This window comes from Staurois parvus, unplaced genomic scaffold (genome assembly GCF_062004578.1).
Source record: "Staurois parvus isolate SC_StPar_1 unplaced genomic scaffold, SC_StPar_1.0 ptg001505l, whole genome shotgun sequence".
Lineage (NCBI taxonomy): Eukaryota > Metazoa > Chordata > Amphibia > Anura > Ranidae > Staurois > Staurois parvus.
In genome coordinates, this window is record NW_028319301.1 from 203681 (window position 1) to 275769 (window position 72089).

General features: G+C 43.4%; 1 protein-coding gene across 1 annotated transcript; it reads left to right on the forward strand.

Annotated features, from left to right (window-relative positions):
- The first annotated feature begins 27531 nt into the window (after positions 1 to 27531).
- Positions 27532 to 47731, forward strand: LOC149435477 (CD276 antigen-like). Its single transcript, XM_089662623.1, has 2 exons — positions 27532 to 27644; positions 47271 to 47731. Exons 1-2 carry the CDS (start codon positions 27587 to 27589, stop codon positions 47639 to 47641), a joined length of 429 nt encoding a protein of 142 aa, XP_089518749.1. The 5' UTR covers positions 27532 to 27586; the 3' UTR covers positions 47642 to 47731.
- Positions 47732 to 72089: the final 24358 nt, after the last annotated feature.

The following is a 72089-nucleotide window of genomic DNA, read 5'->3' on the forward strand; positions in this document are numbered from 1 at the left end:
GAAGGGGGGGAAAGTGTCCAGACTGGAAGGGGGGGAAAGTGTCCGGACTGGAAGGGGGGGAAAGTGTCCGGACTGGAAGGGGGGAAAGTGTCCGGAACTGGAAGGGGGTGAAAGTGTCCGGACTGGAAGGGGGGAAAGTGTCCGGACTGGAAGGGGGGGGGAAGTGTCCGGACTGGAAGGGGGGAAAGTGTCCGGACTGGAAGGGGGGGAAGTGTCCGGACTGGAAGGGGGGAAAGTGTCCGGAGTGGAAGGGGGAGTAGGTGTCCGGACTGGAAGGGGGGGAAAGTGTCCGGACGGACTGGAAGGGGGGAAAGTGTCCGGAGTGGAAGGGGGAGTAGGTTGTCCGGACTGGAAGGGGGGAAAGTGTCCGGACGGACTGGAAGAGGGGGGAAAGTGTCCGGACTGGAAGGGGGTGAAAGTGTCCGGACTGGAAGGGGGTGAAAGTGTCCGGACTGGAAGGGGGGGAAAGTGTCCGGACTGGAAGGGGGGAAAGTGTCCGGACTGGAAGTGGTTAACCATCCACAGAGCCGGTGTCACTCATATGTGTTCGGTGGTAAAGGGATGAGATGCAGTCCTAGCCGGTGCACAGAGCACATTATTGTGGTAAGCAATGCACTTCAGAAAATTCCTTATGATACACAATTTTTAAAAAAGTAAAATAAATCAGTGATAGCGCTGCCTGCCGTAATATGATGCCATTTGTGCCGGCTCAGTTGGCACATTTACACTGAATAAGAGCCGACCTTGCTGACCAGCTGCAACCAACACACAGCCATGCACAGTAAGGTGCTCAGATCCAGTCTTGGATTTCATTCATACCTCCTAAATGACCGGTGCTGCAAGTGTGCTGCAAATACCCCGAGGCGTCCCTAGGGTTGGTGTCACCGGTGCGCTAACACTTGGTGACACCCTCTCCAACGATCCCCGCAGAATGGATCGGATCTGCGGATTGAGCAGAATGGATTGGAGTCCGATCCATTATCCTCCCCAATCCACAGATCCGATCCATCCTGCAGGGATCATCGGCATGCAACCTATACGGGGTGACTCCGGACCCGGTCCCCGAAAAGGTAAGTTGGAAAGAAAGCCGACGATCCCCGCAGGATGGATGGGATCTGCAGATTGGGGAGGATAATGGATCGGAGTCTGATCCATTATGCTCAATCCGCAGATCCCATCCATCTGCGGGGATCGTCGGCTTTCTTTCCAACTTACCTTTTCGTGGAGCGGGTCCGGTGTCACCCCGTGCGGTTGGTGTCACCCGATGCGGCACGAACCCCCCCGCACCTGCCTCGGGACGCCACTGCAAATACCTCCATCTGGGTTCCTAGGTGCTCCATTCATCGGCAGCTGCTCAGCCTGTACACCTAGGTGATGGACTGAACAGAGCCAAGTCTGTGTGTTGCTGTAAACACGTATCCGCCTGTATCTGCACATCCATTGGTTACCTGCAGGTAGGGATGCATGTCTGCCATTGGACAAAATCTCTCTGCATCCAGGGCAGACATTCGTCCCTAACAGCAGGTAACCAAGGGATGTGCAGACACAGGCGCATGCGCAGCTACAGGCGGATGTGCAGATATAGGCGGATGCGCAGATAAAGATGGATGTGCAGACACAGGCGGATGCGCAGATACAGGCGGATGCGCAGATACAGGCGGGTGCGCAGCTACAGGCAGATGTGCAGATACAGGCGGATGTGCAGATAACCGATGGATGTGCAGATACAGGCGGGTGCGCAGATACAGGCAGATGCGCAGATACAGTCGGATGTGCAGATACAGGCGGGTGTGCAGATACAGGCGGATGTGCAGATACAGTCGGATGCGCAGATACAGGCGGATGTGCAGATACAGGCGGATGTGCAGATAACCGATGGATGTGCAGATACAGGCGGATGCGCAGATACAGTCGGATGCGCAGATACAGGCGGATGTGCAGATACAGGCGGATGTGCAGATAACCGATGGATGTGCAGATACAGGCGGATGCGCAGAACGGATCCAAGTCAGACATGAGTTCAGGAAGGCCATAGCTGGTGTATATCTGACCGCCTCCCACCTGCCATATAAGGCAATGACGGGCGCAAGGCGGTTCTCTCGTTCTGGGAGGATGTCACATGACGTCCTCCCCGCTCTAACAGTGCGCAGTGTGCCGATCGGCGGTGAACTCCCTGGGACACGGGATCACTGATTAGCAGAAAGAGCCGATGACTTCAGCTCAGTCATGTGATCAGCTGTGTCCAATCACAGCCAATTGTATGTAAATAAGGAAATGTCGGTTATCTGCATTTCTCTCCTCAGGAGCCGTCACACTGACAGAGGGGAGGAGAGGAGAGCCGGTGATCAGCATTCCTGAGAGGGGACATGTACACCGATCACCAGTGTGGCCCCATCAGTGCATATCACTGCCACATATCAGTGCCTACCAGTGCATATCAATGTCACATATCAGTGCCTACCAGTGCATATCACTGCCACATATCAGTGCCTACCAGTGCATATCACTGCCACATATCAGTGCCTACCAGTGCATATCACTGCCACATATCAGTGCCTACCAGTGCATATCAACGCCACATATCAGCGCCTACCAGTGCATATCAATGCCACATATCAGTGCCTACCAGTGCATATCAACGCCATATATCAGTGCCTACCAGTGCATATCAACGCCACATATCAGTGCCTACCAGTGCATATCAATGCCACATATCAGTGACTACCAGTGTATATTCAATGCCACATATCAGTGCCTACCAGTGCATATCAATGCCACATATCAGTGACTACCAGTGCATATCACTGCCACATATCAGTGCCTACCAGTGCATATCAACGTCACATATCAGTGCCTACCAGTGCATATCAATGCCACATATCAGTGACTACCAGTGCATATCACTGCCACATATCAGTGCCTACCAGTGCATATCAACGCCACATATCAGTGCCTACCAGTGCATATCAATGCCACATATCAGTGCCTACCAGTGCATATCAACGCCATATATCAGTGCCTACCAGTGCATATCAATGCCACATATCAGTGCCTACCAGTGCATATCAATGCCACATATCAGTGCCTACCAGTGCATATCACTGCCACCATATCAGTGCCTACCAGTGCATATCAATGCCACATATCAGTGCCTACCAGTGGTGCATATCAATGCTACATATCAGTGCCTACCAGTGCATATCAATGCTACATATCAGTGCCTACCAGTGAATATCAATGCCATATATCAGTGCCTACCAGTGCATATTACTGCCACATATCATTGCCTACCAGTGCATATCACACCCACATATCCAGTGCCTACCAGTGCATATCAACGCCATATATCAGTGCCTACCAGTGCATATCAACGTCACATATCAGTGCCTACCAGTGCATATTACTGCCACATATCAGTGCCTACCAGTGCATATCACACCCACATATCAGTGCCTACCAGTGCATATCACTGCCACATATCAGTGCCTACCAGTGCATATCAACGCCACATATCAGTGCCTACCAGTGCATATCAACGCTACATATCAGTGCCTACCAGTGCCACCTAACAGTTCCAGTCAGTGCTGCCTATCAGTGCCACTTATCAATGTGCATCAGTGCCGCCTATCAGTGCCCATCACTGCAGCCTAAGTGAAAAACTTTTTTTTTTCAAAATTTTCAGCTGATTTTGGTTTGTTTATCACCCCCCCCAGAGGTGATTAAATATTACCAAAGACAGCTCTCTGTGTCCCATACAAAGGGGGTGAAAGTTCCCGGAAGGCAAGGGGTTATAAAGCTCAGGATTTCCGCTACATAAACAGTCAGGGCCGGTTGTCACTCGTGTCGCCCTCTAAAGAGGATCTGTATTCAGGTTGCTGTTCAGAGAACAATTGGCAGGCAGCGAGGAGGGGCTGTGTTGCTTCTTCATCACCAGTTTCACCACATTAATCTCTTCATGCCGGCCGAATGCAAATGTGCGACCTCCTGGAGTCTGGGCCGAGACGCTGAGCGGCTGCACATTTGCATTCTTTTAAAAAAGAACATATGTACCGAGAGCGCGCGCCCTGCCCCCTCCCAACACACGTGTCTGGTACTCCCGGCAAGGGCCCGATCTCCTCTTTCATGCGGGACCTTTCATGTGACCGCCGTGACGGCATGTCACGTAGGTCACATGACCTTAAACCTTGCCCCGCCTCCCGGCTTCTGCAACCCTTAAAGGGCCGGGAGGCTCCAAGGGGTTGAACCCTGAACCAGGAGCGGACTGACAACTCATGGGGCCCCCGGGCAATAGGGGATCATGGGGCCCCTGTGTCCTTGCCCAAACTCAAAAAAGCCTATGAAAAAGGTACCAGGAGCATCTCATGGGGCCCCCTACTGACCCCGGGCCCTTGGGCAATGCCCGAGTTTCCAAATGGTCAGTCCGCCCCTGCCCTGAACTAGCGGGCCACAATCACTCTTGTAGGGGCCCCTATTCAGCTGAATGGATTGCGCTCAGCAGGTGGTACGGCCCGCTGAACTCTACAGGGGGATCATTGGCACCACTTTGCTGCCACACGTTTTTACCCCCCCCCCCCATCACAAGTGTAAACTATGCCTTAGAGTTTGAGAAGAGCTGAACCCCCCCAGGAAAAGAAATGATCTGCGGCCCTGGAATGTCATGAAAGGAATCCTCTATGGATTAGAGCATTGTCAGCCCAACACATTGAGGTGGATGGAACAGGCAGACATGTTCAGGAAGACACACGCACACGTATGTAGAGCTGTATCAGAGAAGACTTTACCTCACATTTTCAGCACAAGGACTGAGGAAGGTGCTGAGCCGGTATTATTACTGCACCACAGGCTGACACTACAATGGAAGGAAGGGGGAGGCTGTTTTCAGGCCCCCCGCACTCATGGGTTGTGACATCTGAGGTAGGGGCAGTTTCAAGGCCCCCCTTCCCCTGCTTTCTCCTCAGGAGGTCAGATCACACCTGGTCCAGCTGTGGAAAATCTGCCCGGCAACATCCCCTGTCAGGTGACACAGGTGTGATCCGCCCGGAGACAAGAGAAGTCAGCTGACCCCTGGGAACATTCTGGAAGGTCACATGACCTTTATCCTGGGGTCAGCTGACCTTTTGGAACCTTCCAGAAAGGTGTTAACCCGTATAAAGAGGGGCTCCGTGATTGGCTCTGAGCCGGTCTGCAGACCCCTGGCTATAATAGAGGAGCTGTCAGCAGGGATCGGGGACATGAGGAGCCGGATGTGCCGCCTGACCGAGAGAGCCGGGGATGAAGATGGAGAAGAATGGATGCAGAGGTGCCGCTCCTCTCTCCACTCCCTCCACACAAGGATGGTGAGTCTACTCCAATACAATGGCTGCTGTGATTGGTCACATGACACTGGCAGCGGGTCGGTTTAGTGATCTGTCATCCTCTGTGTCCCGTGGAAACAGCCGGTGACAAATCCCTGGACACTTTCCTGCCCCCCCGCGACCGTGTGAGCGGCACCTTCTAACAGGACGCCATATGACGCCCACTCAGAAGGAGGAGCTTCTCGCCCATCAATCTGCTCTAGACCGGCCCTGAAGGTGTTCAGTAATGAAGTAATAAGGAATATCTTTGTGTGTGGACTGGTTGCTGATTTTCGTCTCACGGGATCTTCTCATGAAGCAGTTGTATTGGGGTGACAACAGGATCTGTTGCTAGTGAGGCCGTAGTGGGTTGGATGGAGCACGGGGTTCAGGTCAGGTACGGCTGGATTACTCTGAGGGTCTCCCAAGGGGGTGAAATCTGAACAAAGCTTTAACTGGGATCCCTGGGGGCCCCATGCAAGAGAGGCTTTGTGGTTGGCTGCTCCAGCCCTGCAAGAACACTGTCCCCCCAGCTGAGGCCGAACCCTCCGCCATGTTGTGCCCTGCCATAGGCCTCCACACGACATTCCAGGCCATAGACCTTTATATCCAAAGGAAGGAATGTCCACACAAGAAATAGGTTTGCTGCACTTTATTAATGGCATTCAGGAAGCGGCATTACAGTCACATTACAGGACATACATTCCGGAATCACTTGACATTACACAGTCAGTCACATTTAGCGGACGGTCCGCAGTAGTCACAAAGGAAAGCATGTGCAGCACTTCAGCAGTTATCTACCTACAGTCTCTCCTCTGCCCAGGATCATAGTACTCATAGTCAGGGCCGTGGATAAGTGGGTACCACCAGTCCTTCTGTACGGGGCCCAGGCCAGCAGGGGGGCCCAGGCAGCTGGGTGAATCAGTTAGTGGGTAGGGAGGGTGATCTGCACGGGGGGGGGCAACAATTACTGGAACTGATCCCCTGTATGGCTCTCTCTGCAGCAGCTGAAAGCCAGCTCTTCTCTCCCTCCTGCTGGTCCCATCTCCCCTGATTGGCTCCCTCATGAACCAGAGAACTTTGATTAATGGATATTTGTCCCCCGGGTGACATTTCCATATATGAGTGATGATCGCCCCATTTTATTTTCTAATTGAGGAGGGGATTTTGTAATAATTTTGAGATCATTCTTGAAAAGAAACTTGGAATAATGTACCATCGCCTTGTACCGCTTTGTCTCATTCACTATATCCGCTCTCCCCGGACCCCGCATTCACTATATCCGCTCTCCTTGGACCCCGCATTCACTGTATCCGCCTTCCTCGGACCCCGCATTCACTATATCCGCTCTCCCCGGACCCCGCATTCACTATATCCGCCCTCCTCGGACCCCGCATTCACTATATCCGCTCTCCCCGGACCCCGCATTCACTATATCCGCCCTCCTCGGACCCCGCATTCACTACATCCGCTCTCCCTGGACCCTGCATTCACTATATCCGCTTTCCTCGGACCCCGCATTCACTATGTCCGCTCTCCCCGGACCCTGCATTCACAATGTCCGCTCTCCCCAGACCCCGCATTCACTGTATCTGCTCTCCCCAAACCCCGCATTCACTGTATCTGCTCTCCCCGGACCCCGCATTCACTGTATCCGCCCTCCCCCCAGGACCCCGCATTCACTGTATCCGCCCTCCCCCCAGGACCCCGCATTCACTGTATCCGCCCTCCCCCCAGGACCTTGCATTCACTGTATCCGCTCTCCCCCCAGGTCCCCGCATTCACTGTATCCGCTCTCCCCCCAGGACCCCGCATTCACTGTATCCGGTCTCCCCCCAGGACCCGCATTTACTGTATCCGCCCTCCCCCCAGGACCCCGCATTCACTGTATCCGCTCTCCCCCCAGGACCCCGCATTCACTGTATCCGCTCTCCCCCCAGGACCCCGCATTCACTGTATCCACTCTCCCCCCAGGACCTGCATTCACTGTATCCGCTCTCCCCCCAGGACCCCGCATTCACTGTATCCGCTCTCCCCGGACCCCGCATTCACTATGTCCGCTCTCCCCGGACCCCGCATTCACTATGTCTGCTCTCCCCGGACCCCGCATTCACTATGTCCGCTCTCCCCGGACCCCGCATTCACTATGTCCGCTCTCCCCGGACCCCGCATTCACTGTATCCGCCCTCCCCCTAGGACCCCACATTCACTGTATCCACCCTCCCCCCAGGACCCCGCATTCACTGTATCCGCTCTCCCCCCAGGACCCCGCATTCACTGTATCCGCTCTCCCCCCAGGACCCCGCATTCACTGTATCTGCTCTCCCCAGACCCCGCACTCACTATATCCAGTCCCCCACAGCACACAGAACATGGAAATGCAATTATTTTAGTAAATATAAACTGCTAAATACCTTTTCTCATCAGAAGTTTCTAGCAGCCCTTTTACACAATGCAGAGGATTAACCCCTTACACAGTGAGTATAACAAGCATGCTTTCCTGCATCTACAGACTGATTTTACTGTTGTGGGTTTAGCGACACTTTAACTGGTTGCCGACTAGCCACAGTACATATTTTGCATATCAGGTAGGGGGCGCGCGAGGCCCGCGACCACCCTATCCGTGCCGCCATCGTGGCCGCGGGTGTCAATCACCAAATCACCGGTCATTACCTGCCGGGTTCCAGATATTGCCAACAAACAGTGACACAGAGCACAGCTGTATTGTTTTCAATGCAGGTCTGCTCCCTGTCAGCTCCCAGCTCACTCTCCTGGAGGGCAGAGATTAGCTTTCCGGGACAGCATGCAACAGTGAAGTACACCCTGTCACGAACGTGAGATCGCTGCCACCAATATGTGACGACTGCGGTGTCAGACCCCAGCCCTTCTCACCAAACTCGTGACCGAAGGATTTGCCAATCTAAAATCACGATGTCACGTGCGTAACAATGCCACACCCAGCTGCACCCTGCACATTGATTTTCCAGCTAATTGGACCACAATCGATGTACCGGCAGCCTGAGCGATTGTTAATGGGTCAGGTTAATTACGCAATTAACCCTTCACACTGCCACCACCTCCTTTTTGTACAGAGAAAGAGGAAACTCGGCGCTATCCGCAATAACACTACAATGGTTGAGGTAATCGTCTGTATAAAACAGTCACCGCAGGCCGGTTATACAGAGGGTTAAACAAACACAGTAGCATCTCTTTTAGAGGCAGGAATTCGTAAATTGCAATAAAGAGCTATAGAAACAGTTCAACACTTTCAGAAGGAAAGATTTATTACTAAAAGGTCAAACGGGTGCAATGAAAATATTTACAGAAAAAGATGTAACTAAGATAGATAGATATATATATACACAGAGACCAACAGCACAGCAAAGCGATATCAGAGAGAGGTGAAAGGGTTAAGGTACTTGCCAAAGTCCTTGGCTAGCAGATCCAAGTTTCAGAGCGAAAGGGCACGGGTCTCCCCAGGTGGTACTGATGTTAAAATGGGAGACGTCTTCAACTTTTTTTCTCTTAGGTCTGACAGCCCAATTTGTAGTTCCCCAGCAGGGGGTGTCTCTGAAGTCCAGGACCAATACCCCGTTTAGGGCATGGAGGTCTGGGCGTAGCCCTAAACTAGAACCAAAATCTCTTGTAGTTCATATTTTGGTTCATAACTTTTCCTATGCACAAGTGACACTCCTCCCGTGGGTAGATTATCATGCAGACACGTTTGAGGATTAAATTAGAAATAACCTCCTGCACTCAACTATGTGATCACTTAATATAATAAGCAAGCTGCTATCACCTAGCTCCTTATACCTCAGGATAAATTAACAATACAGAAATTGGTGAAGCGCTAAGCAAATATATCAATTATAAATATCAAATTAGTGAATGACAAAACTCCAACCATAAGTGACATGTGCTAAATATAAATCTAGAATTAAGAAATAGTGACACGTGCTCAACTCAAACATTGGTTCAATTTAAAATCGTGAGACTGCCACACCTCAACATATTAATAAAGTGACAATCTGCTCAAAATCCTAGTGCAAAAACAAATATATGGTCTGCCAAAAAAAATACACGCCAAACACAGTGCAATATGAATCACAAAATTTTTAAATGTGATAAATGTTTAGATAAACAGTTTAAAACAATATAATAATAGGTGCAATAAATAATAAGTGATCAGTCCAATCCAACAGTGTTTCAATAATCCGTGTAAACTTGCTTGTGATCTCAGTGACACGCTAGTGAGACTTATCCCTCAGTGGCTAAAATGCCTCCTCACCTCCCAACATCGACCCCACAGGGTCACAGCACTTTGAGTATTCCCACACAAGATGACGTCCCATAAATTGGCTCCACCGGCTCCACAATTTCAATAGGGCTCCACTCCCAGTAAAGCTCACTCCAAGATGCCCTTACACACATATGGACTCAGGCATGTAGGGAAGGTAGAATAAAAAGGACCTCCATAGTGAAATACCGCATTTAACATCAAAAAACGCCAAACAAATGAACACTCACATCAATCCTATGACAATCCAGCAGTTCCCATATGCTATGGGTGTACAGGAAGACTTGGGTGTTCCAAGATGGCGTCCGAAACCGGAAGTGCGTCTCCGCTGCTACCGGAAATGCGTCACCGCGCATGCGTTACACCACGATCCAACACGTGGCTTCCTCAGGATATCGCATTGGGTGACAGGGACTGGCATTTATAGGCTAGTACAATTAGGGGCGTGAACTAAGCCTCCATTTTATTGTAGCTCAAATGCCTATACAGCCGTGTGGACTTATTCCTTACTCATCCTATCCCATCAATGTACAAACTTATGATTATCCATGGAAAAATGTCCACAATGAAAAACTATACACTAAATTATAAATATTCATTCAAATACGATATTAATTTATTAAAAAAGGGAGACTAAATTAAATCTTTATTAAAAAACACAATTTAAATAATTAAAATTTAATCATATAAAACTTTTTATATGAAAAAAAGGGGGGATATTACGTGTTAACATATCATATGGACACATAAATCCACACTCCTATATAAAATTAATACAATATAAATAATCTCCAACGATGGAAGCTAATGTGGACAAATTAATAATCATATACATTTCCCTAATCACACCCATAACATATGTTTACAAAATAATACTTATAAAAATATAAATATATATAATTAATTAAAATAAAAAAATAGAAAAATGATTTAGTAACAATCCATAAAATAGCCAAGTGGAACTAAAAATCACTAATAAAACAGTTGAGGTTGAATTCTATGTTTAATCCTCTAGGTGTCATTGTCTGCATTTTAAAAATCCACCTCGACTCAGCTTGACTGAGTGTTCTTATCTTGTGACTTCCTCTCCAATGTTTAATATATTTCTCTATACCCCAGAAAACTAATCCTGATGGGTCTTTGTTATGAGGGCTAGCGACATGTTTAGACGAGCTGTGTTTAGGGTAACCATTTTTTATATTTTTAATATGTTCTCGTAACCTTACCCATAAAGGCCTTTTCGTGAATCTCAGGTATTGCAGGCCACACCTACATTCCAATGCATAGGCCACACCTTCTGTTTTGCATGTAATAAAATCTTGAATATCAAAAGATTCCCCATTACTGTTCCATGTGAATGAATTCCTTTTCTTATTCTGCCCTCTAGTGGCTTTACATACACAACATCTTTTACAAGGGAAAAACCTTTAAAATTAAACAAAGTAGTTGACTTATTTTTAATTGGCGGATCTAAAACATTTTTAGCCACTGAATCCCTAAGTGTGGGGGCTTTTCTATAAATTAATTTAGGTTGATCCGGCAGTATACTACTTAATAAGGGGTCAGTCTTCAATATTGGCCAGTGTTTTTTGTAAATATTCTGAATCTTCTTATATTGCAAATTATAATCAAGAATGATGGCTAATTGATTCACTTGATCAGTATCTTTAACCGTTTCAATACCGGGCAATTTTACCCCTTCCCTCCCAGGCCATTTTTCAGGTTTCAGCGCTCTCACACTTTGAATGACAATTGCGCGGTCATACAACATTGTACCCAAACTAAAATTTTATCATTTTCTTCACACAACTAGAGCTTTCTTTTGGTGGTATTTAATCACCGCCGAGGTTTTTATTTTTTGCTAAATTAACAAAAAAAGACCAAAAATTTAGAAAAAAAACACATTTTTCTTTGTTTCTGTTATAAAAGTTTACAAATAAATAATTGTTCTTCATAAATTTAGGCCGAGATGTATTCTGCTACATGTCTTTGGTGAAAATAACCCAAATTAGGATGTATTATTTAGTTTGTAGTTCACAAACTATGGTATAGATCTGAATATTGATCAATCCTGAAGTACTGACAGCCAATCTAATTTCTTGAGGTCCAAGAATGTCAGAACAGTACAGATATCCCCCAAATGACCCCTTTTTGCAGAGTAGACAGTCCGACGTACTTCATAAGAGGCATGGCGAGTTTTTTGAAGTTGTATTTTTTTGTCATAATTTTTCGGAAAATGAAAAAATTAAAAAAATTATTTTCACTATTTTTTTTTTACATACTGTCACCAGTGCAGTACAGCGTCATCATATAACTGGCATGGCGGTGATCAGGGATACTGACTGGTGACAGTATGAAAAAAAAAAAAATATTTTTTTTTTAATTTTTTTTAATTTTTTAATTATATTTAATTTTTTATTACATTTTTTTTTATTTTTTTTAAGATTTTTTTTTCATATTTTACTATGACCAAAGTAGTATAATGTTACCATAGTAACACTGTACTACTTTGGGGAAGTGATCAGTATTTTTTTTTTAACACAATTTGCTTATAGCAAAGAATTACTTTGCTATAAGCAAGCATTTACCTGAATGAAATCGATTCATTCAGCTTTTTTTTTTTGTGCTTAGCTGTGATTTGGTCACAGCTAATCACATGACATGTGCATGTGATTAGCTGTGACCATTCACAGCTAGGCACTAGTATACAATGGGTGGCATCATGAATGAAGCCATCCATTGTATACAACTGTCATGTGACCTGCTGTGATTGGTCACAGCAGGTCACATGGTACCAGCAACGGGAGCCGGTACTCGGATCTGTCATCGGCCGTATCCGAGGTGCACGGCCGGTGACAGATCGCACTGCTGCGCCGCTCTGCATTAGCGCAAACTGCGCATGTGCGGGAGCACGCCAAATGGCGTGCACCCGGAGTGCAGAGACACATTTGAAGCCGCCAAACGGCCATTGGCCGGGCGGCTAATGGTTAATCTTGACTTTATCTTGAAGAAGTAATTTTCTTTCCATATTAGCTACTTCAATCCTGTTCTTTTCCAGATCAGATGAAGAGTAACCTTTTGCTATAAATCTACCTTCTATTAATTTAGCTTGAATATTAAACTCGTCCATAGTTGTACAGTTCCTCCTCAATCTGATGAACTGTCCTTTAGGGATATTGTTTAACCACGGTGCATAGTGACAACTATCCACCGGGATGTATCCATTTCTATCCACTTCCTTGAAGTGGGTTCTAATTCCCATTTCCTCAATATTAATTTCTAAATCCAGAAACTGAATGGATTGGCAGCTATATTTCCATGTAAATCTGATATTCTTAGTATTGTTATTCAATTGATCAAGAAAACCTTTTAATTTGGTTTCATCACCTTTCCATACGATGATCACATCGTCTATAAATCTTCTGTACTTGACCAATTCTTCTGGTTGGTTATTATAAATCGCTTCTTGCTCCCAGTGAGCCATAAACAAATTGGCCACACTGGGAGCAAAGCGGGCTCCCATAGCCACCCCGTTTATCTGCCTATAAAATGTATTATGATGCCAAAAGTAGTTATGGCTCAAACAGAGATCTAAACATTGGGTGATGAACCTCCTCTGGGTCCAAGTTAAACTACTTAATTCTCTTAAACCCCAACTCACCGAATCTATTGCATCATCATGATTGATAATTGTGTATAATGAGGAAACATCCCCACTGGCCAAAACAACATTATGACTCCCCTTAATATCATCCAATAATTGGATTAAATGCTTGGTGTCACGTAAATATCATACCGTACTTTTAACCAGCGGCTGTAAATACAAGTCAATATATTGACCCACACGGGCTAACACCGACTGGATACCATTAACCATAGGCCTACCCGGGGGATTAACTGAATCCTTATGTAATTTGGGAATTGTATATATAATCGGTAATCTACATGATTCAGGGACCAGATACTTCGCCTCTTTTTTATTCAATATTTTTTTATTTTCACCTAATTTGATAACCTGCTCCAATTCCTTTTTTATATCTCCTGGTGGGATCATTTTTCAACTTAATATATGTAGTTTCATCATCCAGCTGAGCCTGCAATTCTTTATAATATTAATCTTTAGATAGATCAACAATCCCACCTCCTTTGTCTGCCGGCCTCACCACAATATCTTTTCTACTATATAATTTTTTTATACCCACTTGTAATCCCAAATTAGGTGCTTTCTTAGGGATCCTCAATTTTTCAAAATCTGAAATGACCATTTTTTTTTAACCACTTCCAGACCGGACACTTTTACCCCCTTCCTGACCAGGGAAATTTTCAGCTTTCAGCGCTATCACACTTTGAATGACAATTGCGCAGTCATGCAACACTGTACCCAAATTAATTTTTTACCATTTTTTTGCGACAGATAAAGCTTTATTTTGGTGGTATTTATTCACTGCTGGGATTTTTATTTTTTTTGCTATGTAAATGAAAATGTCCAAAAATTTTGAACAAAAGTGTTTTTGTTAATAATATTTGAAATAATATTTCATCATAAATCTTTGCCAAAATGTATTTCATTATCTTTTTAGTAAAAAAAAATAAAATAAATTAGTTTATAACCAAAAATTATAATTTTTAAACATTTTTTTTTTACATTTTAATTTTATTTTTTTATATTATTATTATTATTTTTTTTTTTACATACTGTCACCCTAGCAGTACAGTGTCACCATGGTAACACTGTACTACTTGTGGAGGGTGATGAAGATTTTTTTCTTTTTTTTACAATGATTGCTTTTACACTCATATAGGATGTAAAAGCAATCATTTCTCTTTCTCTCTGTGTGCATTCTTGCACTCATTGAGAAATACAGAGTGAGCTGTGATTGGTCAGAGCTTGTCACATGGTACAAGGCTGTTGTGAATAGCCTTGTACCATGTGACCTCTGTGATCATTCACAGATTTCACACATAGTAAGCAATGATGTCACAAGTGACATCTTGCTTACTACTTTGCATGTGATCACTGATTGGCCAATCAGTGATCACATGATCGGGACCTCGTACAGAGGTCCCGTCCGACGATCGGTGTTTCACTGTGTCCGGAGGACACAGCGGGCACCGGATCGCGGTGCTGCGCGCTCCCAGGGAGCGCGCACAAGCAGGGTGCGGGGAGGCCATTCATAAACGGCCACCCGACCCTGCAGTGCCACCGTCCGGCCGTTTATATACAACGGCCGGTCGGGAAGTGGTTAAAACTTCCACTTGGTTATTAGTATTAATATGCGGATTAAAAAGAGACTTATTTCTCAACTTAGTCTGTGTAAAATTATTACTAATATTGGTGGAGATACTGTATGTTATTCCAGGTATTCCTAAAAAATATTTTTTTAGGTTCAATTTCCTAATATATTTCTGGGTGTCTATATATAAACTAAATTTGTCCACATTCTTAGGGGGAGCATACTTTAATCCTTTATCAAGGACCATAATTTCTTCTTTGGAGAGAGTAACCCCACTAAGGTTAATGACCCCCTCTCCTATTGGTCTCTTTTTCTTTTGCTTAATCCTCCCTGCTCTGCAACCCCTTCTCTTGTGGGGCTTTTCCTTCTTCCTGATTCCGGACTCCTCTCTCTTTTTCCCTTCTCTAAAAAAAATCTTTATGATAATGATTATGATCCAACGGTTCAAACCTATTATAGGTTGGAAGGGGGCTCTGCTCTTCATACCCAAATGGGTGCCACCCATTATTATAAGGACTCCTCTCATAATAAGGCTGATAATTATCCCTAGACCGGGCATAATTATTCCTATATTGTTGGTAATCTTGTCTAGGATAGGGATTTGATCTATAAGGTTGATATTGGGGTCTACCCCTTCCCCCACTTCCTGATGGTCCATTATGAAATGAGCCTCTCTTTACCGGCCTCCATCCATTACGAGGGGTCATTACGTAGGGATTCAGTGGCTAAAAATGTTTTAGATCCGCCAATTAAAAATAAGTCAACTATGTTTAATTTTAAAGGTTTTTCCCTTGTAAAAGATTTTTTTCATTGTGGACATTTTTCCATTTTTCCATGGATAATCATAAGTTTGTACATTGATGGGATAGGATGAGTAAGGAATAAGTCCACACCGCTGTATAGGCATTTGAGCTACAATAAAATGGAGGCTTTCATTCAGGTAAATGCTTGCTTATAGCAAAGTAATTCTTTGCTATAAGCAAATTGTGTAAAAAAATAAATAAATAAATAAAATACTGATCACTTCCCCAAAGTAGTACAATGTTACTATGGTAACATTGTACTACTTTGGTCATAGTAAAATATGAAAAAAAATCTTAAAAATAAAAAAAAAATATTTTTTTTCATACTGTCACCAGTCAGTGTCCCTGTTCACCTCCATGCCAGTTATATGATGACGCTGTACTGCACTGGTGACAGTATGTAAAAAAAAAAATAGTGAAAATAATTTTTTTCATTTTTTCATTTTCCGAAAAATTATGACAAAAAAAATACAACTTCAAAAAACTGGCCATTCCTCTTATGAAGTACGTCGGACTGTCTACTTTACAAAAAGGGGTCATTTGCGGGATATCTGTCCTGTCCTGACATTTGGGGGATATCTGTACCGTCCTGACATTTGGGGGATATCTGTACCGTCCTGACATTTGGGGGATATCTGTACCGTCCTGACATTTGGGGGATATCTGTACCGTCCTGACATTTGGGGGATATCTGTACTGTCCTGACATTTGGGGGATATCTGTACTGTTTTGACATTTGGGGGATATCTGTACCGTTCTGACATTTGGGGGATATCTGTACTGTCCTGACATTTGGGGGATATCTGTACTGTTCTGACATTTGGGGGATATCTGTACCGTTCTGACATTTGGGGGATATCTGTCCTGTCCTGACATTTGGGGGATATCTGTTCTGTCCTGACATTTGGGGGGATATCTGTACTGTTCTGACATTTGGGGAATATCTGTCCTGTCCTGATATTTGGGGGATATCTGTACTGTTCTGACATTTGGGGGATATCTGTACTGTCCTGACATTTGGGGGATATCTGTCCTGTCCTGACATTTGGGGGATATCTGTCCTGTCCTGACATTTGGGGGGATATCTGTACTGTCCTGACATTTGGGGGATATCTGTACTGTGCTGACATTTGGGGGATATCTGTACTGTGCTGACATTTGGGGGATATCTGTACCGTCCTGACATTTGGGGGATATCTGTACTGTCCTGACATTTGGGGGATATCTGTACTGTTTTGACATTTGGGGGATATCTGTACTGTTCTGACATTTGGGGGATATCTGTACTGTTCTGACATTTGGGGGATATCTGTACTGTTCTGACATTTGGGGGATATCTGTACCGTTCTGACATTTGGGGGATATCTGTCCTGTCCTGACATTTGGGGAATATCTGTACTGTCCTGACATTTGGGGGATATCTGTACCGTTCTGACATTTGGGGGATATCTGTCCTGTCCTGACATTTGGGGGGATATCTGTACTGTCCTGACATTTGGGGGATATCTGTACTGTGCTGACATTTGGGGGATATCTGTACTGTGCTGACATTTGGGGGATATCTGTACCGTCCTGACATTTGGGGGATATCTGTACTGTCCTGACATTTGGGGGATATCTGTACTGTTTTGACATTTGGGGGATATCTGTACTGTTCTGACATTTGGGGGATATCTGTACCGTTCTGACATTTGGGGGATATCTGTCCTGTCCTGACATTTGGGGGATATCTGTCCTGTCCTGACATTTGGGGGATATCTGTACTGTCCTGACATTTGGGGGATATCTGTACCGTTCTGACATTTGGGGGATATCTGTCCTGTCCTGACATTTGGGGGATATCTGTCCTGTCCTGACATTTGGGGGATATCTGTCCTGTCCTGACATTTGGGGGGATATCTGTACTGTTCTGACATTTGGGGGGATATCTGTACTGTTCTGACATTTGGGGGATATCTGTACTGTTCTGACATTTGGGGGATATCTGTACTGTCCTGACATTTGGGGGATATCTGTACTGTTCTGACATTTGGGGGATATCTGTCCTGTCCTGACATTTGGGGGATATCTGTACTGTTCTGACATTTGGGGGATATCTGTACTGTTCTGACATTCTTGGACCTCAAGAAATTAGATTGACTGTCAGTACTTCAGGATTGATCAATTCAGATCTATACCATAGTTTGTGAACTCTATAACTTTCCTACAAACTAAATAATACATCCTAATTTGGGTTATTTTCACCAAAGACATGTAGCAGAATACATCTCGGCCTAAATTTATGAAGAACAATTATTTATTTGTAAACTTTTATAACAGAAACAAAGAAAAACGTGGGGTTTTTTTCAAACTTTTTGGTCTTTTTTTGTTAATTTAGCAAAAAATAAAAACCCCGGCAGTGATTAAATACCACCAAAAGAAAGCTCTAGTTGTGTGAAGAAAATGATAAAATTTTAGTTTGGGTACAATGTTGTATGACCGCGCAATTGTCATTCAAAGTGTGAGAGCGCTGAAACCTGAAAACTGGCCTGGGCAGGAAGGTGTAAAATTGGCCGGTATGGAATTGGTTAATATGTTGAGGTGTGGCAGTCTCACGATTTTAAACTGAATCAATGTTTGAGTTGAGCACGTGTCACTATTTCTTAATTCTAGATTTATATTTAGCACATGTCTCTTATGGTTGGAGTTTTGTCATTCACTAATTTGATATTTATAATTGATATATTTGCTTAGCGCTTCACCAATTTCTATAACGTTTGAGGATTGATTAGATTTATGAATTATGAAATTATACACTGAATGGTTCCCGAGATCTACTTTTCTGCTTTCCTATGTATTCGAGATAAGGCGAGTGACCTACCAAAATGTTCGTCTTCTCGTGGCCAATCTGACGATATGTCTGGTTTTCATGTAAGTCTCTCATATTCCAAGATATGAGACATAGGGGAAAAATGGATTTTAACAAAGGTTATCTGGTCGTGTTTCCTGGGAATGTTCTTTGAACTCCCGGAAAAGCTTGCCTTATCTTATACGAGGTGTTACATTTTGCAGGTTCTTTGGACAGCAAGGCCCCGGCTCCCTTGGGGGTCTTATAGCTCATAGCCCCCCTGCTGGGCTCTGGCCTGTGACACTTTTAACACACACACACACGCTGCCATATGTCACTGTGCCTCTCGGAGCGGGAGAGGGGAAAGTATGAGGGGAGAAAATGGAGATTCTTAACAAAATGGAGGCTGTGTCCTGCCTCTGGTGCCCACCCACTAGTAAAACACGCCCCTGACACAGTTAACCCTTTGATTGCCAAAAAAAGTTAACCCCTTCCTCCACAGTGCCATTAGTACAGTGTCAGTGGTGTTTTTTGCACTGATCACTGTATTGCTGTCACTGGGGATGTCAGTGACCCCAAGTCAGTCCCCCCCCCCCCCCAGTGTCAGAATGTCCGCCGCAGTCCCGCAATCCTGCATAAGTTGCTGATTGTCGCCATTATTAGTATAAAAAAAATTAAAATCCAGTCGGTGTATTGGCTCCTGTCTAATTTGTCCCTAGTATGTGTATGTATGAATGTGAGTTAGGGACCTTAGATTGTACGCTCCTCAGGGGCGGGGACTGATGTGAATGTATAATATATATGTAAAGTGTTTTGTAAATTGACAGCGCTGTACAAGTACCAAAAATAAATAAATAATAATTTAACTACTCCCCTTGATTTTTGGAGATGTTTTTCATGGAATATCTGTATGCGTTGATTGTGGATCAGAGCAATTTATATGCACAACAATTTATTGCCGCCAACCCAAATTCAAACCTTGCCAGACCAGTCGCATGGAAACTGATTATGGTTTCCAAATTTACATTTTTATTGGGCCTAACCCTCAACATGAGCATTAGTAAAAAAAAAAATGAATTGCGGTTGTATTGGTCCACATACCCGATTCATCATATGCCGTGTTCTCTGCTGCCATGGCCAGGAATAGATATGAGAGTATAATGTGTTTTATGCATTTCAGCGACAACACACTCTGTCGTCCTTGGGGTGACCCTGAATTTGCCCGGCTCCACAAAATTCAGCCCCTCGCAAATCATCATCCTGGTATCATTTTTTTCAGCTGGCGATCGGCTTTCATGCAAAAGCAATCCTAGTGGCTAATTAGCTGCAGGATTGCTTTTACAAGCAGCGGGAAATGATGCCCCCCCTCCCCCGCTGCCTTCCACGGCCTTCTCGGGCAGTCCCGTGCCATTGGGGGAACCTGAGAATGCAGACAGTGTTTCTGCCAGCTGACCATAGAGCTGATTGGAGACCAGAGTAGTGCCAATCATCTCTATAGTCTAAGAAATCAGAAGCTACGAGCATTTCATCACTTCAGTTTTGCAGGATATAAACAGCGCCATTTGTAAATTGGGAAAGCATCTGATCACACCGATCTTGGTGAGATTAGATGATGTAAGGGCAGAGGAGATATCCAGGGTCTGATAGACCTCAGATTCCTCAAAAAAGTAAATATGACAATGCCCATTGAAGTTATAGGAGATATTTGCATTCCCTGTGATAGCATTAACCATTAGTCGCCCGGCCAATGGCCGTTTGGCGGCTTCAAAAGTGCTTCGGCATTCCGGGTGCACGCCATTTGGCGTGTTCCCGCACATGCGCAGTTTACGCTAATGCAGAGCCGCGCAGCGGCGCGATCTGTCACCGGCCGTGTACCACGGACACGGCCGATGACAGATCTGAGTACTGGCCCCCCTTGCTGGTACCATGTGACCTGCTGTGACCAATCACAGCAGGTCACATGACAGTTGTAACAATGGATGGCTTCATTCATGCCATCCATTGTATACTAGTGTCTAGCTGTGAATGGTCACAGCTAATCACATGCACATGTCATGTGATTAGCTGTGACCAAATCACAGCTAAGCACAAAAAAAAAAAAAAAAACCCTGAATGAATCGATGTCATTCAGGTAAATGCTTGCTTATAGCAAAGTAATTCTTTGCTATAAGCAAATTGTGTAAAAAAAAAAAAATACTGATCACTTCCCCAAAGTAGTAAAATGTTACTATGGTAACATTGTACTACTTTGGTCATAGTAAAATATGAAAAAAAATCTTAAAAAAAATTAAAAAAATGTAATAAAAAATTAAAAATAATAAAAAAAAATAATAATTTTTTTTCATACTGTCACCAGTCAGTGTCCCTGATCACCGCTATGCCAGTTATATGATGACGCTGTACTGCACTGGTGACAGTATGTAAAAAAAAAATAGTGAAAATAATATTTTTAATTTTTTCATTTTCCGAAAAATGATGACAAAAAAATACAACTTCAAAAAACTCGCCATTCCTCTTATGAAGTATGTCGGACTGTCTACTCTGCAAAAAGGGGTCATTTGGGGGATATCTGTCCTGTTCTGACATTTGGGGGATATCTGTCCTGTCCTGACATTTGGGGGATATCTGTACCGTTCTGACATTTGGGGGATATCTGTACTATTCTGACATTTGGGGGATATCTGTACCGTGCTGACATTTGGGGGATATCTGTACCGTCCTGACATTTGGGGGGATATCTGTACCGTCCTGACATTTGGGGGATATCTGTACTGTCCTGACATTTGGGGAGATCTGTACTGTCCTGACATTTGAGGGGATATCTGTACCGTCCTGACATTTGGGGGATATCTGTACTGTCCTGACATTTGGGGGGATATCTGTACTGTCCTGACATTTGGGGGGATATCTGTACCGTCCTGACATTTGGGGGATATCTGTACTGTCCTGACATTTGGGGGATATCTGTACCGTCCTGACATTTGGGGGATATCTGTACTGTTCTGACATTTGGGGGATATCTGTACTGTTCTGACATTCTTGGACCTCAAGAAATTAGATTGGCTGTCAGTACTTCAGGATTGATCAATATTCAGATCTATACCATAGTTTGTGAACTCTATAACTTTCCTACAGATAAATAATACATCCTAATTTGGGTTATTTTCACCAAAGACATGTAGCAGAATACATCTCGGCCTAAATTTATGAAGAACAATTATTTATTTGTAAACTTTTATAACAGAAACAAAGAAAAACGTGTTTTTTTTTTCAAAATATTTGGTCTTTTTTTGTTTAGCAAAAAATAAAAACCCCAGCGGTGATTAAATACCACCAAAAGAAAGCTCTAGTTGTGTGAAGAAAATGATAAAATTTTAGTTTGGGTACAATGTTGTATGACCGCGCAATTGTCATTCAAAGTGTGAGAGCGCTGAAACCTGGCCTGGGCAGGAAGGTGTAAAATTGCCCGGTATTGAAATGGTTAAAAAAGTGATAAAAAAAATTAAAAGGACAGTGTAAAAATAATGAAAAAAATCAAAATAACAAAAAAAAACCTCACCCCCACCCCCCGCGCACACGCCTGTGTGTGCGAGCGTTGTCCCTGTGCCGATACGTAAACAGCGGTTGCACCATGCATGTCGGGTATCGCCACGAACGTCAGATGAAGGGCAGTAATTCTAACACTAGACCTCCTCTGTAAATCTAAAATGGTAGCTTGAAAAGGCTTTTAAAATGTTACCTATTGATAGTAAAAATGTATGCAGTTTGTTGCCATTGCACAGGGCATGTGCAGTTTTAAAGCATGTCATGTTTGGTATCTATTTACTCGGCATACCATTATCTTCTTTATCTTACCAAATAATTGGTCAATATATTGTGTTTTTGTGCATTAAAAGTAAAAAAAGTGTTTTTTTTTAATTTGCTTTTAAAAAAATCGCTGCTTGAGTGCTATGCGACATATAAAATTGTAGTACCCACCATTTTATTCAATAGGGTGTCTGCTTTAAAAAATATATAATATTTGGGGGCTTAAATTAATTTCTTTGCAAAAAATACAGATTTTTTTTCACGTGAACAAAGTGTCAGAAAAGGCTTGGTCTTCAGGTGGTTAGAAGAGTGAGTGATGTGTGGCATAAACTTCTAATGCTGGGCATAAAATGCCCCCACCCCCCCCCAAAATGACCCCTTTTTGGAACGTAGACACCCCAAACTATTCGCTGAGAGGCATGTTGAATTAATAGAAGAATTTATTTTTTACCACAAGTTTTTGGAAAATGACAAAAAAAAGTTTTTTGGTTTTTTTGGGGTTTTTTTGCACAAAATTGTCACTTAAATTATTTATTGCTCACACATGCCATGTTTATATGTGGAATTACTCCCCAAAATACATTTTGCTACTTCTCCCGAGTATGGGGGTACCACATGTGAGAGACGTTTTGGCAGTCTAGCCAAGTACAGGACCCCAAAATCCAATGACCACCTTCAGGCTTTTAAAGAGCTTTATTTCCTCAATACACTTCCTGACTACCTATCACAGTTTCGGATGCCCTGAAATACCAGGATAGCACCAAACCCCCCCCCCCCCAAATAATCTACTTTGGAAAGTAGACACCCCAAGGAATTTGATAAGAAGCATGGTGAGTATTTAGCAGATCTCGTTTGTTGCCACAAGTTTTTGGAAAATGAAGAAAAAAACAAAGACATATTTTTTATTTCTATATTTCAAAACCTTGTGAGAAAAAATTAGATCTGCAAAAATACTTACCATGCCTCTGTTTAAATTCCTTGGGGTGTCTACTTTCCAAAAGTAGATCATTTGGGGGGGGGGGGGGGTTGGTGCTATCCTGGCATTTCAAGGCCTCCGAAACTGTGATGGGTAGCGAGGAAATGTAATGAGGAAGTTTCACACCTTCAGGCTTTCAAAGTGGTCATTGGATTTCAGGCTCCTGTATGTGACTAGGCTCCCAAAAAGTCTCACACACGTGGTATCCCCATACTCAGTAGAAGTAGCAGAATGTATTTTGTGGTGTAATTCTACATATACCCATGGCTTGTGCGAGAAATAAATCATTTAAATGACAACTTTGTGTACAAAAAAAAAAACAAAAATGTTTTTGTCATTTTCCAGAAGCTTGTGGAAAAAAAATAAATCTTCCATGGACTCAATATGCCTCTCAGCAGATATCTTAGGGTGTCTACTTTCTGAAAAGCGGTCATTTGAGGGTGTTTATACTGTCCTGGTATTTGGGGGTGTTTGTACTATCCTGGTATTTTAGCACCTCAAGAAATGTGATGCGCAGTCAGAAAGGAAAAGTTGTGTAAATTCCATTATCTATACCATAGTTTGTTTACGCTATAAAACTTTCACACAAAGCAATCAATATACACTTATTGGGATTTTTTTTAACCAGAAACTTGTAGCAGAATATATTTTGGCCTAAATTTATGACAAAATTTTTGTTTGTTTGGATGTTTTTTTTATGACCGATATGAGAAAATATAATTTTTTGAAATGAAAAATGTTTTTCTTCAAAAATGTTTTTTGTTTATAGCGCCAAAAATAAAAGGCGCACAGGTGATCAAATAACACCAAAAGAAAGCTCTATTTGTGTGAAACAATTACATACATTTCATTTATATACCATATTGCATGACCGCGCAATTGTCCGTTAAACTAGCGCAGCGCTGTATAGCAAAAAAATGGCGTAAATTGCAGTATCTATACCATAGTTTGTAGACGCTATAACTGTCACACAAAGCAATCAATATACACTTATTAGGATTTTTTTTACCAAAAACATGGAGCAGAATACAATTTGGCCTAAATTTATAACTAACTTTGTGTTCACTATATATTTTGTATAGCTGAAAGTAAAAAAATATAATTTTTCAGTCTTTTTTGTTTATAGCGCAAAAAATAAAAAACGCACAGGTGATAAAATACCACCGAAGGAAAACTCTATTTGTGAGAAAAAAAAAAGTACGGGTGCAGCATTGCATGACCGCGCAATTATCAGTTGAATTAGTGCAGCGCCGAGTAGCAAAAAGAGGCGTGGTTATTAAGGTGGGGGGGGGTAAATCCTCTGGAGGGCAAGTGGTTAAAAAGAACTCCAAGGCAACTTGGCTGTTTTCAGTCTCCAATACATAAAGGCCATATGCAGAACTTCTATAGAAAAAGGTGCCACGCTCTGCAGGAAGCAGGTTTTCATGATATCACCCACTGTAACTGCATATCCTATCCAAGTGAAGGGACGCTGCTCAACTGACCCCAGGAGTCTAATGTTGAGGACTGGCCTGGTCACGTCCTCTGACGTGTTCCGCTCTGCCCACCTTTGGTGTTGCTGAGCTCACCGGCGCGTTCCTTCTTTTTGCCCTGCCTGCACTTTTACTATTCTTTCTGCCTGGAAACTGAGAAACGTCTGTGGCATCCAAAAAGCGTCCCTTTAGGTCAAAGGGGCTCCTGCTGTTGTATGGGGGGCTGAATGGACACACGGAGCAGTGGCTGGGGAGTGCGCATGCTTCGGTGCCCCTCCATAACAAGTTGTTTGCTATGGGGGCACACAACAGGAGGGAGTGGCCAGGAGCGTGAGAAGAGGAGGATCTGGGCTGCTCTGTGTAAAACCACTACACAGAGCAGGTAAGTGTAGACATGGTTGTTATTTTAAAAAAGAAAAAAAATGTAAGCCTTGATAATCACTTTAATAGCCCCTGCCAGTGGTAAATGGTTTGCCTAATTCCTGTAAACTGATCCATTCTGCTGGAGGGCTCGTGCTTTGAAAAACAACAGACTGGCCCTCTGGCTTACCAGATGGAAATAGAAGAAAGAAAGCTCAAAGAAGAAAACTAAAGTGCTGGTAAGCTACAACGTAATACATGTTTGATTTTGGGTTTAATATCACCTTAAAGAGCTTTCACTGAGAAACAGAAGGAGAGGCAACATCTTAAAGCTATAAATATAAAAAAATAATCCCCCTGCGCTCCACTGGTATGAACAAACACAACCCCAAATATATGCAGCTGCTACCACCTGTTCCCAATACCACAGGATGTATGACATAAAAAAAACAATATTGGTGAAGCGTTTCACATGAAAAACTAAATAAGTAGGTGCAATGATATAAAATGCATATAAAGTGACCGCACTGTATTGAAAGGTATTGATAACTAATGCTAAATAATCCCCCCCAAAAAATATATAAGTGCCAAGTGCTGAAAGTGCAAAACAGGTCATGCGTTTGCTGACTGGATCGTACCAAAATACAATATATGCACAATATACATAATACACAATAACATTGCACACTCTAACTCTGTGGTCGGCAAGCCGCGGCTCGCGAGCCACATGCGGCTCTTTACACACATTAATGCGGCTCTTCTGTGTGCCGGGCGCCCGCTCCCCTCCCTCCTCTCGGGAGGCCGCCCCAAAAGTCAGGACTCTGCAGCTAGCCCAGCAATGGGCAAACTACGGCCCGCATACGGCCCGGCGGACCTTTTAATCCGGCCCGCGGACCGTGGCAAACATTGGCTGTCAGGATGTAGGTGGGGCAGCGTGACGAACTCCTCTCCTCTCACAGTCTGCCCTGAAGACCGGAACGCGGCGAGAGGAACGCGCGGAGCAAAGGTAAGTGAATTGACACAATATGGGGAATGAATTACTATAGGGGGATGAATTACTATAGGGGGGGATGAATTACTATGGGGGATGAATTACTATAGGGGGGATGAATTACTATAGGGGGGATGAATTACTATAGGGGGGATGAATTACTATATGGGTGATGAATTACTATAGGGGGGATGAATTACTATATGGGGGATGAATTACTATGGGGGATGAATTACTATAGGGGGGATGAATTACTATAGGGGGGATGAATTACTATATGGGGGATTAATTACTATATGGGGGATGAATTACTATGGGGGATGAATTACTATATGGGGGATGAATTACTATGGGGGATGAATTACTATAGGGGGGATGAATTACTATATGGGGGATGAATTACTGTGGGGGATGAATTACTATGGGGGATGAATTACTATATGGGGGATGAATTACTATATGGGGGATGAATTACTCTATGGGGGATGAATTACTATATGGGGGATGAATTACTATAGGGGGGATGAATTACTATAGGGGGGATGAATTACTATAGGGGGGATGAATTACTATATGGGGGATGAATTACTATGGAGGATGAATTACTATAGGGGGGATGAATTACTATATGGGGGATGAATTACTATGGGGGATGAATTACTATATGGGGGATGAATTACTATGGGGGATGAATTACTATATGGGGGATGAATTACTATATGGGGGATGTATTTTCAGTTTTAAAAATGTGGCTCTCAAAATAAATTTCAATTGTGGTTTTGGCGAGATTTGGCTCAGTTGAAAAAAAAAGGTTGCCCACCACTGATCTAACTGAAAGTGAAAAGTGCTAAGTATGGGTATGATTTTACTTTAACCAATATTCATACCCATACTGAGCACCTGTCACTTTCAGTTAGAGTGTGCAATGTTATTGTGTATTATGTATATTGTGCATATATTGTATTTTGGTACGATCCAGTCAGCAAACGCATGACCTGTTTTGCACTTTCAGCACTTGGCACTTATATATTTTTGGGGGGGATTATTTAGCATTAGTTATCAATACCTTTCAATACAGTGCGGTCACTTTATATGCATTTTATATCATTGCACCTACTTATTTAGTTTTTCATGTGAAACGCTTCACCAATATTGTTTTTCATCTTAAAGCTGCAGCTAAAGCAGTAAAACAATGACCCTGTTGCAAAAAGTACGTAGGAAATTGTTATAGTTTGTTTGTTTTTTTTTTGTTTTCTTTTTTTTTCTTTTTGTACAATTGGTATGTTCTCTTCTATACCTTTGTCTCTGTGCTCTTCCTTTTGGTACATTTACAGTGTAAGAGGTTATGCGGGCATCATGTGATCAGAGTTTGCCTTGTCTAAAAGGTAAAAAATCTGAAAGTGAAACCAGGTTCAGGCAAGGTTCGTTACTTTGTACATCTCAGACATCACAGTTCTCTTGGACTGGATCCGGCACGGATGGAGCAATGGGGACCGGGCTGAAAATTGCACATGTGATCTCCTTTCTTCTCCTCCTGGGATCAGGTCAGTGTCACTCTTCTGTGTATAATGTCATTGTACCTGAGGATACATTACAGAGCCGGACAATGGAGGTTCTCTGGCAATGCAATGCTACTATTATTGATGAACACAACACACCCGGGTTCCATTCTGGGTGCAAATTGTAGAAATCAGCAAATGGCCATTTTCTAGGTAAGTAGACAAGAGATTGTCAAACAAATAGCATGAGGAGGGATGGCATTGCCCTGGAGAACATTTACCAAAGCAGAAAAAATAAAAAAAAGTTCTAAATACCCTATGGGGGGGGATGCAGAGATTTTAATAATGCTTTGAACAAAACATTAAAATGGCAAAATTCCTTGAAATAACATGCCTGGGGGATGCCTCTAACATGCCTGTAAAGGGGCACATCAGTACCATGAATGCAACTGACATTTACAAAAAGAATTGATTGTCTTAATTGGCAGTTAATGACATCACCTGAACTTGTATCTATTATGAATTTTAAAGGGGAAATTCACCCACAAACACACAATAAAAAGCCTGAGGTTCAAACACCCCCCACCCTCCAGAAGAAGCCCACGGACACCTGGCTTGGGTTGTGGGGGAGAAACCCTTGCTGCCGGGGGGGGGGGGGGGTTGTATTGGGCAAAGTACTGTTCTCTCTCTCTTTATATCATATTTTACTTAGTCTCACCTTTACATATTCATTCACAGACACAACATGGTGTTATATATTGTTGCGCTTCATTTCTTCATTTAATGTTCCCCCATCCTATTCCCTCTGCCAAAGAAAATGTAAAAAAAAAAGAGGTTCTGCACACAGGGAGAGTAGGGGGGAGCGAGGTTCTGCACACAGGGGGAGTAGGGGGGAGCGAGGTTCTGCACACAGGGGGAGTAGGGGGGAGCGAGGTTCTGCACACAGGGGGAGTAGGGGGGAGCGAGGTTCTGCACACAGGGGGAGTAGGGGGGAGCGAGGTTCTGCACACAGGGAGAGTAGGGGGGAGCGAGGTTCTGCACACAGGGAGAGTAGGGGGGAGCGAGGTTCTGTACACAGGGACAGTAGGGGGGAGCGAGGTTCTGCACACAGGGAGAGTAGGGGGGAGCGAGGTTCTGCACACAGGGAGAGTAGGGGGGAGCGAGGTTCTGCAGGACAAAACGGTGGTTGAGGAGGACCATCTACAGGCAGGGCGGGTCTGCCTCTATTATCTCAGTGTGGCAAGCCTTGGATGGCTGATAAAGCCTTCCTCTTGATTCTCTTCCAAGGCACAAAACAACTGCTGTTACTTTGCCCTCTTCCTCTTCTTCTCCCTCGTCGGCTAATATTGCCAAACTGGCAATGAGAGGTCAGCAGAATTACTTCATAACATGATCACTAACTTGCTTCAGGAGGATGATCTTGGTCATGTGCAAGTGTTCCTTGTTTCGGATATTGAGGATGAAGAAGATAGCACAAAGATAGACCATGGATGGAGAAGACGTCAAAACTAGGCTGCAGCTTAAGCTCAACGTGCTCCAGCATTGAAGGGGGGTGGATAGTGGGGGTCGCAGACCATCTCTGGGTGTCACTGATTGGAGAGGAAAGACTTGAAGAGGTAGAACAACATGAGAATATTTTGTGTAGGGGAAGGGGCAGGTTGGAGAAGACTGGAGCAAGCAGCTGTCCTCATCCAGCTAGTGGCCCAGCCCCACAGGCACAGGCTACTGCTATCCCCAGTGGTGATTTATTACTTATGAAAAATACATTAAAACTGAACATCCACCAAGGAGGCTGATATTAAACTCCAGAAACTCCATAATGGAGAGGTTGGTGGAGTATGTGGACCTCTATCTCCTGCCATTGTTGGCATCTACCCAAACATGAAATAAAATACAAGTGTTGTGCTGCTATAATGATATCATATACCCAATGATGGAGAAATATTGTAAACCCGTTCTCTTATAATCATATAAGCAATAAAGTCTCATGAATAAAATTAGTAATTCACAAAATAGCAAATCAGGGCTCACAGATTGTAATCAGCGTCCTCTCTCTCATCCGGCTCCTCCCCACGCGTATCGTCAGTGTGCTCATATCAGTGTAATTTTCAATAAATGTGTGATGATTTTAAAGTACTTATGAATATCAAGTGTAGGCGAGCGCTGGAACTATAAAGCGGCTAGCACCGAGGTATAGGTAACAACTCCTTATGGATAAATATATAGAAAGTGCAGCGCTAAAATAAGTGAATGATATTATAGTGAAAATAAAGTGAAAAGTCAGTCTGACATACTGTATAGCAAAAGAAAATAAATGTTTCAGCGTAACAGTCAAGTGCAGCATATAAAAATAAAATATAAAAAATGTTCAATAGGAGAGAGTCCACTTGCGTTTTTTGCCCTTGACTGAGCATCCCTCGCAGAGTCTTCATGCTATTACCTGTACCCAGATAAGATGTGCTTACATGCTGTTTACCAGTAGATGTCTGGTGAGTGTACATCTGACAGAGGTGGTAGATTCCCTATTGGATCACTTCACAATATTTCACCATGATTGCCGTACTTACAGTTGCAAGAAAAAGTATGTGAACCCCTTGGGATTACGTGGAGTTTTGCATGAATTGGGCATAAAATGTGCTCTGAACGTCATCTAAGTCACAACAATAGAAGAACACAGTCTGCTGAACATAATACTACACAAACATTAGATGTTGCCATGGTTTAATTGCGCATAACATGTAAACATTCACAGTGCAGGGAGGAAAAAGTATGTGAACCTTTGGACTTAATAACTGGTTGACCCTCCTTTGGCAGCAATAACCTCAACCAAACGTTTCCTGTAGTTGCAGATCAGACCTGCACAACGATCTGGAGTCATTTTGGACCACTCCTCTTCACAAAACTGTTTCAGTGTAGCAATATTCTTGGGATGTCTGGTGTGAATCGCTCTCTTAAGGTCATGCCACAGCATTTCAATCGGGTTGAGGTCAGGACTCTGACTGGGCCACTCCAGAAGGCATATTCTGTGCTGTTGCAGCCATTGTTTTGTTGAATTACTTGTATGCTTTGGGTCATTTTCCTGTTGCATCACCCATCCTCTGCGGAGCTTCAGTTAGACAGATGGTCGTACGTTTTCCTGCAAAATGTCTTGATAAACTCTAGAATTCATTTTCCCATCAATGACAACAATCAGTCCAGGCCCTGAGGCAGCAAAGCAGCCCCAAACCATGATGCTCCCTCCGCCATGTTTTACAGTGGGGATGAGGTTTTGATGTTGGTGTGCTGGGCCTTTTTTTCTCCACACATAGTGTTGTGTGTTCTTCCCAAACAACTCAATCTTGGTTTCATCTGTCCGCAGTATATTTTGCCAGTAGTGCTGTGGAACATCCAGGTGCTCTTTTGCAAACTTCAAACGTGCTGCAATCTTCTTTTTGGACAGCAATGGCTTCCTCCGTGGTGTCCTCCCATGTACTCCATTCTTGTTTAATGTTTTCCTTATTGTAGATGTGTCAACAAAAATGTTAGCATGTGCCAGAGATTTCTGTAGGTCTTTAGCTGACACTCTGGGATTCTTCTTTCCCTCATGCAGCATTCTGCGCTGTGCTCTTGCAGTCAATTTTACAGGACGACCCCGCCTAGGGAGAGTAGCAACAGTGCTAAACTTTCTCCATTTGTAGACAGTCTGTCTTACCGTGGACACATGAACATCAAGGCTCAAGGAGATACTTTTGTAACCCTTTCCAGCTTCATGCAAGTCAACAATTCTTGATGGTAGGTCTTCTGAGAGCTCTTTTCTGCGAGGCATGGTTCACATCAGACAGTGCTTCTTGAAACCAGTAAACCCAAAACAGGTATGTGTTTTTTAAGGGCAGGACAGCTGTCAGCAACACATCCAATATCATCACACTGGAGTCAAGGTTGGCTCACTCCTGGCTCCAATTAGCTCTGGGAGAAGTCATTAAGCTAGGGCCTCACATACTTTTTCCTCCCTGCACTGTGAATGTTTACATGTTATGTGCAATTAAACCATGGCAACATCTAATGTTTGTGTAGTATTATGTTCAGCAGACTGTGTTCTTCTATTGTTGTGACTTAGATGACGTTCAGAGCACATTTTATGCCCACTTCATGCAAAACTCCACGTAATCCCAAAGGGTTCACATACTTTTTCTTGCAACTGTATATCCTTACAGACAATTTATAGCTCTTACTCCACTGATATTTCATGGACTTTATATATTCTCACTTTTATGCTGCACTTTACTGTTTCACATTTATTGAATGATTTATTGAACATTTTTTATATTTGATTTTTATGTGCTGCACTTGACTGTTCTACTGAAAATTGTATTTATTTATTTTCTTTCAATATATGTCAGATTGACTTTACACTTTATTTTCACTATAATATCATTCACTTATTTTATCGCTGCACTTTCTATAGATTTTAAAGTACCTTGCCTCTCTGTGGTTCTGAGTCTACATTTAGAGTGACTGCGGTGCTACAGCGGTACAGGATATTGAGAGCCCAGGATGATAGAGAAGGAGGGAACCTGAGATCGATGCGAGAGCTGCCCAGAGAGGAAAGGCTAACAAACGTGTACATTGACTTATTATAATTTGTAGGTCAATGTCATAAGGTGAGAGTCCACCTATTCAGCACTGGTGGTGCACACTGCATTTGTGACAGCACTGGGATTGTGGGAGTACTTCACCAATGGGAGTGCACATAGATCCCCATTAAGAAGAAAAAAAAATAAAAAACTTTGATTCTTGGAACTCTTCATGCTGTATATATGTTTTGAGAGACTTTATTGCTTATATCACAGGTATCAAACACAAGGCCCCCAGGCCAAATGCGGCCATTTCATGTGTACCCCGCAACTCCCTTGCTGCTGCTGCACCCCACTCATCTCCACCTCCACCTTGTCTAAACAATTGGCAGCAGTGAGGAGGACAGAACTCTTCCTACAGATTCTGGGGTGTTTGTGCAACCACAGCACCCCCACGTCTCCGCCTCCCCTAGTTAATATAATAAACAGGGCTTGTAATATTTGTCTGATGATCAATCACTTGCACTTTATTCTGCACTCCTGCGATTATATTAAGCCGACAGCAAGCTAATGTCTTCTATTAGCTAACATCACTCAGCCGGTCCAGACTCTGGAGGGATCCCGCATTTATTGTCAGGACTTACCCAGATGACTGACCCGCAGCTGGCCCAGCCTCGAACTAATGCTGCATCCACCTAGGTGAGTATGTGAGTTTGTTTTTTTTTAAAAGCTCGCACTTCTCTTTTAAGTTATTACTATAACAAGTAATTATCAACTTGGAATGAAACAGCGCTAGGTGTCTAATAATTATTCAGATGAATGAGTATATGGATTAAAAAGATAATTAGTTAAGCTGCTAGCATAGAAAGTAAACCTCAAGAAACTTCGGATAATAAGTCATAAAATATGCAGCGCTCATAAATTGGGTCTCAAGATCCACAGGAACCTATTAGCATACAATTGTTCTAAATATACCATTAAATATAAAGCATATAGAACTGGTGACTTCTATGGTGCATCCCCGGTTGGGGAACCGGAACAAAGTTCGTGACTCTTGTGTTGGACAAGCTGAAAGAAGTTTGCACTAACCAGATATCTCAGCACATGGAGCATGGAGTAATTAAGACCTACTCCTGGTACTCTGAAAGAAAGCCACTGGAAAGGATGATGTCATCTGATCTCTCGCCACTAGATGTCATGTTCCCAGAACAGCAGGACGATGATTCCAGAAATGCACATCAGCCAGTAAGGAGATGAATCCAGCAAGCCAGACAGCATCACACAGGAGACCAAGAGGAACCAGGCACCTTCAAAAAGCCCAGGCTCCCTCCAATAAAGAGAGCCACAGGCCAGAAGCTTTGATAGTGTAGTATTGCATTTAATAAGTAGTAATTCAAAAATGACAAGAAAAACCACACTTACAAAAAAGGTCACAGGAACAAGGGGCAGCTAAAGAATATGTCCAGACAGTGGGGGGGCACCTCCTTGACGCGTTTCGTGTCAACACACGTTTTCAAAGGGGGTGCATTGCAGGGAAATCGATCGTTTTTATATTCCGCGGTGCGCATGCGCAGTACGCACCGGTGACGTCATTGCGGTAAGGCCGCGCATGCGCAGTACGCACATACGGTGGCCATTTTCTCGAAGAACAGTGCAGATGGACAGCAGAAGGTGAAACCCATACTAAAGGATGCAGATGGAGACAGTCTAATCTGTGGAGCCATTACTATACAGTGAGGCAAAAGAGGAATGCTAACCTTGTGTGCAGAGTATATATAGTTATTAAACATGGGGAAACAACCATATAAACAGCCTCTGTGGACATGGCTCACAAAAAGACTATAAGGACATAGGTTAATATGTATATATGTTATTGCGATGGGAACTATTCGGACAGGTATTCAACCTGGTGAATGAATATATAGGCATAACGCAGGAACATAGGGTAAATAATTGACAAAGGAACCCGTCATGTATGCAGCATGACCATGCATATCAAATGTTCTCATACTGCGCCATATGTACCTAGGTCTTGCATGCAATGACAAACTGTGGAGTCATACCACTAAAATATAACAGATAAACGTCTAAAATTACAGAAACGCATGTGACCACAGTAAATACATAAAGTAAAAAGCATATGTTTAAATAACAATGAACAATAAAGGGGACATTAATAGGAGTGTGAATAAATTAAAATCCACATGGTAAAAACGTATCCGAAGGCCGTAGGCACAACAGATATAACATATGCGGATTGCAGTTGTAAAAATGTTACTATAATAAAGGTATTTAATATAATGATAAAAGCAATAAAAAGCAATAAAGGCAATAGAAGAACAATAGAAAACATTATAAAAACATTATAAAAAACATAAAAAACATTATGAAAACAGCCAAACCTCACAAGAAAAAACGAACTGACAGCGACGCATGTCATAAAAATTTAAAATAGAAATTATGATAAATGCAGATTAACTAGTGTCAATAAAACAATTGATGTCCAACTCAATGTTAAGGCCTAAAGGTGATGATGTACGTAATAAATAGATCCATTTTGTTTCTAACCTAGAGACTGCTCTACGTTTATGGACTCCTCTCCAATGCTTATGGACCATGTCAATGCCAATAAATTTGAGTGAATGAGGATCCTGATTATGTTGTTCGCGAAAGTGCATAGATAAAGAGTGTTCTTTGAAACCCTTCTTTATATTTTTGAGATGTTCACGTAGCCGATCCCTTAGTCTCCTGGTAGTTCTGCCAACGTACTGTTTACCGCAGGAACATTCAAGCAGATAAACAACATGGAGACTGTTACATGTGATAGTAGAGTCTATCGTGTATTGTTTGCCAGTAGAGCGAGAACAAAAGGTAAAAATGGGCGATTTATGAACGCCATTACAAACACATAACATGCATCGGTTGCATGGGAAGAAACCTTTTCGATTAAAAAACGTAATCTGTCTCGGTGGATTTACCACATTTGGAGCGAGTTTATTCCTCAAAGAGGAAGCTCTTCTATAAGTTATTTCTGGTAGATCAGGTAGCGAGCTACCTAGTACTGGATCACTTTTGAGGATAGACCAGTGTTTACGAATAATCTTAGCAACATCTTTGTACTGGGCAGAGAAATTAGTGATAAAAGGACAGAACCTGTTATCATTATTTATATTTTTCTTTTGTTGTCCAGTAGAAAGGAGCAGCTCTCTATTGGTGTTCTCAACATTATTGATTTCTGTCTGCAGAGTGTTATCATTGTAGCCTTTTTCCACAAACCTCTTTTTAAGGATATTAGATTGTTGGATAAAATCCTCAACATTACGACGCAATTACGACGAACCCTCAGGAATTGACCCCTAGGTATGTTGTTCAACCATCTAGGGAGGTGACAACTGTTAGTTGGAATAAAGCTGTTTCGGTCAGTCTGTTTAAAGAAGGTTTTGGTAGATAGCCCTGTACCGTTATTAAAAATGTTTAAATCCAAGAAGTTAATTTCTTGGAAATCATATTGGAAGGTCAATTGGATGTTATTAGTGGTTGACTGGATCCTTATGGATCTTGGGAAGACAATAAATTACAGGCAGCTTGGGAGCCATGGGACATAAATAGTCCTTCTCTTTTTTGCTTAAAATTCCAGTTTCATACCCTGTTTTAATCAAAGATTTTAATTCTTTTTTATAGGCACATAGCGGGTTGTTGTTAAGAAGTCTGTAGGTTTCTTTGTCTTCCAAGATATTATTTACTAGTGTAAGGTAGTTGGGTCTATTCAATCTATTTATGGCTTATTGGGAGGAAGAGATCATCTACTCCAGGGATTGGCCACATCTGTGTTTATATTGTCGATATATCGATGATATCTTCCTACTATGGGATGGGGATGAATTCTCACTGACCAATTTTTTCACAACCTTGAATTACAACACTAATAACATCCAATTGACCTTCCAATATGATTTCCAAGAAATTAACTTCTTGGATTTAAACATTTTTAATAACGGTACAGGGCTATCTACCAAAACCTTCTTTAAACAGACTGACCGAAACAGCTTTATTCCAACTAACAGTTGTCACCTCCCTAGATGGTTGAACAACATACCTAGGGGTCAATTCCTGAGGGTTCGTCGTAATTGCGTCGTAATGTTGAGGATTTTATCCAACAATCTAATATCCTTAAAAAGAGGTTTGTGGAAAAAGGCTACAATGATAACACTCTGCAGACAGAAATCAATAATGTTGAGAACACCAATAGAGAGCTGCTCCTTTCTACTGGACAACAAAAGAAAAATATAAATAATGATAACAGGTTCTGTCCTTTTATCACTAATTTCTCTGCCCAGTACAAAGATGTTGCTAAGATTATTCGTAAACACTGGTCTATCCTCAAAAGTGATCCAGTACTAGGTAGCTCGCTACCTGATCTACCAGAAATAACTTATAGAAGAGCTTCCTCTTTGAGGAATAAACTCGCTCCAAATGTGGTAAATCCACCGAGACAGATTACGTTTTTTAATCGAAAAGGTTTCTTCCCATGCAACCGATGCATGTTATGTGTTTGTAATGGCGTTCATAAATCGCCCATTTTTACCTTTTGTTCTCGCTCTACTGACAAACAATACACGATAGACTCTACTATCACATGTAACAGTCTCCATGTTGTTTATCTGCTTGAATGTTCCTGCGGTAAACAGTACGTTGGCAGAACTACCAGGAGACTAAGGGATCGGCTACGTGAACATCTCAAAAATATAAAGAAGGGTTTCAAAGAACACTCTTTATCTATGCACTTTCGCGAACAACATAATCAGGATCCTCATTCACTCAAATTTATTGGCATTGACATGGTCCATAAGCATTGGAGAGGAGTCCATAAACGTAGAGCAGTCTCTAGGTTAGAAACAAAATGGATCTATTTATTACGTACATCATCACCTTTAGGCCTTAACATTGAGTTGGACATCAATTGTTTTATTGACACTAGTTAATCTGCATTTATCAAAATTTCTATTTTAAATTTTTATGACATGCGTCGCTGTCAGTTCGTTTTTTCTTGTGAGGTTTGGCTGTTTTCATAATGTTTTTTATGTTTTTTATAATGTTTTTATAATGTTTTCTATTGTTCTTCTATTGCCTTTATTGCTTTTTATTGCTTTTATCATTATATTAAATACCTTTATTATAGTAACATTTTTACAACTGCAATCCGCATATGTTATATCTGTTGTGCCTACGGCCTTCGGATACGTTTTTACCATGTGGATATTAATTTATTCACACTCCTATTAATGTCCCCTTTATTGTTCATTGTTATTTAAACATATGCTTTTTACTTTATGTATTTACTGTGGTCACATGCGTTTCTGTAATTTTAGACGTTTATCTGTTATATTTTAGTGGTATGACTCCACAGTTTGTCATTGCATGCAAGACCTAGGTACATATGGCGCAGTATGAGAACATTTGATATGCATGGTCATGCTGCATACATGACGGGTTCCTTTGTCAATTATTTACCCTATGTTCCTGCGTTATGCCTATATATTCATTCACCAGGTTGAATACCTGTCCGAATAGTTCCCATCGCAATAACATATATACATATTAACCTATGTCCTTATAGTCTTTTTGTGAGCCATGTCCACAGAGGCTGTTTATATGGTTGTTTCCCCATGTTTAATAACTATATATACTCTGCACACAAGGTTAGCATTCCTCTTTTGCCTCACTGTATAGTAATGGCTCCACAGATTAGACTGTCTCCATCTGCATCCTTTAGTATGGGTTTCACCTTCTGCTGTCCATCTGCACTGTTCTTCGAGAAAATGGCCGCCGTATGTGCGTACTGCGCATGCGCGGCTTTACCGCAATGACGTCACCGGTGCGTACTGCGCATGCGCACCGCGGAATATAAAAACGATCGATTTCCCTGCAATGCACCCCCTTTGAAAACGTGTGTTGACACGAAACGCGTCAGGGAGGTGCCCCCCCCACTGTCTGGACATATTCTTTAGCTGCCCCTTGTTCCTGTGACCTTTTTTGTAAGTGTGGTTTTTCTTGTCATTTTTGAATTACTACTTATTAAATGCAATACTACACTATCAAAGCTTCTGGCCTGTGGCTCTCTTTATTGGAGGGAGCCTGGGCTTTTTGAAGGTGCCTGGTTCCTCTTGGTCTCCTGTGTGATGCTGACTGGCTTGCTGGATTCATCTCCTTACTGGCTGATGTGCATTTCTGGAATCATCGTCCTGCTGTTCTGGGAACATGACATCTAGTGGCGAGAGATCAGATGACATCATCCTTTCCAGTGGCTTTCTTTCAGAGTACCAGGAGTAGGTCTTAATTACTCCATGCTCCATGTGCTGAGATATCTGGTTAGTGCAAACTTCTTTCAGCTTGTCCAACACAAGAGTCACGAACTTTGTTCCGGTTCCCCAACCGGGGATGCACCATAGAAGTCACCAGTTCTATATGCTTTATATTTAATGGTATATTTAGAACAATTGTATGCTAATAGGTTCCTGTGGATCTTGAGACCCAATTTATAAGTAATTATCAACTGCAGAGGGAATTATTTAATATGATAAAGAGTAGATATTATTATTATTATTATACAGGATTTATATCGCGCCAACAGTTTGCTCAGCGCTTTACAATATAAAGGGAGACAATACAGCAACGATACAGTTCAATACAAAAGGGTTAGGAGGGCCCTGCTCCTTGGAGCTTACAATCTAAGAGGGAGGGGCTGGTGGTACAAAAAGGTAATAACTTTGGGGGATGAACAGATAGGAGGAATATAAGTTTTGATTATTAGCTGAAGGCGGGATAGGCTTCCCTGAAGAGATTGTTTTTCAGAGATCGCCTAAAAGTGGGCAGAGTAGGCGATAGTCGGATAGATTGGGGTAGAGAGTTTAAGAGGATGGGGGAGGCTCTGGAGAAGTCTTGGAGATGATCATGGGAGGAGGAGACAAGGGCGCTAGAGAGCAGGAGGTCGTGCAATGAGCGGAGAGGACAGTTTGGGTGATATTTGGAGAAAAGATTGGTGATGTAATTTGGGGCGGAGTTATAAATGGCTTTATATGTTGTTAATGTTTTGAATTTTATTTGTTAGGCAATAGGAAGCCAGTGGAGGGATTGGCAGAGAGGGGTGGAGGACACTGAATGAAGGCCAGTGGAGGGATTGGCAGAGAGGGATGGAGGACACTGGGTGGGGGCCAGTGGAGGGATTGGCAGAGAGGGATGGCAGATATGGAACGGTTAGTAAGGTGGATGAGTCTGGCAGCAGCATTCATGATAGACTGAAGAGGGGATAGCCTGCGATGAGGTTGGCCAATGAGGAGGGAGTTACAATAGTCAAGGCGAGATATAACCAGGGAGTGAATAAGTTGCTTAGTGGTTTAAGAGGTTAAGAACGGCCGTATCTTGGAGATGTTGCGGAGGTGAAGCCTACAAGGTTTGGACAGTGATTGGATTTGGGGCTGGAAGGCCAGATGGGAGTCCAGGATTACACCTAGTACCCTGGCATGAGGGGAGGAACTGATGGTTGTATTATTGCTCTTGATGGATAAGTCAGGGGAGGGGGCATGGGCTGGAGGGAATACTAAGAGCTCTATTTTGGAAACATTTAGTTTGAGGAAGTGGAGTGACATCAATGCTGATATGTCACTTAGTAGGTTAGTAATGTGAGAGGAGACTGAAGGGGTGAGGAGTAGAAAGATAGATTTGTGTGTCATCAGCATAGAGATGGTACTTAAAGCCATGGGAGTTTATCAAGTGACCAAGGGGGGAGGGGTAGATGAAGAAGAGAAGGGGTCCAAGGACAGAACCTTGGGGACCCCTACAGAAAGAGGAAGTGGAGAGGAGACAGAGTTAGGCTATGTTCACACTTGACTTTATTTCTAACTCCTGCCAAACACCCCTACAGCATTAGACAGGCGTTTGGGAAGCATTTTTAATGCTCCCCAAATGCCCTATGCGCGTATATGGGGCCTCTGATAGGGCTTTGCAAAGCAATAAAACCGCACCACAACCACCTATAATAAAGTTTAATGGTATTAATGCTCCACAAATGCCTGACAGGTGTTTGAGGAGCGTCACCATAGACTTGAATGGGAGGCTTCAACTCCTCCTGACTCAACATGAGGCGTCAGTTTTGCCACGACGCGATGCTAACGCTTCAATGTGAGCAGCACTGTGTCCTGCCATGTGCAGAATTTTCATATGCATTTGAGAAGCATTAACAATGCTTCCCAAACGCCTGTCTGTCGCCTGCTGACAAAGCTAGTGTGAGCGTAGCCTTATAGGTAACGCTAAAGGAGCATTTATATGGTAGATACATTTATATGGTCTTACAGATTCAACCGGCCTTTTGAGGGCAACTATAATGCTGATGCAGACCTTGAAGAAATTTGGGTTTGACACCCCTGGCTTATATGATTGAAAGTGAAGGTTTTACAATTTGCACAAGAATATTTATTCATCATTGGGAATATGATATTATTATAGCAGCACAATACTTGCATTTTATTTTTTTGGTTTTTGTTTATGTGAGGAACACTCATTTGGTGTTTGCAGCAGCGTGGTATCACATTTGGCACATTTTATTTGTGACAGCACACAATTATTTATATTTTTATATAAATATTTTAGGGATACAAAACAGATGCTTCCCCCTTGTATTCGTTTATCCAACATAAGGAAGGCATTGAAGCGGCTAGAAAAGCATGAGAGAGTGATACCCCCAGCACTGAAAGAATGTTATTGAATGCTTGTGTTTTTGTTTAGAACATCATCTTTGGTGGACAGTATAATTCACAAAATGTCGGAGCAGCAATGGGAGCCACATTTTCACCAAGTCTTCCTAATTTTTTATATGGATAAATGGGAGAGAGAAATCTACCGAAAGAATTGGCACAAGTATACGTTACAAGCCAAACGTTTCATAGATGACATATTTATATTTAGGGAAGAGATTAGAGATCCCCTTTATTATCTTTAGAAGAAACGAAAAATAATGAATTTGGTTTTTAGTTTTTGCTTTACATTATCAAAAAAGAGAGAAAATACTTAAAGATAATATATGTGTACAGGAAGATAAAATTCCTGAAAATACTGATTTTAAAGAAACAGGAATGGTTACATTCTTCTCTATCTGCCAACAACTCAAGAGGTAGAACAAGATTTGTCAAAGCAAGAAAAACAAGAAAATTATTTACTTGTGAGAAACTTACTAACAGGAAGGTTTAGGCAGAAAGGGTATTAAAAGAAAAGAAGATTTACAAAGTAGAACTTATAGAAAGAATGGAATTAATAAAAGAGCAAACTAGAAATGAACATTTAGCTAAACAAAATGGTTTCAATTTATTTGTGACTTTAATGTTAATACAGACAGATAGAAAGGTGCAATAATGTATTATTGGCTGATTTTATTGGGAGATAACATTTTGGGCCCCTTGCTTTCCAGTAAGTCAAACTGCATTTATAGAAAAGCACCGATACTTACAATAAACAGAACAAAATGTAATTAATGCTAACTGGACAAGATTTTTTTTGTTGAAAGTTTAACATGTTTACAGGTAAAGAACCATATTTTTTTTTTCCCCCAAAAGAATGAAGCCCCCACCTTCCAATCCAACAATAGCCCCAACATCGGGCGTACATAAAAGAAACATTTGCTGGTAGGGCTTATCATAACCAATTGGAGCAATGTGCAATACAATATGTGTCTTTTACATATCATTCAGAAACCAAGAAGATACACATGATAGAGAAATGCAACATCCAATAGACATCAGTTATTGATCAGATGACATTTATGTAGAAATAAGGAGATGGATCAAGAAGCTGTTCTAATGTCAAAATGTCTCAGTATAGAGTTATAAATAGGGAAAGTGAAATGTATCCCAAAATAAGGGTCTCGTCCTCATGTAAAATAAGGTAAGTAGGGCGCACCAGCCTAGTGCATTATCTGAGACAAAAACTTTAATAGTATAAGGTCCCAGATGGCTGACGCATTTCAAGGGGTGCTCCTTTTTTCCTTGGAGCCAGGGCTGGAGGGTCCTCTCGCGGTTTGGGAGTTGACTTGGTGACCAGGTCGCTTTGGACTTTGACACGCTATTGTTATCACAGTTGCTTGTGAGTATGTACTTATTCTTGTACTATTAAAGGTTTTGTCTCAGGTAATGCACTAGGCTGGTGCGCCCTTCTTCCCTTATTTTACAAAGATTCTTCTGGGTTTCCCCGACCCTTAGAGGACAGCAAAGTCTGTGCCGCCATTGGAAGTGCCAAAGACCTGACATTTGTCCATCATCAGCACGCCACTCTTGAGCGCAGAGGATTCTCTGATTTTTCTATCTCATCCTCATGTGTAGGAGGATCAGCTCTGTAGTATATTCAATATGGATTTTTAGTATTAAGAGAGCAATCTATCCATTTTCAAAGCTATTGGGGCTATGGCCGGAAGAGTATTAAAGTGGTTTTAAAGGCATTCTATGTATGAAGGTAAAAAACCTTCTGTGTGCAGCAGCCCCTCAGCCCCTCTAATACTTACCTGAGCCCCCATCTCGATCCAGCGGTGTCAACCAGAGCCTCCGTTCTCCAGGGACTTTCTCTCCTCATTGGCGGAGACAGCAGTGGAAGCCATTGGCTCCCTCTGCTGTCAAACAGGAGGGAGTGGGGCCAAGTTGTGGTTTTGCGAGTGAATGGGCACACGGTGCAGCGGCTTAGGAGTATACCTGCTCAGGTGCCCCCATAGCAAGCTGTTTGCTCTGGGGGCACCCGACAGGAGGGAGGGGCCAGGAGTGCTGGTGGGGGACATGAGAAGAGGAGAATCGGGGCTGCTCTATGCAAAACCATTACAGAGCAGGTAGGTATAGACATGTTTATTTAAAAAAAAACAAAAACAAAACAAGACTTTAGTATCATTTTAATCCAATAACTCCATAATTTACTTTATGTGGCTGCTATACTGTACATCAACTTTTCTCTTGTCAGGATATTATTGACCATTTTGATCCAGGTTGGAAAATATGATAGATGCTCAGGATGCCTACACAACAGAAGGAATAAAAGAAGCAGAGAAACCATGGGGCCCCTGCCACGTGTGCCCGCTGTCCCTGCTCGGTCCCCCCTCCCTTCCCCCTCGCTGCATCCTCTCATCCTGCACACAGCCTTTAAAGCAGGTTGTGCAGGATGGGGGGAGGGGACTTCTGCAGCCCAGATCACAGCCCCCCCTAGTTGGAGGAGCTGTGACCCCCCCACCAGGAGACCCCGGGGGGCCTCCGCACGCCCCCCGATGGGAGCAGCGCGGGCACAGAGCTTCCCGTGCTCTGCGCCCACCAGTGACAAAAGCCATGCTCACGAGAGCGCGGCCTGAGTCAAGGGGGCGTGCTTTGATGCCCTGGCAACAGCCGGCCTAGTGCCACGACCCGGCAATGGCTGGCCCAGTGCCGCAACCCGGAAGCGTGCTGCCCGGCTTTAAAAGGCCGGCGCTAGACCCGGCCAGTCTCTTCCTCGTATGCATCTGCCGCTGCTAGACTCGCAAACCGCTGGGAGGTCCGGGTGGGGACCGGGCCTTCGCAGCCATCCCCACTGGGCACTCTGCAGGAGACCACTCCCCTCAAAGGTTAGGACTATGATCCGCAGCCCCTTTGCTAATACTATGGGGCCTGGACTTCCCGCTGTGTTGTGTGCTAGGACTGCTTCGCTGTGGGCCCCTGATACCCTGCCTAATACTCTGGGGCCAGGATTACCCGCTGTGCTGTGTGCTAGAACTGCTTCGCTGTGGGCCCTACGATACCCTGCCTACTACTCTGGGGCCAGGATTACCCGCTGTGCTGTGTGCTAGAACTGCTTCGCTGTGGGCTCCACGATACCCTGCCTAATACTCTGGGGCCCGGGTTATCCGCTCTGCTGTGTGCTGAGGTCAGACCCCATAGTCAAGGTCCTGCTGAGTCCCCGTGAGCCTGATGTTGTCCCTAGAAAGCTGTGTGGGAGCTGTGCTGAGGCCAGACCCCACAGCCAAGGTCCCGCTGGGTCCCCATGAGCCTGCTGTTGTCCATAGAGAGCTGTGTGGGAGCTGTGCTGAGGTCAGACCCCATAGTCAGGGTCCTGTTGAGTCCCTGTGAGCTTGCTGTTGTCCCTAGAGAGAGCTGTGTGGGAGTTGTGCTGAGGCCAGACCCCATAGTCAAGATCCCATTGGGTCCCCGTGAGCCTGATGTTGTCCCTAGAGAGAGCTGTGTGGGGGTTGTGCTGAGGTCAGACCCCATAGCCAAGGTCCCGTTGAGTCCCTGTGAGCCTGCTTACCGTGAATGTCCCTACAAGCCGCATGTTGCGGAGTGCCAAGAGCTGCCCCGATTGAGTGCCTTCCATAGTTCAATAAAGCCTTGTGTGTTTACCATCTTCTTTGTGTGTTCTGTCCTGCCTACGCTTCCGTCACAGCCCCATATAGTCAACCTGACAGGGCCCCCACCTTCCAAAAAAAACACAGTTTACTATGCTTCAGTTATGGTTGAACACATTGAGTGATTGGTACCAATCACTCATTGTGTTCATTCAGGAAAGGAAGGGGCTAGCAAATGTAACATATTCACTGGATCCTTTCCTCTGTCAGGAAGGATCCTATTGTGTGCTTGCAGCTGACGAATGGAAGGAGAGGAGGGAAGCTGGCAGCACTGCGGGAGTTGGAGCACACAGGGGGCCTGGGCAGCAGAGGGAAACATATGGTGCACAGGGAGGGTGATGGGTGCGACGAGGGGAAAATGACTGGAACCGATTCCCTGTATGGCTCTCTCTGCAGCAGCTGAAAGCCAACAGGAGGCAGAAGAGAAGAAGCCGGCTTTCAGTTGCTGCATAGAGAGCCATATAGGGGATTAGTTCCAGTAATTGTCCCCCTGCAGTGCCGATCACTCTCCCTGTCAACATTCAATTCACCCAACTGCTCGGGCCCCCCTGATGTCCTGGGGCCTTATACAGGAGGACTTGTGGACTCATGTGGCAAGAGTATGCAGGCAGTTCCTGGAGGATGAAGGAATTGATACCATTGAATGGCCCCCACGCTCACCTGACCTACAGTAAATCCAATAGAACCCCTCTGGGATGTCATGTTTCAGTCCATCCAACACTGCCAGGTTGCACCTCAGACTGTCCAGGAGCTCAGTGATGCCCTGGTCCAGATCTGGGAGGAAATCCCCCAGGACACCATCCGTCATTTCATTAGGAGCCTCCCACAACGTTGTCAGGCATGCATACAAGCAGATGGGGGCCACACAGACTACTGAGGACCATTCTGCGTTGCTGCATTGAAATGGACTTGCCTGCTACATAATTTTTTCACTTTGATTTTCGGGGTGTCTATGAATCCAGTCCTCTGTAGGTTGATAATTTTCATTTCCATCAAATGATGGGGAATCCTTACATTCCTAACACATTACCCCGTCCGTGTCAGTATAGAGATCCAGCAGGAGATTTTTCCCCATTGAGATCTGATTGGTTTTCAAAGTCTTCCTTTCATGTTTTTGAGCAGTGTTGTTTAATTGAATGATCGACTATAAAGACTCTGCAGGGCTTCGGTTGGATCACAGTCTGCTGTACCCAGGCCTGACTCTGGATGAGTTGTGTCCAAAATCTTCCCGCCTGGACTCTTTGGGCCCAGGGGAGGCATTCACTTTGTGCCTTCTTGAGGGTCTTAGATTTCTTCAAGGCTGTGCTGTGCACCCAGTTGCCTGTGCAGGGACTTGAAGAATAAATATAGGTGGTGCCAGACAACAAAATTTAGTAAATAATAATATAGACCCAAATTAATCAATAAACCAGCTGCAAGATCTGTGTGAAAGTGCATACAAAATACTACAAGTGCTAGTAACAAAATCAAAACCCAGTCTATACAATAGCATTGACACAAAACATTTTTTAAATCATATCAATAAACAAATATTAAAGTCCCAAAATACAAATCAATATTGAAAGTCCCCAAAAAAATATGTGATAGTGAAAAAATGAAGATGCAAAAAAATCCTTTTTTTTTTTTTTTTAAAAATAAAGTCCACCAAGTGAATTCACCACCAAATGAACTGAATAAACTCACCGGAGGAATATGCTGATTATATTATAAACCAGCATAAGCGCTTTTGCTGGAAGCAACGATCTGCAAACAGTTGAGACACAGCTTAGGCTTGGAAGAGATGATTTCCTAGAGCAATACTCTGCAGGAGACTCGGAATATAAAAAAAGAAGCTCATGGTGCAGTACTTTTTAAAAACACTGTTTTAATAATGACAAAAACGCCAACTAATTGTCTGCATCTGCAGCACATCTTGGATTCAGAGGGGTTATAGGAGTGTAGAAGCTCAGGGTGAAGCATACTGGAGGGTTACCATTACTGATTCCATTGTCAAATCACCTTGCTGGATCCCGGTCTAACCACTTGATCTCTGGAAGGTTTTACCCCCTTCATGTCCAGGGCATTTCTTGCTATTTGCCACTGCGCTATTTTAACTGGTAATTGAACAGTCATGCAACGTTATACCCAAATGAAATTTTATATAATTTTTTCACACATATAGCACTTTCTTTTGGTGGTATTTGACCCCTACTGGGGTTTTTATATTTTGCGATACAAAAAAGACCAAAATTTGGAAGGGGTTGACATCTAGGGGTAATCAAGGGAATAAATATGTACCCAACAATGTGTAATGTGTGTATTATGTGCTGCTTTTACTAACAGATCTCTTTGTTTCTAATCCCTGCTTTGCAGGAATAAGAACCACAGATCAACACAGAGCTCTGGGCTGTGATTGGACACAGCTGATCAGCAGGTCCCAGTCCTGAATCGTGTTGTGGAACCAGTCGGACTTGCTAACAGACTCCCGCTGTGTACAATCACAGCAGGTGTCGGTGGTGGGGTCTCGCATGCGTGCGCCCTAAACCCAAAAGCAGGCAATGACAGACCAGTATGTCGCTTTGCCTGCACGGCCCGCCTGTGTACAGTACATTGCGGGCGGGTGGTCCATAAGTGGTTTTGGTGCCGTTGCAGTGTTATTATGGATTACGTTAGCAGTTTAGTTTCCTCTGTCACAAGTGATCCTGTACAATTGTCATCACTCTTTTTTGTTCTAATTTTTAGGTGATTTTCAGGTTCGGGGGCTGAGAGTTACTGGGAAAGATGTTCCTACTGAAGCCCTTAGAGGAGAAGATGTCACCATCCCTTGTCTGCTGTCTGGTGTCCCAATACCGCTGAATCTAGAGAAACTATCAGTTGTCTGGACTCTCAGATTACAGAATGGAGCTGAACGTGTGGTTTATGGTTTTCATGGTTACCACCATGAGTCATCGAGGATCGGATCTCACATGAATGACAAAGACCTCCAACAAGGCAATGCCAGTCTTTTCATACCCAACATTCAGATCACAGATGAAGGGGACTATCGCTGCTTTATCTTCATTCCGGATTCTGACTCCGCGACATCTACTCTGCAAGTATCAGGTACACAGTGAGATCCGCAAGGAAAGAGAAACATTAGGTGCACTAGACAGCGCCGATAATGCATTTATTGATAATGAAAGGAATAAAAATAATTATACTCACACATGGGGGTTGACTTACTAAAGGCAAATAGGCTGTGCACCATACAAGGTGCAGTTGCACACTACAAGTGCAATTACTCCAGAGCTTTGTAAATGAGATAAAGATTCACTTTGCAAGGAATACCCAATCATGTGCAAGGAAAATTTAAAAAAAGCACTTTTGCTTGCGCATGATTGGACAATGGAAGTCAGCAAAGCTTTTGCTCATTTATTAAGCTCTGGAGCAAAGTGCACAGTCTGTTTGTTTTTAGTAAATCAACCCAACAGTGCATGGGTCATTCACAAAGAGCTGTCTTCACCAGGTGTAAAATTGTAAAAAAACTCTGGACTCCCTCATTACTATGTAGTATGTAGGGATGAATAGTCCACAGGGGCTGACTGACCATTCGAGCACTCGGGCACTGCCGAGGGCCTGGGGTCAGCAGGGGGCCCATGAGATGCCCCTGGTACCTTTTTTATAGGCTTTTTTGAGTGTGCTTTGAGTGTGGGCGAGGACACAGCGGCCCCATGATGACCTATTGCCCGGGGGCCCCATGAGTTGTCAGTCCGCCCCTGATAGTCCATAATGCAACCCGAGCAGCCATATAATCCAATAATGATGAAAATATAAAAATATACCTTAAGCGCTTACTATGGTCAAAAAATTATTATATTAGTACGGTAGCCGCTAGTGCACACAGCCTATGTCTCAGTAGGGAAAATAGTGAAATAGTGTATCTGGTCATTAGTGCTGCACTTCATAATCACATGTGAAAATTAATACACCAAAATATGAATACAAATGAATTGGAATGAAAATAAATAAACATACATGTACAGTGGGGCAAAAAAGTATTTAGTCCCCACCAATTGTACAAGTTCTCCCACTTACAAAGATGAGAGAGGCCTGTAATTGGCATCATAGGGAGACCTCAACTATGAGAGACAAAATGAGAAAACAAATCCAGACAATCACATTGGCTGATTTGGAAAGAATTTATTTGCAAATTATGGTGGAAAATAAGTATTTGGTGAATATGAAAAGTTCATGTCAATACTTTGTTATATATCCTTTGTCGGCAATGACAGAAGTCAGACGTTTCCTGGAAGTCTTCACAAGGTTGGCACACACTGTTGCTGGTATGTTGGCCCATCCTCCATGCAGATCTCCTCTAGAGCAGTGATGTTTTGGGGCTGTCGCTGGGCAACACGGACTTTCAACTCCCTCCAAAGGTTTTCTATGGGGTTGAGATCTGGAGACTGGCTAGGCCACTCCAGAACCTTGAAATGCTTCTTATGAAGCCACTCCTTCGTTGCCCGGGCGGTATGTTGGGGATCATTGTCATGTTGGAAGACCCAGCCACGTTTCATCTTCAATGTCCTTGCTGATGGAAGGAGGTTTGCACTCAAAATCTCACGATACATGTCCCCATTCATTCTGTCCCGTACATGGATCAGTCATCCGGGTCCCTTTGCGGAGAAACAGCCCCAAAGCATGATGTTGCCACCCCCATGCTTCACAGTAGGTATGGTGTTTCTTGGATGCAACTCAGCATTCTCTCTCCTCCAAACACGACGAGTTGTGTTTCTACCAAACAGTTCTATTTTGGTTTCATCTGACCGTATGACATTCTCCCAATCCTCTTCTGGATCATCCAAATGCTCTCTAGCAAACTTCAGACGGGCCCGGACATGTACTGACTTAAGCAGGGGGACACGTCTGGCACTGCAGGATCTGAGTCCCTGGCGGCGTAGTGTGTTACTGATGGTAGCCTTTGTTACGTTGGTCCCAGCTCTCTGCAGGTCATTCACTAGGTCCCCCCGTGTGGTCCTGGGATTTTTGCTCACCGATCTTTTGATCATTTTGACCCCACGGGGTGAGATCTTGCGTGGAGCCCCAAATCGAGGGAGATTATCAGTGGTCTTGTATGTCTTCCATTTTCTAATTATTGCTCCCACAGTTGATTTGTTCACACCAAGCTGCTTGCCTATTGCAGATTCAGTCTTCCCACCCTGGTGCAGGTCTACAATTTTGTTTCTGGTGTCCTTTGACAGCTCTTTGGTCTTCACCATAGTGGAGTTTGGAGTGTGACTGTTTGAACTTGTTATCCGTATAAAAGACACCTGTCCACAACCTCAAACAGGTGCCATTGATACAGGTAATGAGTGCAGGACAGAGGAGCCTCTTAAAGAAGAAGGTACAGGTCTGTGAGAGACAGAAATCTTGCTTGTTTGTAGGTGACCAAATACTTATTTTCCACCATAATTTGCAAATAAATTCTTTCCAGATCAGCCAATGTGATTGTCTGGATTTGTTTTCTCATTTTGTCTCTCATAGTTGAGGTCTCCCTATGATGCCAATTACAGGCCTCTCTCATCTTTGTAAGTGGGAGAACTTGCACAATTGGTGGTGACTAAGTACTTTTTTGCCCCACTGTACATACACATATATAAATATACACATACATACATATCCCTTGACACAAAAAATAAAATATAAAAAATAAGGATTAAAGTGTGAAAAAAGTCCAAACAAAGGGTATTCTTCTGTGGACAATCCTTACTATTACGACCACCAAGTGCAACTATCACAGGATGCAGGTGCGTACTATCCTCCACCATATATCTGCTTACCTCCAACAGTGTGACCTCACATTATACAATGTTTGCACTTTAGGTCCCAATAGTATGGACTCTGAAGTTCAACTTGCTGAATAGTAACTTCAAGACTCCCACTCCAAACAAACACCTTGGATCAGATGTGTTCCTCCTCTAGGGAAGCTGAGCTGTCAGTCCCCACACAGCTGGTCCAGTGTTCCGGGGATTGGAAATCCACACTCTTCTCCCTCTTCTCTGTGCTGGATAGATCAGAGTGATTCTGATTGGTCAGCACCTGCACAGTGAATTGCTGCCGTATTTCCCAGCTGGGAAATTTCCAGTCCCTGGAACACTGGACCAGCTATGTGGGGACTGACAGCTCAGTTTCCCTGGAGGAAGAACACGGCTGATCCAAGGTGTTTGTTTGAAGTGGGCATCTTGGAGCTACCATTCAGCAAGTTGAACTTCAGAGTCCATACTATTGGGACCAAAAGTGCAGTTATTTTTTTTTTTTTATTTAAATTTTTATTTGATTTTCGTATATAAAAAAAAGAAACATCAATTCCATCATAAAAATAAAACATTTCACATATATTCCATTATCCCCTAACCTTTCCCCTTTCCCTCCCCCCCAACCTCTTCCCACCCCTCCTCCCTACCCCCATTCCCGACTAGATCATTTCTAGCACCAATCTGTCTGCATCAAGTTCTTCTCTTTCTCATATTTACTACAAAGACTCTCTTCTAATTTCTAAACTCTAAACTTCCCCGTCTGCTCTAATCAATTCCTTATACTGTATATGCAGCTTCTCACCTTGACCTTACTGCTCTATGAAGCTGGGATCCTGTGCTGAACTATATGTACCGACTACCATCTTCTCTGCTTATGAACTACTGCCGTTACTGACTCGCTGAGAACTTCACCTGTTCTGAACGGCCTACCACTAGATGTCTCTTCAGTCTCCCACCATAAGACTGTACAATGAATCCAGTGATAGAAGTCGTGGGACTTGTAACAACAAATGAGCTTTCTGGAGAACGAATTCATTACAGTTGAGGACTCTTCACAGCAGGGCATCCACCTGGTGCAAGCTGCATTCACACAGCCACTCGACTGTCTACCATTCCCTAAATGCTTTGCACCACGCCCATCTTTGGCTATCCAAAATAGGGGGGCTATCCCATAATACTCTGAGTAGATGACCGTTGTAAGTCGCTGTCTGGTCTCCTATACTGTTATCTATATGGCCATACCATGACGTCATGTTTCATTTCATTTTAAGGGGGATAGTGTCAAGGTCCTACCTTTTCCCTGAGGTTATGTTACTCCATGTGCTGGCGTCCATCTTGGATTCTGCTGTGCATGGTGGGAATCCTTTTATGCCTTCAGGTCTCTGTGGTCCATCCCCCAGAGGGGTGTGGCTGATGACATATAAGCCTGTGGCCCGCACATGCTCTTTGCACTTGTGTCTTGTGTCTTTGTGTTGCTATTACTCTGTTCTGACTCTCGTGACTCTCCTGGTATCTGATTCGGCTTGTGACTCGACTATTCTTTGTATTCTCCTTTGATCTGATCCTCTGTTGCTGAACCCAGCTCGTGACCTGTGATTCTCGTCTGCTGTCCTGTACTGTTTTGTCCTGTTGTTGTTGACCCGGCTTGTCTGACTACTCTTTTGTCTCTTCCACCAGCTACACGCCATTGGCGGCGGCCATTACCGCAGCTGAGGTGTCTCGGGGGCCGCGACCTGGTTCCTGGCTGCGTCAAGTCCATCCCCACCATCAGGGGCCCTGGTGAAGGGCAGCCTGGGACTTAGACTCTGTGCCCTGAGGGACTTCGGTCTGTGGGTGGTGGTTGTCGTCAGCCAGTGCGTTACATTGTTAGGCCTGCCTGTCCTTTCCTCGGCCCCTGCCCTGACAGATAGACAACGCTGTCTGGGATGAGGGGATGGATATTGGCTTGGGTTTATTGTTTTTAGATTCATTTTTTGAACTCTATATGCACATATATTTAATATTGTAATCAATAAATGTACTTTTGTAAAATACTCACATATGGTTCACCACATTGGTCCCCTAATGAAACCGCTTTCTGGTGGACATCTAGTTCACAAAAACCTCTTTGTTGATAAGTAATGCTTGGTTACTGGGACCACCTACACTATATTGCCCAAAGTATTGGGACGCCGGCCTTTCCACACATATGAACTTTAATGGCCTCCCAGTCTTAGTCCATAGGGTTCAATATTGAGTTGGCCCCGCCCTTTTCAGCTATAACAGCTTCAACTCTTCTGGGAAGGCCGTCCACAAGGTTTAGGAGGGTGTCTATGGGAAGGTTGGACCATTCTTCCAGAAGCACATTTGTCAGGTCAGGCACTGATGTCGGGGGAGGAGGCCTGGCTCGCAGTCTCCGCTCTAATTCATCCCAAAGGTGTTCTATGGGGTTGAGGTCAGGACTCTGTGCAGGCCAGTCAAGTTCCTCCACCCCAAACTGACTCCTCCATGTCTTTATGGACCTTGCTTTGTGCACTGGTGTGCAGTCATGTTGGAACAGGAAGGGGCCATCCCCAAACTCCTCCCACAAAGTTGGGAGCATGAAATTGTCCTAAATGTCTTGGTATGCTGACGCCTTATGAGTTTCCTTCACTGGAACTAGGGGGCCAAGTCCAACCCCTGAAAAACAACCCCCCACCATAATCCCCCCTCCACCAAACTTTGCCCTTGGCACATTGCAGTCAGGCAAGTACCGTTCTCCTGGAAACTGCCAAATCCAGACACGTCCATCGGATTGCCAGACAGGGAAGCATGATTCTTCAATCCAGGCAAGTCTCCACTGCTCTAGAGTCCAGTGGCGGCGTGCTTTACACCACGGCATCCGACGCTTTGCATTGCACTTGGTGATGGAAGGCTTAGATGCAGCTGCTCGGCCATGGGAACCCATTCCATGAAGCTCTCTACACACTGTTGTTGGGCTAATCTGAAGGCCACACCAAGTTTGGAGGTCTTTAGCTATTGACTCTGCAGACAGTTGGCGACTTCTGCGCACTGTGCGCTTCAGCATGCGCTGACCCCGCCCTGTCATGTGACGTGGCCTACCACTTGGTGGCTGAGTGGCTGTTGTTCCCAGTGGCTTCCACTTTGTTATAATCCCACTAACAGTTGAGCGTGGAATATTTAGTAGCCAGGAAATATCACGGATGGACTTATTGCCCAGGTGGCCACCTATCACGGGACCACGCTTGGAGTCACTGAGCTCCTGAGAGCGACTCATTCTTTCACCAATGTTTGTAGAAGCCGTCTGCATGCCTAGGGGCTTGATTGTATACATCTGTGTCCATGGAGGGGATTGGAACACCTGAATCACATGATTGGGAGGGGATTGGAACACCTGAATCACATGATTGGGAGGGGATTGGAACACCTGAATCACATGATTGGGAGGGCGGGGCCAATACTTCAGGCAGTATAGTGTATATTTAGTGAGCGGATACCTTGAACACTAGTAGCCTCCTATTCTACCTATTCTAATCCAGTAATATAAATGCTTCACCTGCAATGATAAATGTACAGTCAGTATATATAGAAGTGTTGGGTTCTCCAGACATGCAGGACTGAGATAATATCTGTTGTGTTTTTCTTTTATAGAACGGATAAATATTCATGCTGTTGCATTCATAATCATATGTTTCACAAACGTTTTGAGGATCTGTTTTGATAAAAGTAAGTTTTTGCTATTTTATGTGGAAGTAAATAAATGCCGCAAGGTGTGTATATGTCATTAGAACCTCAGATTAGACGTGCAGAACAAAAACATTCATTTAGTTTCAAATTCTATTTTAGGTCACTAAATTGGTTTTGTTGCATTTGTAACAAAATTCATTTCATTTAGTTTTGTTTATTTGTTTCAGTTTTTTTTTTTACAATGGATTAAAATTTGAAATGAATTGGAAATTAATTTCCAATTCCAAAATTAATTCCAAAATTTCCAATTTCCAAAAAATTAATTTTTTTTAACAAAAACATGAGACATTGATGGCATCACAAATTATCATGAGGAATAATGTACGCTTATTATAGTCACAAAGTGAAAGCCATCACCTACCTAAATGTGAGGAACAAAATGATTTTCTCTAACCAAGATGGTCAGAAGAGCAGTTAACAAACTGGAAGGAGAAATCCAGAAAAGTTTTCCATTCCCCCTAGGCTCATAGCAGCAACCAATCAGAGGTGGCCAGGTGGTTCTGCACACCTGAATATAAAAGAATAGGAGAAGAATATAGAGAGTTGTACAATCCAATCCTCACATTTGGGGAGGTTAAGATGCGGAGCTGTTAAAGTGAAAGAAACATTGAAGATATCAGTTTATAGTCGGGAAAAGCAGAAATGTTGTTGGGATTGTTTTCCAGACATTCAGAAATACAATTACACTTATTGTGCTTTTTTTTTATAGTATCGGGTCCAAGGATGAAAGCTGTTGTCGGAGTAATCTTTATGGTATTATCCATCACCGTATTGGTCTTGTCTGTTTTATCATTACAATTCCTGAGGAATTTTGATGGTAAGTTTGTAAAAGTCCAGATATGTCCACAATCTGGTATACAGTGTAATGCAGGCCATAGACGGGTCGAAAATCGGCCGCTTTTTCTTTAAAAAACCGAAAAATCAGTCGTTCAAGCGGCCGACGTTACCAGCAACGGTAAAAAAAATTGGCCGATTTTCATCCCGTCTACAGCCGGCAAAAAGTGTCCCTGCAGAGAGCTCCGCTATTTCTTTGACAGTTCCTTGACATTTATAGCGGTTGCAACAATGTGTCTATTTGTATCCATTTAGGATACAGATGTTTTTATTCGGAAACAAATAGATACAATGTTGCAGCCGCTATAAATGTCAAGGAACTGTCAAAGAAATAGCAGAGCTCTCTGCAGGGACACTTTTTGCCAGACTGGAATTCCTCTTCTTCATCTTCTTCTTCTTCATCATCCTCTTCTTCTTCTTCATCCTCTTCTTCTTCATCCTCTTCTTCTTCTTCCTCTTCTTCTTCTTCTTCTTCCTCTTCTTCTTCTTCTTCCTCTTCTTCTTCTTCATCCTCTTCTTCTTATTCTTCTTCATCCTATTCTTCTTCATCCTCTTCTTCTTCGTCCTCTTCTTCATCCTCTTCTTCTTCCTCTTCTGCTTCTTCTTATTCATCCTCTTCTTCATCCTCTTCTTCTTCATCCTCTTCTGCTTCCTCTTCTTCTTCTTCCTCTTTTTCATCCTCTTCTTCTTCATCCTATTCTTCTTCTTCTTCTTCTTCTTCTTCATCCTCTTCTTCTTCCTCTTCTTCATCCTCTTCTTCTTCTTCTTCTTCATCCTCTTCTGCTTCTTCTTCTTCATCCTCTTCTTCTTCTTCATCCTCTTCTTCTTCATCATCCTCTTCTTCATCCTCTTCTTCTTCTTCATCCTCTTCTTCTCTTCCCCTTCTCCTTCTTCCTCTTCTTCATCCTCTTCTTCTTCATCCTCTTCTTCTTTTTTCCTCTTTTTGTCTTCCTCTTGCAGGTCACGGCTCATGCGCAGATTTGTTTATCGGTAAAAGATCGGCCTATTTGACCATCATTGCCGCGAAAATCGGCCGATCGGCAAAATCGACCGTTTCTTTTCCAACTTTACCGATAAAAAAAAATCTGACAAAATACCAAAAAACAGCCAAACATTTAGCCCACTAACGATCCGAAAATCAGCCGATTTTATTTTCGGCCGAAAAATCGGCCGATTTTCGACCCATCTATGGCCTGCATAAGCCATGCATCAGCCAACAGGTCTGGCAGCAATCAGGCCTGGGTGTGGCAAGTGAAATTTAAATCAGCTCTCCAATAAATGTTAGTTAATCAGAGTTCATTCATGATTTAGCAAGAGAGAGGAGGGGCAATTACTTTTTCACATAGGGCCAGGCAGGTGTTCGAGAATAATTTAAGTGAGACAAATCTGCAAAGAATAAAGAATCATTGGCTGGGACTTGCTGACAAACCCCCGCTTTATACAATCACAGCGGGGGTTAGCGCCCTAAACCTGGAAAGGGGCAGCAATGTTGGGCGGTCCGCAAGCGGGTAAGAAAGATTCAAATATACGAGAACAAAATCAAACATATAAAAGTAAAAATTACCAAATGCTAGACATGTGCAGAATGAAAAAAATGTGTTTAATTTTGGAGCGATTGGGAAAGTTAATCATATTTTTGCTTTGTTGCATTCGTAATGAAATTTGTTTAGTTTATTTGTTTTCGAGCGGATTCGATCCAAATTCATTGTGAAGAATATCTGGTTCTATTCTATTTGAAATTCGAATTTTGGAAGGCGGCTATATTCTATTCTATTTGTTATTTTATTGTATTTTATTTCCTATTCTTTCCTGTGCTATTCTGTTCTTTTATATTCTGTTTTATTCTGTATTATTCTATTCAAAAACACTAATACACAGTCTTTGAAGAAAATCCGCAATATGTTTACAGTTCAAATTTGTTTGCAAATTCGATTTAGATTATTTTGTTTCGTTATTTTGGATTCTATGAAATTTGCTTCTGTTATGATTCAGAAATTTGGCTATATCCGAATATAAAAATAATGAAATGAATAATGAAAATTTAGTCCCAGTTTCGATTCGGAGCAAAGCAAATAGCACGTCTACCAAATGCTAACAAGTGTGTTCCAGGATCAGGGAACAAAGGAGAGATCAACCATAGAAAGCTGATCAGCGGAAGGAAGTGTATAGGAATGCTTCTTATCTATGCTGATGCGACTTCTGTGAGATAACATGAAAGTCTATGGGACTGAATTCTCACCAGGAACCTTTTCCAAAATCGCACTGCGCCAGGTTGATTAGAAGGGCACCATTGAATATAATGTGATTTCCCTTGTCATGCGATTATGTAAATGCTTTCGAACCTCCCAGGTGTGTTGCATTTTTGATGCATTTTTCAATTGGATCGTAACCTGTGACTGGTTGGCTGTTAGGCTTCTTTCACACTGATCCACCACAAAAACATGGCACAAGTATATACGTTTTTTCCGCACGTCTACAGTGCTTTATGAGTTGTTTTTTTTTTTTTTTTTTAAAGGACACGTGACTTAACCACTTGCCCTCCTGAGGATTTCCCCGTCTTCCTGACCCGGCCATTTTGTGCGATACAGCGCTGCATTACTTTAACTGACAATTATGCGATCATGCAACGCTGCACCCCAAATTAAATTTATGTACCGAGAGTCTCAAAGGGTTAGCTGTGTGCTATGTATGTGCTTCACTGTAAGCATGCTGCTACGCAGAGCCATACAAAGCAGTGTGCAGTAGCTGACAGGGAAGAGATCTGTGTTGTATCTCCGTTGGAGATACTTGGGGAACACCAGGTGCTGGCGACTAATCACTGGCCGGGACTGATTCGCAGCCAAGGTTGCGACCCAGAACTGAAAAATCACATATATTTACGTGATTTTGTGTACCCGTTCTGCCCTGTAGCTGTATTTCTGCTATAGGGCGGTGCGGAACTAGTTAAAAACTGCACCAAAAACGCTTCTCGAAGGCATTTTTCAGGTGTTTTCCATTGATCTCAATGGGAAGAGGTGTTTTTGGGGCTTTTTTTGAAAATGAACAAACATGCCCCAAAGATGCTGAAAGCAGGAGTATTTACACCGCAAGGAAGCACAACGCCCAGCGTGAAAACATACATAGACAGACACACACACATACTCAGACATACACAGACATACATAGACACACACAGAAATACACAGACAGACATATACAGAAATACATAGGGAAGCATTTTTCTTGAGCTCTTTCAGGCGCTTTTTTTAACACAAAAATGCTTCAAAAACCCCTCGGTGTGAACGTCGTCTTGCAGTAAAATAAATGCTGTGTGATTGCAGCAATAGGTTTATTATAGTCAGTATGTTGGGGAGTGACTAATATTACATCTCTTCTGCTTTTCTTTTGTAGGAACGATAAATGTGATATATTCTCTTCTATTCATTTTAGTTTTATTAATTGTTGTCTTTATATTGGAGATATTTTGCTGGAAAGATATCAAAACAGGTAAGTGTCTGACAGTTTATACAAACAATATGGAGTGTAAGGGTATCAATAGGGAGAGATTTATTAGATTAATGGGGATCCAGCCATCCTAAGGAAACAAAACATTTACCATCTTCTGTATATATCATATATAAACTATTGCAGAAATTGTGGGAGGTTTCCGATATGTTTGCCGACATCCTTATTACAGAATTCAGCCACAAACCCCCCTATATAAGTGTGCGATTTGTGAGGAAATGGGATTATTTATTATTTTATTGAGTTGCACCTCTTTATAGATTTCTGTGGGGGCCGTATGGTGAGGAAGACTTACCCAGCTGAGGGCTGTACAATATGTCATCCTTTCCCCTCTATTTGGGTGTTTTGCGTTTTCTGTCATCCAATCCGGTGGGATTAATACATTAGTTTGTGGTTTATATATATAATAGACATAGACAAGCCACGCCTTCTGTCTCTCTCCCCTCTGCTGGTCTCTAGGAGGTGCCAGTGCCGGGGGGGGATTGGAAACCCCTTCCTACTCCTTTATTTTTGGGGGGGAAATTAAAAAAAAATTCAAATTCTAATGTGGTGTTATTTGGTCATACTGCTCTCAGCAAATCCTTATCTTGATTGAGCTGTGAGTACTATTAACCCCTCGCCCGCCAGAGGATTTCCCCCCTTCCTGACCAGGCCATTATTTGCGATATGGTGTTGCATTATTTTAACTGACAATTGCGCGGTCATGCAACGCTGCACCCAAATGAAATGTATGTCCTTTTTTTCCCCACAAATTGAGCTTTCTTTCAGTGGTGTTTGATCACCTGTGCGTTTTTTATTTTTTGCGCTATAAACAGAAAAAACAGACAATTTTGAAAAAATATATATTTTTTTTACTTCTTGCTATAAAACATTTCCAATAGAAAAATTTAATAATCAAATTTCATCATAAATTGAGGCCAAAATGTACTCTGCTCGGTGTCTTTGCTAAAAAAAAAATCCCAATACGTGTAAATGAATTGGTTTACATGAAAGTTATAACGTCTACAAATGGCGGTATAGATACTGGAATTTCTTTTTATAATAGTAATGGCGGCGATCAGCGACTTATAGCGGAATTGTGGTGGACATTCTGACACTAACTCACACTGACTAACTGCCACTGACATCTCCAGTGACACCAATACAGTGATCAGTGCTAAGAAAAAGCAGACACTGTACTAATGGCACTGGGCAGGAAGGGGTTAACATCTGGGGCGATCAAAGGGTTAACTGTGTGCTGTGTTACTATGGAGACTTCATACAAAGCAGCATGTCCTTGCTGACAGGAGAGAGACCTGTATTGTTTACATACAGACCTCTCTCCTGTCATTGTTATTCAGAGATCGCCGTGTGTCGCCGGGGAATCTCTAGCTGGGACCAACAGCCATAGCCGCCAATGGCAGCACACGTGCGCACCCCCTACCCGGAAATGTGCGATCACTTGTATATCTGTGTGATTTTCGCAGCCCTCCCGCCCCGTAGCAATATTTGTGCTATAGGGTGGCGGGGAAGCGGTTAAACTTCAGCTGTGTTGTTCACATGTGAATAAATATTTTTGTATAAAAAACTACAACTTTCAATCTTGCTACAGATCTGATTTTAATGTTGTTTCATTACATTTGCCTAAACAATCCCATACTTATATAGGGGGAGTTTGTGAATATTTAAACTATGAACATTATATCTAAATATCTAAAGGAAATACCTCAATATTCAATGAAGTTGTGCTTGATTGTCATGTTGCCAAAGTCATGTCATCTCAGTGGCGTAACTAGAAACTTCAGGGCCCAAGCGACCTTGAAGGGCCCCCCTGATCCTCAGCCAGGGACCTTCCCTCCAAGCCTGGTGGCAGTACGCCAAGGCCTGGTCGAAAGTGCGACCTTTGTGACCCTGGTAGTTCCACCACTGTCAGTAGTTTTTTTAATTTTTGTTATTTTACTTATTTGTCTATTTATTTATTTTATTACCATCTTTTAAATTTGTTTATTTTTGTTATTACATTTTTTTTTTAATTATTTATTAATTTTTTTTAGGAGCCCCGTTGGGGGGCTTTGCTGAAACAGATCCCTGATGTTACACCTTTGGGACGGAGAAAGGAGATTGAGAACACATTCCTCAATCTCTATCTCCGCAGCCTCAGCTGCATAGAATGAATGAACAGGAATAGCTCTGTACAGAGTCAGAGATCGGTACCAATCACTGACTCTGCATTTGGAAAAGGAAGGGGCCAGTAAATCACATGTTTACCGACCTCTTTGCCACTCTCCCCGCAGCAGCAGGCGGGAGAGGGAAGGGGAGAACCTGGCAGAGCTGCAGTGATTCCAGGGGGAGGAACGTAGAACATGAAGGGTGAAGAGAACTGGGGTGGAAATCAGAGGGTTCAGAGAGCACAGGGGGCCGAAAAGCACAGGGGGCAGAGAGCCACAGCCATATGCAAGAGAGACATGTGCAAGAAAAGCATAAAGTCATGTGACCAAGTGCCAGTGAAAACTCAATGGTGTGCAAATATCTAAAGTGTCTTCTTGGCACCCCTGGGGCACCACTCCCAAGGGGTACATCACCGAGAAAACCTTGTGCCTCCTAACCCCTGGCCATCATTCCTACCAGAAAGGTATTAAGCTCTGATGGTGACAAGTAGGGATAGGCTGCATGTTCGAGTGGAACATTCGTGTGTTCGCCTGGTGCGCCCCACAATGCACTGCACCCTGACAAAGCATTGTGATTGGCCAAAGCAATGCGCCTGACCACAGGTCAGGCGCAATGCTTTGGTCAATCACAGCGCATGATGATGTCACAAGGGACAGGTGTGACCCCGCCCCCTTGTAACGTCATCACAGTATTTAGGAACTGTCATCGGGGGTGCAGCTGTCAGACGTTCGGTAGCCAGCGTTGAGAGCGGAGCGGTTTTTTTTCTTTTTTCGGTCGGCGGTGGCGGCGGGCATTGTGATTAATGTTGGATCTACTTCAGGGGGACATTTTGTTGATTTTTGTTTTTAACCTCCCTAGCGGTATTCCCGAGTCTGGCTCAGGGCAAAATGCAGCTGTCAAAAGAACCCTGAGCCAGACTCGGGCTGACCGCAATAGTATTACCTGGTGCCGATCTGTGTCCCTGGTCCTGCGCTACTAGCAGCCATCCCCTCCGTCCGTCCCCAGTCTCCTTCCCCGCTTCCCTGCTCCTCTAGTTCCCGTCTATTTCAGGCTGATCAGTGCGAGTCTGATGTGCCGTCGGGGGGCGGGGCTTGTGGGAGGCGGGAATTATAAAAATAGCTAACATTCAAAAATAAAGTGTTACTCTGTGCATACATTGTAACTCCACCTGTGAATATAGCCATAGTGCAGTTTTTGTGACTAAAAACAATTTTGGGCCATTTTGCGCTCATGGCTTCCAAAAAGCGCCTCGCTAGCGATAAAGCGGTTTACTATGAGCTAGCGAACAGCGACAGTGAGGAGCTGCTTGAATTGGGTGATAGCGACTCATGTGGCAATTTATCATCTGACACCGAAAGTGAAGATAGCGGCGAATCAGAGATGGACGTGAGTGATCTGCGCACATGGTGCACTATTGATTGTGATACACCAGCGCCGCCAAGGTTTCCGTTTACCGACACACCCGGTATGAAAATACATGTTGAAGGTGACAATCCCTTGGCATACTTGGAATTGTTTATGACCGATGAGGTCATTGAAATTATTGTGACGGAGACAAACCGTTACGCAGCGCAACAAATGGGTGCTCCTCAGAGCCGGTTTTCACGCAGCAGAAAGTGGGAGCCTATCACCAAAGATGACATTTGGCTGTTTCTCGGCCTAATTATTCTGCAAGGAGTGGTAGGGAAACCACTGCAGAAGTGGTACTGGACCACCAACAAAATGCTCGCCACGCCGTTCTTTGGCACCGTCTTGTCGGAGTACAATTTTTCCCTCATTATGAAATATTTGCACTTCGCAAATAATGAGGATTTTGATGAAACAAGTCATCCAGCTCCCAAGCTAAAAAAAATTTGGGAACTCTACCAAGTAATTGTACGAAATTTCCAGCAGAGCTACGTGCCAGAGAGGGATATCAGCGTAGACGAAAGTCTAATGGCCTACAAAGGAAGGCTCAGCTGGATACAGTACATCGCGTCCAAGAGAGCAAGATTTGGTGTGAAATCCTATCTGCTGTGCGAATCCTGTACCGGCTACATCTGGAACGCAGTCATATACACCGGCAAAGGAACAAAATTCAATCCTAAGTACAGCAGCTACGGACTGGCAACATCATCCGTCCTGTCACCATCATCTGTCCTGTCACTAATCGAGCCTCTGCTAAACCAAGGCTATTGCATAACGACGGACAATTTTTACACCTCGCCAGAACTTTACGAGGTTCTTCTTCAAAACAGAACGGATGCCTACGGAACCGTTCGGGCTAACCGGCGTAACCTGCCATCCATGTTTGGAAAAAACAAACTAAAGTTGGGAGAATTAGTTGCCTGGCAGAAAGGCAAAATGATTGCGCTGAGATGGCGGGACAAGAAGGATGTGTGCCTGATGAGTACCATTCACAATGCCTCCACAGTGATGGTCCAAACAAAAAGGTGGCAAAAACATCCAGAAGCCGCAGGTTGTCATGGACTACAACAAAACCATGGGAGGTGTCGACAGAGCTGACCAAGCTATGACGTTTTATCCTGCGATAAGAAAGCAGCAGAGAAAGTATTATAAAAAGATTTTCCGGCATCTTCTGGAGCAGTGTTTGTGGAATGCATACGTTCTGTTCCGCAAACACAGTGAAAAGCCTGTGATTCATGCTGACTTTATATGGAAATTGGCGGAATCCATCTTCCTGAAATACCAAACGCCATCAGTGTCTGTGGGTAGACCCGGACGACGTTCTGTGGAAGTTGTCAACCCAGAACGTCTGACTGGACGTCATTTTATGGACCACATCCCACCAACTCAAAAAAAGGCAGCACCTACCAGGATGTTTGTGGTATGCTGCTCTCGGCGAGATAACAGTGGAAAAAAAATCCGCAAGGAAACGAGGTTCCACTGTCCTGATTGCGATGTCGGACTTTGTGCAGTCCCGTGTTTCAAAATTTACCACACCCGGGATGTTTACTAAAAAAAAATGCAGTGTCTGTATAATATTGTTTGGACAGAGTTCCGTGTGTTTTATTTGATTACATTATTTAATTTATTACTATATTATTATTTTTTATTATATTATAATTTATGATTTAATTTATTGAAATTTATTGCACCAAATATGTCTACTAGACTCTTGTTTAAAAAGATTTCGGGGAGTTATTCCTAAGAATTACAGGCCTACAATAAAAAGACAACAAATTTCCACTGAAAAAAATGTACCGCTTTTAGCACAGAAATACTGACATAATCAGACCGCTAGGGAGGTTAATAAAGGACTCGTCAACGACTGTCTGCTGTCACTTTTTACACTACACTTTTTTTTTTTAATGAATAGCTGGACATTGCTTTGGTCAATCACAGCGCATGATGACTTTGCAAGGGGTAACCCCGCCCCCTTGTAACATCATTACACTATTTAGGAACTGTCATCGCAGTGCACCTGTCAGACGGTGGGAGCCAGCGGCAAGAGCGGAGCATTTTTTAAAACTTTTTTTAGTTCGCCGGTGGCAGTGAGCATCGTGATTGACTTGTCAAGGACAGTCTCCTGTCATTTTTGCACTAAACTTTTTCTTCTTGTGAATGGGTAGCGGTCTCATGTAGCCCATACTCATTCACATAGAGGGAGAGGTGGGATCTGGGGTCCCCCTTGTTAAAGGGGGCTTCCAGATTCCGATAAGCTTCCCTACCACAGACCCCCACAACCACACACACAAGTTGAGGGCATGTGACCTGGTATGGTTCAGGAGGGGGGGTGTTCACTCGTTCCCCTCTTTCCTGACCTGCCGGGCTTCATGCTCAGATAAGGGCCTGGTATGGATTTTGGGGGGACCACGCCATTTTTAAAAACATTTTTGAGTGTGGGTTCCTCTCAAGATCCATAACAGTCCCAAAGGACTAGGTATGGGGGGGACCCCAAATGTTTTTTTTTATTTTTTAATTTCCGAACAATGTTGGCAATTCTTTTTGCCTGCTACTAAACACATTCTTTATTGTTCCAGCTGACAGCTGATACCCACTGACAGCTGGAACCCCACTGACAGCTGGAACCCCGCTCACAGCTGAAACAATGAAGAATGTTTTTCATAGCTGTGCGGTATCTTACCACATTTCCAGATGAGATACCGCTTAGTGATTTGTCCTCTCTGTTAGAAGTTTGCGGTCCAACTTTCGTTAGGTTCGAATATTCAACTGAAAACCGAACAGCGGGGTGTTCAGCCCATCACAAGTGACAAGCCTGGTAAACCAGACCATATTCAACTCAATAGTAAAAGAGCCCTCCCCCCGTTTCCACCTTATCACATCAGAAAATACTAACTGGCTCCCTCAATTGGCAATGGGAACCAGTGTTTCTGAAAACTGATAAGCACAGATACTACACTTGGTCTTAGCTAAAAGGCTGCCACCCGGCTTAGTGGTGATCACTATGGGACTTGATTACTCACTGTTGGATTTCTCTGTAACCCCAAGGCCTAACATTTTTTTGTACCTCTTCTGAATTTTCTATTAGCCTCAGTTATCCGGTAAGACTTTGACTTAATTTTGACTTGAGGTTTCCTCATATGGTAAATTATGTTAGTTCTGCCAATTGGATCTGGGTAGCAGATAGTCTCTGAGATCCTATCCTCAGATGTACCTTTTGCTGGTGATATTTTTGGTTACTTTCTGCTGAGAGAGTCTTCAGAATCTTCCAGGATTTTATTAGGTTAACACAGGGGTGTCAGTAGCATCTGACATGTGGGGCATGTGTCCCACATCCCTTGCTAAATGCCCCAAACCCCAGTGCCATGGCTGCCCATCTTTTTCTTTTATTTGCCTTCTGATCTCACTGCTGCCCCGCCATCTACTCATCTGTATATTACTTCTAGGCAACGTTGCTCTCTCTGCAGTTCTCAGTTCTGGGTCTATTGGTGGCTGTAAATCCTCACAGTACCATTTGGCTGCACCCCAAGCACCTCCTAAAGTCCAAAGTACTCCCCGGCAGGCACAGACGTCCTGACCTAACTCTTCAGGTGAACTCTGTACAATGGTAGAATATGGTGCAGAGGTGAAAGGTGATGCAGTGGTAGAAGGTGTGCAGTAGTGGATAGGAGTGGAAGGGGTTGCAGAAGTGTAAAGGAGTGCAGCTGTGGGAAGGGTTGCAGTGGTGCAAGGGGTTGCAGTGGTTGAAGGGGGTGCAGAGGGAGATGAGGGTGTAGAGAGGTGGAAAAAGATATGGAGAGGCAGACGTGAATCATGGTAGATGAGAGTTGAAGAGGTTATCAGAGGTGGACAAGGAGTGGAGTGGTCAGCAATGGATGAAGAGGGGTGCAGTGCTGGGGTGGAGTGTGGATGAGGGGAACACTGTTTTCTTGCCTATGCAGAGAAAAGTAACAGTGCCTCTGCAAAGGGCCTCCCCCTGACCGCCTATACATAGCTTTTCAGCAGTCCCTCCCCACTCCTTTCTACTCAACACCTGGAACTGAAATCACTGGTGTCAGCAGCTTGGGGGAGCAGTAATGTCACTTACCTGGTCATGTGTCACTGCTTGAGTCTAGTGATTGGCTGCTTGACCTGAACGCTGTCCCAGGAAAAGTGCCAAGTGGAAGGCTGCTAAGGAGCAAGTAGCTGGGTGGGTTCAATGGTAAAGTGAGTATAAAGAGAAGTACTTGCTCACAACCCACTGACCGAGCTGTCACTGGCTCTCAGTCAAGGCTTCTAATTGGGAGCCAATCACAGAGGTCACATGATTCAGAAGCCGCGCTCACTTATTATGAGGGGTGTTCAAGTCAAACCAGGACTTTTTATTTTTCAGGTATAAAAAGGGATGCTAGTGTGGCTGTACTACACGTAGTAGTAAGTGGCAAGTGTGTCCTGTTACTAATAGGTGGTGCAACATGTCGCAGGCCAGTCCAGAGAGTGTTAATCAAGATGGCGGACAACAGTGTTAGTGCGTGCATGGAACAGCGTGTGGTGATTCTTGTGAACGAAGGCGTAAAACCCGTGGAGGCTTCAAGCACAGTACAATGATGAGACCCTCAGCCGCAGTAAGACATTTGAATGGTGTAAATGTTTCAAAGATGGCCGTCCGTCCATCAGTGATGATCCCGGGCTTGGTGGTTCCCAGCCCACAGCAGTCATTCCCGTGTACATTCAGCACGTGGAACGCCTTGTCCTGGATCATCGATCTTGAAATTGCACGAGACGAATCTTTCTGTGGGAACGATGAACGTAATGATGAGGAAGTGAAGCCGGCTGTCCTAGGATGGGTCAGGCTGACAAATCTTCTATACCGAAGCTGTCAAGGCATTAGTTACACACTGGGATAAATGGATAAATGTAGCAGGGGAGTATTTAAAAAAAATAAATGCAGTTTTCACTCCATGAAATTTGTTCTTTTATTATATAAACTCAAAAGTCGCAGTTTGACTTGAACGCCCCTCGTTAGGTGAACAATATTGTACTATTGACAAGCAGAGGATGGCAGGCACCTTTATGCCAATACAGAAAAGAAATGGCGCAGTATTAAAAACACAAACGCCTCCATCCAGATTACCAGATCTATTTGTACCCTGTTCTGTTACAAGAGACTTTAACAAATAACACGTGTGTTCATTTTCAGGAGAGAAATCCAATTTATAGAGAAGATGGAACAAGCGTGTTATAAATGAATCTGTAATATTTATGGAACAAACCTGATCGGGATCTTCGATGTACAACAAATCCCGTGCTGGAGTCCTGGACACATCATAGACTCTAAAGTTGGACTGTGAAAAACATTTTGTTATATTTTTGTGGTTTGGCGTTACTACCCATTAGCTGACACTCGGATTGCTACACACGGCCAAAAACACTTCATTTAAGAACACCGGGCTTGTGTAGTGCGCTCTGTCCTTCTGCCCCATTGTTGGTCCTCATTATAACTCGCTGGTATTTGTAGCTATAATAGCTGCTGCTGTAAAAAAAACAAAAATAACAATCTGTCCGACACAGTGGGGGGGGGGGGTATTAACAAAGAGTGGTGCGGGCATAGAGTCTGTGGTACTCATCTAAACCAGTGGTCTTCAAACTGCGGCCCCGGGGCCAGATGCGGCTTTTTGATTGCTTTTATCTGACCCTTGAGGCACTATTTCACCCATTGATACAATAATTGGGGAAGAATTCTCCCCATAGACACCAATGAAGGGGCACAATTTATTCCAATGACACAAACGATGGGGCACAATATCTCCCAATTACACCAATGATGAGTTATAATTACTCACACTGACACCATCAATCGGGTGCTATTCCTCCCACTGACACCAACAATCGGGTGCTATTCCTCCCACTGACACCAATGACGGGGCACTATTCCTCCCACTGACCCCAAAGATGGGGCTCTATTCCTCCCACTGATACCAATGATGGGGCACTATTCCTCCCACTGACACCAAAGATGGGGCACTATTCCTCCCACTGATACCAATGATGGGGCACTATTCCTCCCACTGACACCAATGATGGGACACTATTCCTCCCACTGATACCAATGATGGGGCACTATTCCTCCCACTGACACCAATGATGGGGCACTATTCCTCCCACTGATACCAATGATGGGGCACTATTCCTCCCACTGACACCAAAGATGGGGCACTATTCCTCCCACTGACACCAATGATGGGGCACTATTCCTCCCACTGTCACCAATGATGGGGCACTATTCCTCCCACTGATACCAAAGATGGGGCACTATTCCTCCCACTGACACCAAAGATGGGTCACTATTCCTCCCACTGACACCAATGATGGGGCACTATTCCTCCCACTGACACCAGTGATGGGGCACTATTCCTCCCACTGTCACCAATGATGGGGCACTATTCCTCCCACTGACACCAATGATGGGGCACTATTCCTTCCACTGACACCAATGATGGGGCACTATTCCTCCCACTGACACCAAAGATGGGGCACTATTCCTCCCACTGACATCAGGACTTTTTCTACTACCGATGGAAACAGTCCAGCCCCCCTAAACTCTGAAGGACAGTAAATTGGCCCCTTGTTTAGAAAGTTTGCAGACCCCTGATCTAAACCAAAATGATTGAGCAGATCCTGCTGCTTGCTCTGACTCTCGCTGACCTGAACCAAGTCGATCTACTTTATTAATGTGTTTCATGCCTCTTCTGTCAGTTTCCTGTACTTGGTGAAAAGTATACCTTATGGCGCGGCTCCAAGCTGTGGATGGAATAAAAAAAAAAGGTCACCCCACCGGGAAGTGAGAAGAGGGGAGCATGAGTCCGAGCGATTCCAGTGTCAGCCAATACAAGTGAAGAGATGGACTCTGCTCAATGACCCCAGGAGTCCAATGTTAAGGAATGGCCTCAGCTTCCATTTTGGCCACGCACTCTAATGTGTTTCGCCCCACCCACCTGGGGCTTGGTCACGGAGGCTGTGACCAAGACCCCAGTGGGTGGGGCAAAATGCATCAGAGGGCGTGGCCAGAAAGGCATCTGAGGCCATTCCTTAACATTGGACTCCTGGGGACATTGAGCAGCGTCCATCCCTTCACAGTTTATTCTGCTATTACAATATTGGGGAAAGCTTTGTTATCCACTTTCTGATGATCTTACACATTTATACATCCTCATGGAGGGGGGTCTTTATCCGTGGGGCTGTATATATGTACTGCTGTGTTTGTGCTGAGAGAGCACTGCACAGTGTGCTTCTAGGGTAGAGACCAAGCTGTTAGTGACAGCTCCAGGTCTTGTACTAACAATCGGGAACCGGGAGGCCTGGTTTCTGACCACCTGATCATTGTGATAGCCTCTGATTGGCTTTCACTGTACAGCCCGTTCCAGTGTTTTCTCCTCTTGAAGGGAGAAAAGGATACATTGTATATGTACAAGATATATTACATAATCCATTGTACACATACAGGATATATTATATAATACATTGTAAACATAGTTACATATAGTTACATAGTTAGTCTGGCTGAAAAAAGACAAAAGTCCATCCAGATTAACTATAAAAAAAAAAGTTATAATCCTACACCTACAGTTGATCTAGAGGAAGGCAAAAAAACAGCAAAGCAGAATCCAATTTGCTCCTGCTGGGAAAAAATTCCTTCCTGATCCCCCGAGAGGTGATCGGATATTCCCTGGATCACTTTCCCTATAAATGTTATATTCAGTTATATTCTGTGAATCCAAGAAAGAATCCAGGACTTTCCTACAGCAATCCACTGAGCTGGCCACAACCAACTCTTGGGGGAGTCTATTCCACATTCTCACAGCTCTTACTGTGAAGAAACCTTTCCGTGTTGGAGATTACATTTCTTTTCCTCCAGACGTAAAGAGCGCCCCCTTGTCCTCTGTGATGACCTCAGGGGGAATAACTACACCGAGTTCACTATATGAGCCACTGATGTATTTATACATGGAGATCATATCCCCCTTATGTATTATACATGGAGATCATATCCCCCCTTATGCATGGAGATCACATCCCCCCTTATGTATTATAGATGGAGATCATATCCCCCCTTATGTATTATATATGGAGATCATATCCCCCTTATGTATTATACACGGAGATCATATCCCCCCCTTATGTATTATGCATGGAGATCACATCCCCCCTTATGTATTATAGATGGAGATCACATCCCCCCTTATGTATTATAGATGGAGATCATATCCCCCCCTTATGTATTATACATGGAGATCATATCCCCCCTTATGTATTATAGATGGAGATCATATCCCTCCCTTATGTATTATACATGGAGATCACATCCCCCCTTATGTATTATAGATGGAGATCACATCCCCCCTTATGTATTATAGATGGAGATCATATCCCCCCCTTATGTATTATACATGGAGATCACATCCCCCCTTATGTATTATACATGGAGATCATATCCCCCCCTTATGTATTATACATGGAGATCATATCCCCCCTTATGTATTATAGATGGAGATCATATCCCCCCTTATGTATTATACATGGAGATCATACCCCCCCTTATGTATTATACATGGAGATCATACCCCTCTTATGTATTATACATGGAGATCATATCCCCCCTTATGTATTATACATGGAGATCATATCCCCCTTATGTATTATACATGGAGATCATATCCCCCCTTATATATTATACATGGTGATCATATCCCTCCTTATGTATTATACATGGAGATCATATCCCCCCTTATGTATTATACATGGAGATCATATCCCCCCTTATGTATTATACATGGAGATCATATCCCCCATTATGTATTATACATGGAGATCATATCCCCCCTTATGTATTATACATGGAGATCATATCCCCCTTATGTATTATACATGGAGATCATATCCCCCCTTATATATTATACATGGTGATCATATCCCTCCTTATGTATTATACATGGAGATCATATCCCCCCTTATGTATTATACATGGAGATCATATCCCCCCTTATGTATTATACATGGAGATCATATCCCCCATTATGTATTATACATGGAGATCATATCCCCCTTATGTATTATACATGGAGATCATATCCCCCCCTTATATATTATACATGGTGATCATATCCCTCCTTATGTATTATACATGGTGATCATATCCCTCCTTATGTATTATACATGGAGATCATATCCCCCTTATGTATTATACATGGAGATCATACCCCCCCTTATGTATTATACATGGTGATCATATCCCCCCCTTATGTATTATACATGGTGATCATATCCCCCCTTATGTATTATACATGGAGATCATACCCCCCCTTATGTATTATACATGGTGATCATATCCCTCCCTTATGTATTATACATGGAGATCATATCCCCCTTATGTATTATACATGGAGATCATATCCCTCTTATGTATTATACATGGAGATCATATCCCCCCTTATGTATTATACATGGAGATCATATCCCCCTTATGTATTATACATGGAGATCATACCCCCCCCCCTTATGTATTATACATGGTGATCATATCCCCCCTTATGTATTATACATGGAGATCATATCCCCCTTATGTATTATACATGGAGATCATATCCCTCTTATGTATTATACATGGAGATCATATCCCCCCTTATGTATTATACATAGAGATCATGTACCGGGGGAGGGGGAGGGGGATGATATCTCTCTCTCTCTGGAGTCTATACTTCTCCTAATACAAGAGAGGATTTTGCTCGCTTTAGAACCCACAGATTGGCATTATGGCATTATTAAGCTTATGATCTACCAGAACCCCCAGATCCTTCTCCACCATTGATTCCCCCAGTATGTATTATTGTAACTAGAGATGAGCGAAGTATTCAAAAATTCGATTCGACTGATTCGGCGAATTCGTGGAAAATATTCGATTCGAGTCGAATATATTCGCTGTGAATTTAACTTAAAAAAGGGTGTTTCTAGGCTTCAGAGAGACTTAATATTAGTGCAGAACACTGTACCTTTAATTTAAATGCCCTTGGAGTCTGCTGGGGAAGAGAAATAATACTGTCAGTCAGTATGACATGCAGATGAGTGCCGTCGATCTTAGAATCACCGCACACTTCACTCATTTGGCCAGTCACGGGGC

What these genes read in the sequence shown, in the direction of transcription:
- LOC149435477 (XM_089662623.1), top strand. Translation starts at nt 27,587, where the DNA reads ATGGGGACCGGGCTGAAAATTGCACATGTGATCTCCTTTCTTCTCCTC. An exon ending in TCTTCTCCTCCTGGGATCAG is followed by an intron (nt 27,645 to 47,270) that starts GTCAGTGTCACT and finishes TCTAATTTTTAG; the next exon opens with GTGATTTTCAGGTTCGGGGG.